The 72,089-nt window shown below is 43.4% G+C and overlaps 3 protein-coding genes, 2 long non-coding RNA genes and 1 other non-coding gene across 11 annotated transcripts in view; 3 read left to right on the top strand and 3 right to left on the bottom strand.

The window, feature by feature from the left end:
* LOC117749660 (partitioning defective 3 homolog) overlaps positions 1-8,572 on the bottom strand; it is a 309,108-nt gene extending 300,536 nt beyond the window's left edge. For all 3 annotated transcript variants that reach the window (XM_034560341.1, XM_034560342.1, XM_034560343.1), the window contains exon 1: positions 8,239-8,572. In XM_034560341.1, coding sequence (XP_034416232.1) covers positions 8,239-8,553 — 315 coding nt within the window. In that variant the 5' untranslated portion in view covers positions 8,554-8,572. The remainder of the gene's footprint in view (positions 1-8,238) is intronic.
* A 3,849-nt stretch (positions 8,573-12,421) lies between these two features.
* Positions 12,422-12,495, bottom strand: trnaw-cca. The gene has a single exon. It is a non-coding gene; the product is annotated as a tRNA-Trp (tRNA).
* A 1,022-nt stretch (positions 12,496-13,517) lies between these two features.
* cul2 (cullin 2) lies at positions 13,518-28,992 on the bottom strand. Its single transcript, XM_034560220.1, is given in 27 exon segments — positions 13,518-14,330; positions 14,954-15,072; positions 15,175-15,229; positions 15,231-15,275; positions 15,470-15,672; positions 15,811-15,877; positions 15,993-16,046; positions 16,048-16,071; positions 16,258-16,350; positions 16,353-16,385; positions 16,387-16,413; positions 16,501-16,521; positions 16,523-16,588; positions 16,708-16,836; positions 16,934-16,953; positions 16,956-16,991; positions 17,227-17,335; positions 17,438-17,562; positions 17,681-17,843; positions 19,259-19,369; positions 19,552-19,648; positions 19,959-20,041; positions 20,563-20,668; positions 26,868-26,962; positions 27,075-27,177; positions 27,545-27,681; positions 28,883-28,992. Coding segments are annotated over 26 exon segments (2,235 nt in total). The 5' UTR covers positions 27,664-27,681; positions 28,883-28,992; the 3' UTR covers positions 13,518-14,198.
* A 625-nt stretch (positions 28,993-29,617) lies between these two features.
* LOC117749586 lies at positions 29,618-31,743 on the top strand. The gene is made up of 3 exons (XR_004611725.1): positions 29,618-29,732; positions 30,731-30,796; positions 31,349-31,743. It is a non-coding gene; the product is annotated as an uncharacterized LOC117749586 (long non-coding RNA).
* A 1,701-nt stretch (positions 31,744-33,444) lies between these two features.
* On the top strand, positions 33,445-36,413 carry LOC117749584. Its single transcript, XR_004611724.1, has 3 exons — positions 33,445-33,918; positions 35,489-35,630; positions 36,004-36,413. It is a non-coding gene; the product is annotated as an uncharacterized LOC117749584 (long non-coding RNA).
* A 1,703-nt stretch (positions 36,414-38,116) lies between these two features.
* On the top strand, positions 38,117-71,148 carry ccny (cyclin Y). 4 transcript variants are annotated; one of them, XM_034559678.1, is made up of 11 exons: positions 38,117-38,220; positions 56,657-56,731; positions 57,927-57,947; positions 58,973-59,007; positions 59,643-59,743; positions 59,857-59,892; positions 60,344-60,401; positions 60,584-60,703; positions 65,571-65,737; positions 67,203-67,365; positions 67,787-68,041. In XM_034559678.1, the coding sequence occupies exons 2-11, from the start codon at positions 56,665-56,667 to the stop codon at positions 67,901-67,903; spliced, it is 885 nt and encodes a 294-aa protein (XP_034415569.1). In that variant the 5' UTR covers positions 38,117-38,220; positions 56,657-56,664; the 3' UTR covers positions 67,904-68,041. The 4 variants fall into 4 exon arrangements, with proteins under 4 accessions (XP_034415569.1, XP_034415570.1, XP_034415567.1 ...); XM_034559676.1 differs by lacking the exon at positions 38,117-38,220 and adding an exon at positions 38,231-39,187; XM_034559679.1 differs by lacking the exon at positions 57,927-57,947 and having other exon boundaries at positions 38,118-38,220.
* The last annotated feature ends 941 nt before the right edge of the window (positions 71,149-72,089 follow it).

Raw genomic sequence — 72,089 nt, 5'->3', positions numbered from 1 at the left:
GTCATCAATTACCCTGACTAGCCTTCATTATGTCTGTATAATTCATACCGTTAGGTTGCCATTCCACAGTGCTGTGTTTCCCTGGCTGCACCCACTGAAGTTTAAGTGAACCAATTTGATTATTTCTGACGCCAGAGCAGCTCTCCCTCTATATATGTATATAAAAGCTGAGGGAAAGCTTCTCCTCTTCACAGGGTCAGATCTAGGAGCTTCTCCTGATCTACAGAAGCCTATACCATTACTGAATGAAAACGTAATGCCTGTGTACATTTTAAGAGCAGAAACAGGGGGTGGGGGCCATGTTAAGCCGTGCAAAGTGTAGACAGTGGAAGCCTTCAAAACACCCTTTAAGAATGTGTTGGGTTGAAAGTGCTTTTCCATTTTAGCAGCATTAGCAAGCATATTGTTGGACCTTTCTGCATGAAATACATTTAATTTCAACAGCGTGTTACCTTGCTCAAATGTTCCATTAAAGAACAATGTCTACAAAAATACAACATGGATTATGTGGTCCAACTTTCAGCCATATGCATCAGAATAAGGAGAGGGTTGGTTTGACAGCACAGGGGAAAGTAGCTTTTTTAATGCATCATAATAAGGAGAGGGTTGGTTTGACAGCACAGGGGAAAGTAGCTTTTTTAATTTTCTCAACTCCCAACCAACAGACAATTTATCTTGAATACAGCAGACAAGAAGACAGAGGACATAAAATGGGTTAGGAGGAACAATAACCCCTCTAATATTGAGCAGCGTTATCAGTAAGAGGGTTTTGTATGACTAAAGATTACCACTTATTCTGCCTTTCTCTCCTGTGTCTCAGTTGTCTGTGGTGAAACCAATTCCTCTGACTCCCCATATGTGGTTACCAGCCAGGTCAACAGAATTACATGAAAGGAGCTTAATGCTAACCTTTCCCAAAGCAAAGCCATTATCTTCTGGTGACTAATCTGTGATAACAAAAGGGAGCGTTAGAGGTGAATGGGAATGGATCGAGAGGGGTAAGCAGGAGTGATAAGAAAGAGAGATGGGAGACAAAAAAGACAGAAATCGAAGCTATTGTTGCACCATTGTGGCACAGCGGTTGTACGCAGCTGCCTCCAGATCAGGAGGACAGGGGGTTAAAATCTGGTCTGGGTCAATATTAACAAAATTCAGTTTTGTCAGAGCATCAATAAGCAGCTGCAACATTTCATCGGAACAACAACCGGTATTACGGTAGAACGGTAGAACGTCGGGGCGTTTCGGACACTCTCACTCTCTGGTGCTATGACGAGAAGCCTCACGACACAAGCGCACGTCTAAGTTACGCGAGATCAAGTGCAGTGCATTGCTGCTATTGTCTCGCTTCCACCGGTTCAGGCTAATCATTAGCTCCTTTATCTGAACCGGCGAGTTCAGATAACGAGACGGAGTCCCTGACGTCACAAGGCCGTGGGCCGGGAGAGCCTGTGCTCGATGTATCAGAGTGGTCAAAACGTGCTATGCATGAGAAAATAATCATTGAAGAACAATGGTATTGAAAACATGGCTATGGCATCCATGTACACACCCACAAATTCCCCTTGAGCTTCTTGCCACGCTGTCCAGTCCTGCTAAATATGTTAATGATTTGACAACAAAAAGGAATTTCTGTTATGTAGAACCATGGCCAGGAACACAAACACAGCAAACCAAAAAAAATAGTAAAGTAGTAAAATCACATCAGCAGTGACAACATAAACCGACCCTGAATGCCCCCAACATCAAATACATGTAGCCAGACAACCGGTCACGCAGAGTCTTGGCATTGCTGTGGCATACTTCGATTTTGGCAGTTACCATGATGGCATGCGGCCCGCTTGCATTGTCGTCTTTAGCAGCTACAGTCAGACAAATTGCCTGAAACATACCGTATAATATATCAATATAAGCACCTCGCGGGGAAGCCCTGAAGCCCTCTCGGCTTGGCCCTGAAGAGAGACACTGTTTGGGAAAGATAAGGGACTCGGCGTGGTGTCATTGTCCTTGGTGCCGTCCACGTGAGTAGGGAAGCTCGCCAGCCAGACAGGTTGTACGGCAGTGCTCTCAAATTATCAAGCTGCACTAACTTAGACCAAAGTTTGAGTGCCAACACATTTGCTCTGTTGGCACTCCAGCCACTGTGTCACCTATTTCTTAATTTGTGAATGAATTTGTCAGTAATGAATATCCCAAATATTTGTCAATAAAAAAACTACTTTGGTTGCCCTTTCTGTATGCTTACAATCATTGTGCTTCACTGTGCACCGGCCCTGAACCATTCATCCAATATGAATGAGAACACTTAGAAAAACTAAAGTAAACCCTATAGTCCGCTTCATGTCCTTTCTAAATGTGCTTGGGTGGAAAATAACAAAAGAGCACGTCATTGTCCAGCTACTTGTGGGCTGTACTGTATAAGTTTCTACCCTGCTGAACTATACTTACAATGAAGTAATTTCAATTTGAAGTAGAACTTTAGGATCTCTCTTTTTAGAATAGTATTTAACTACTAGTCTGCTCCAACATTTACTGTCACCACCATACGACAATAAACAGGCTGTTACCAGCCTCCATGGGAAATTACAGGCTATTTTGCACCGTATAATGTGTTTTCTGCAAAAACCACTGCAAGTTATATTATTGCTACAGATTCTACAGATTCTGTAGTGCACCTGAGGTGATCTCCCTCTTCAACATGCTGGTTAAAAAAAGCAAGAAACTCCTTCAAATTGATTAAACCCCTGTGTCAGATCTCCGCTGAAAGCATTAAGGGACGTGCAGCGTGCAGGTTCTGAACATCTTTTCTGGATGCTTGGGCAAAACTTCAACTCGTGATTCGGGTGAGCAGCGGGTGTGTGTTGTTTTAGTCAAAGACTGGCAGGCAAGTATTCCCCTGGAAGCATAGGCGGTCTTAGAGGCATAGAGGCATAGGTAGGCGGCTGCTTGGGGCCCCCTACCAGTGGTCGTAGAAGGGGGGCCCCCAACCAACCTCAAAAAGAAAAAAAGAAAAGAAAAAGCCCCTTATCATCATGAACGCTTCAAAATCATGGTCAATTGTGTTAATATTCTTAAGAAATACAGTGAAACGTTGAAGTAATAGTTAAAATGTCCAGTTCATGGTTATCTGTCGTGTCCCTACACCCCCTACTTTCACCATGAAATGGACTAGTCCGTAAAGGTGCGCGGCGCGAAAGATAAACACAGTGACAGGAGGACGATTCAGAAGCAAGACAAGAATAAAAGCAAAAATGAAACGAAGTTATCCAAGCAGCTCAATTAAAAGAAAAAAAAGAAAAGACGCCGATAAATATTTAGAAACGCTGCCAAAGATGACACACTTTTTACGGCTACTGGGGATACAGGCAGGAACGCCCACAGCGTTGAACACGCCTCTACAGCTGCAGCTAGCTGTGAAGTGGCGCTAGGTGAGGATAACGACGTTACCCAAGACGATGAAGAGGACCGCCCACCGTCACCCACAGTGTTATTGACGACGTTGACAACGATGATGTCGATGATGGGGCTTTGGTGAGTCAAAAAATCATATTTCTTAATCCCAATGATGGAATGCTGTTGTTTTTTGTTATCCTCTCACTTCATGATAGAAGAAATATGCTAATTTTGTTCATAGACCATATTGTTAGTTGGTGACAATGTTTTTTATTATTACTATCATTATTATTTTACAGGTACAGCTCCTACATCTGCGCATCATGTTGGTGTGAAGACCTGTGAGAAAATGGTTCTCTGCTTACCATCTTCATTTTGGAGTAAAGAAGTGTATGCAGGGTTTAAAGGGGAAGGTTTTTTTTTTTTCCTCTCCAACCTTTACTTCCCTGTAGATTAGCTTTACCTGCCTATCCACCATTCAGTCGGTTAAATCTTTTTTCGTTCTCTTTTAAAGATCGGATGGGGGCCCCCATACATACCTTCGCCTTGGGCCCCCAATTTGCTAAATCCGCCACTGCCTGGAAGGAGTTAGCACAAAAGCAAGGACGCTGCTCAGTCGGCTGGAAAACCAAAAAGGAGAAGAAAGGAAGAAAGAAAAGAGAGATGAAGATAGTAAAGGGATAGAAAACTGAAGGAAAAGGCCAGAGGAGAAAACTTTGTTCCCTGCTGTGGTGGAGACAAACTCTAGGAAATCGCTGCTGCTTGACCACAGTTGAACCGGCCTACTCTTACTCAGTTACCATCAATCACATTGCATCCCATCACCCTGAAGGGCCTACACAGCTCCGCCTTGTACAGTCCACTCACTGGCTTGTTGAGCCCTCACCTCAGAACAGATGAGGACTAAACACTCTTGTTGTACTTTTAGTAGAGGCTGATGGAACTTTCCACATAACGGCATTGCTATAGTCACTTCTTTGAAAAGGCCATGAAACAAATAGCTATGTGTTTTGAAGGGTGTCCTGTCTTCTCTTTTTCCCCCCTCCAAAATCAACAATCAGCGCTTCAAACATCATGTCACAGACAGATGCTAACTTGTCTTAGCTTTGCCCCGCAGCAGAAAAGAGTCTAGTTCCCAAGACATTGCTGTAGGGAGCGGCCCTCCAACGTCGTATTTGTTTCTCACCAGGTCGAGCAGACAGTTGCTCAACAGCCAACTTGCTTTGACATGACAAGGACGAGGGGTCAGCAGCATGCCGCCTGCTAGGTGTGCAGTCAGCGTGCTCACGCTGCGGCTCCAAGAAGATGTACGGAAGATATACTGCACAGCCAATATGTCGCTGCCATCTGGTTCTTTTGAGTGCAAAAGGCCTGTTACTTAATGCAGCACATATAAGACAATTGTTCACTTCCCCATTTCTGTTTTTATTGTTTTGCAGAATCTTCATGGATGTTTTCCACTGAGTAAATAAAACCTTAAAATGAACAAATAAATTAAAGACTCACAGCTGTTGAGCCGTAACCGTAAGACGTCTACCCAGTTCTCAACTGGTGGGAGCGAAAGACCACTTTAAAGTGAACTTTTTATTTTTCAAAACAAGACTTAAAGATAGTTTGAATTTTTTGAGGGGGAAATACTAAATATGAAGCTACCGCCAGCCGTCAATTAGCTTAGCTTAGCATAAATTCTGGAAACAAAAGGGGAAACAGCTAGCCTGGCTCCAAGCACATCTCTAAATCTTACTAATGTGTTCATCAAAAATCATCAAAAAAAACAGTGTAAAAACTGCTATTCGTGCTTCCAGTCTGTACACTTATTCAGATGATTCCAACTGTTACTTTATCTTGGTTTAACAGTTACTTCACTGTGTCAGCTGTGGACACGATTACTGTTAATCAACCACTTTTACCACCTTTCACTATTTTGTGATTGAGGTCACATGCATCTGTACGTGCTATAAAGATACATCATAACCTCGTGGACTTGTCTTCAGACATGCTGGAACCAAAGGCCACATGCTCATAATATGCTGCTGATGTAGCGTGTAATCAGAGAGGAGGACTTTGTTTTTGCTTCAGTCTTCATCTCTCCATCTGTATTTCAACAACTTGACTTAGCTGTGACATGTCTGCAAAGCCCGAATTTGTGGAATATAGTGAGGGGGGAATTATGTGCTTTGAATGCCTGAGCCACCATTTAGGTTGAGTAACTGTGGGAAAGTAGGAGACAAATGGGATCTGGAGACGCAGCCCTTCCGAGAGTTAGAGCCACAAATTAGGGATCCAGTGTTTCAAATAGTATTTAGCTTTACGTCTCAGCCGGTGCAGTAAACGGGAAATCAGACTGTGCGAGGACGAGCAAAGATCTGAACCTCCAAGTCACGGCTACGCGTATTTTCGTATGGCAAAAAGGAAAGCCCACAACAACAACACATCTTCATATTGCTCCTGCTTACGTGACTCAAATAAATGCGCGAAACACTCAGTTATTACTTGACTGGCCAAGTGCTGAAAACAACAGCAATGGGGAACCGAAAGGCAGGATGAGAAGCTTGAAAAGCCAATTAGCACAACTCCTTCATGACTGTGCATACTGGAGACCAGATCGACTCTGAGCTCAACGGTGCTCGAGGGCTTGATTGATTCGTACTTCCTGGTCCCACTCAGGCCTCGAGAGACCCCGGAGGAGATCCGGTAAGATGGAACAGCCTGTGACATGGTCTTCATTGGGCTCAGCTCATTCCGAGAGGAGAAGTTTTACACACCACTGAGATTAGAGGCTGCAAACTCTTTGTCTCCGGATAAAATGGATCAACAAAGAGGTCAATCAAAAGGTGTTTAATCCTGAGTTCGTCTAAAAGGGGCTTCACACCTTTTATTGTTTGGTGCGGTTCCAACAAACTCTTTTTTTTCCCACTTGGTCCTGAAAATATGAACCAAACGACAAGCAGCTTTCATATTATAGCTTACTTATTCTAATGTAGCACCCGCACTTCAGTGGGACACTCTTTTCTTTTTTAAACACTCTTCAGGTGCAAAATATGCCTTTGCAATCTGAGGCTTCTGAACTGCGGCGGACTCCTACTTCACTTGTCAATTGTTTCTCTGTTCTTCATGCTATAGCTGGATCCCTGGAGACGACGTGATTAATGCTGTTGTTTTAATGCCAAAAGTGAGCATTCAGATTTGTTTTTTGTGATTTGTTTTTGTTTTTGTTAAATGCAGACAAATAAAAACTCACTTTTGCGCTTTTAAAAAAAAATAGTCACGCATCAAAGCGTCCAGAAGCTGCAGGGGGAATGTTATACAACTGATGTGACCTGAACTCATCTTCCGGTAGTCCAAAGGTCTTGGCTGGCCTGTGATACAGTAGTTATGTTGACCTCAAGCCAAGTGTCCTCCAGAGGGGAAGCCTACACTTCTACATTTACACTGCATGGATCAATGGACCAGTCGCCTCCGTTCTGCTGAACCATGGAAAACCCAACAAGCACTGGTGAACAGGAGTGTGTGTGCGTGCGTGTGTGTGTGTGTGTGTGTGTGTGATCGCTAGTGTGTCTGCAAGGAAGAAGTGCTCTTGAAGCACTAGCGTTAATGTTGACCTACTTTGTCACTGTTTGGCTTCAGTGGTAAAGATATACTGCCGAGGCATGAATATGAATCAATGGGAATATTTTCCAGGAGGTCGACGGTATTTCACCTGTCGCCATGGAGCTGAGGTGTGAAGAGAAGTCTCCCTGAGAAATGTGCTGAAGAGGGGGAAAAAACATTGATTTTTGTTCCATCAAACCCAGACCATGCCATGGCCTCACTCTGGGATGTCTCTCTCAAACAGAGAGGGGGTTGGTCCAGGTACTCCAGTGGCTTGCAAAGAGGTCTCACGGTAATACCACATGGCAAAGAGAGAGCGCTGTCTCTAACCACAGGAACAGCACCTCACTTGAGGTCATTCATTAGATTAGTCAGTTAATGGGCCTCAAAGCGCAGACACTAGAAACCCACAAAAAGGAAAAAGCAATCAGTGTGCTACTCGGGCCTCATTCAAACTCGGCACGGGGGGGGGGGGGGGGGGGGGGGGGGGGGGGGGGGGGGGGGGGGGGGGGGGGGGGGGGGGGGGGGGGGGGGGGGGGGGGGGGGGGGGGGGGGGGGGGGGGGGGGGGGGGGGGGGGGGGGGGGGGGGGGGGGGGGGGGGGGGGTTCCACACACTCGTGCGTTCCCTCGTCTTCGGTAGTCCACGAACTTTAAAACTTGTTTTTCTTTTCTGGTCAGCGCAAAGCAGAGTTCCTCCACCAATGCACACTCTTGCACGTTTTATATAACAACGGATTGGGACATGCACGCACACACACACACACACACACACACACACACACACACATTATAATGTGTATCCAACAGTGTACCTACATGATAGTATATTATATTTGTAACTCAAATTGTTGTTGTTTGAGTGGTTGCACAAACGGTGACATAGTATAATATGTCACGCACACACACACAACACAAACTCTCTCACACACACACACACACACCTGGATGACTCCGTTCTCCCACCTTTGAGGCCAGTACAACTACAGTAGCAGTGTTTCCCACACAGAGAGACGGTCCATATGCTTCACAACTTTTTTTTTGTTTGTGCCCTCCAGAGCGTCACTTTCGATATTGCAATGATAGTTTCCCCCCCTTCCTCCGGGGGGGGGGGGCTGGGGGCCTCACCGGCTCCGTTAACAGCGGGGCAGCCACTTTGCTCCCTTCTTTTGGCCGTGAAAAAAAGCGCCATGTCGAGGCTCCGCGGGACGTTACGCAAAGCACACGCCGGAGCAGCGGGGCTGCGCACGTGGGGCTTACCTTCGCGATCGCCTTCTTGTACCTCATGGCCGCCTGCCTCGATGAGGCTGTGGACTTGTATATTCCCATCTCCACACGGGACGACCACCCGGTCCTCCCGAAGCACACCGTCACTTTCATGGCACCCTGCGCCGCGTTAATCCCAACGAGGAAAGAGCCGCGCCAGGGCGACGGGGACCGTCCCCGGCGAGCGAAGGCCAAAACAAAACTCAAATCCTCGGTGGTTGCGACGACGAGGTCGAAGAGAAGTTGTCTCGGTGCCCAGCTGCGTCCTCGGAGGAGGAAGACGAGGGAGAGGGGTGGAGAGCCCAGCATTGATCCGGCAGGCGGCGGAGCTGGGTTTGGCGTCCTCCCAGTGTGTGGTGTGTGTGTGTGCGTGTGTGTGTTGTGTGTGTGTGTGTGTGTGCGTGTGTGTGTGTGCGTGCGTGCGTGCGTGCGCGCCGCGTTGACTCACTTTACAGAAACTTCCTCAGCCAGAAGCCTCTCCAGCGAGAGCGCACCACTGGACTGCCACCGCGAGCGCGTCCACATGTCGGAGCAGGCTCGAAGAATGTCCGCTCCCCACCATCCCATCCCACCCCACCCCACCCCACACACACACACACACACACACACCACCCGAAAGGCTGCGGTGTGCAGGTCTGTAGCTGGGGGGCAACCCCCATCGGGAGAGAGAGATACTTCACATCGCGTGGCTTTGTTATCGGAGAAAGTTGGTTTTGTAATGTTTTTTTTCGTTTAGTGGTTTAGTGGATAGCTTACAGCACAAGAATCCCCTCTGAGCAGGTCGTTGTTGAAAGGGTCATCGATTGTCATTCGGACTGGAGACACATGCCCCTAAAACACACTTTGCGAGAGGGGCCCCTCCACATAGACACACACGTTTCCCCAACCCATGTATCCCATAGTCCCAGAAACCACCGACATCCTGAGTGTGGGCGTTATGGTTTGGTTGACGTGGGGAACCCTGACGGCTCGAGCTCAGGTGCAGGGCGCGTGGAGCTCCTCGGCGTGTCGATCCAGCGCACGGTGGATGTCGGATTTCCACTCGGGGTGAATGAGACTGGATAAGTTGAACTGGCCGGCAGAACGGAGGTGCTGAGCAGAGCGCTGATAGGGACATATATATATATATAATATATATATATATATATATATATATATATATATTATATATAATATATATATTATATATAATATATATATATATATATATAGAAAGGAGAGCTGGGCCTGAGGCGGGATCCACGGAATGACCCAATTTACTGATAAAAGCTGCGGCCCTTTCTGTGGCTCTTTGCTCTTGTGATCTAAAGCATCCAAGAGAGTGAACAGGAACACCAGCGCAAGATGCAGGATGAAAGATGGATGATGAAAAAGATGGAGGATGACAGACGGAGGATGAAAGATGGAGGATGGAAGATGGGAGATGGAAGATGGAGCGTCCACTTTGTCCTCAAACTACACTGTCGCTGCTCCTCAAATATGTTCTGTTTGTTTGATGCCCGTTCAGCAACCAGCTCTTATCTTCTTTTTTTTTTGACATCATTAATGTCCTGACTCCAGACCAATATTTGGTCACCTTTGCATTCTTGGTGTGACATCGATGTCTCGCTTTTACGGATCAATCCTGAGGCATCACCCAGAGAATCCCGCCCCACACCGATTCACTCACTAGATGTGTGTGTTCCTAAGTTACTACGTCCCTATTCTGCCTCCTCCAGCGCATTCTCATGCCACCTTGATGTTGGCCTCTGTTGAAGGTGACTTGGTCTTAGGGGTGCCTCCCCGGTTGGTTTCCCATCACGTCTTGCGTGTGGGCTTTTGAAGGCTACAGTAACAGAGTCATCAGTCTGGCCTGGTCTCTGTAGCTGACTGTTCCATTTAATCATCATGAGGGCCGCCTGATGGTCATAAAGGTGCCAATGGGATGCACGCTGCACGCGCACGTCCAACGGCCAGCTGCAGTGTGTGTACAAAGATAAAGTGTGCACGGTGGGGTCACACCTACAATTCCTAATGAGCCTGTACTTTGCATTCAAGCTCAGTGAAGTGGAGTCCCCGCTGCCTTACGTCATGACGCCATGGGACATTTCATGCAACATCCACCCATTGTTGGGCGACTATGGGTCAGTGGTTAGCATGCCCGTCGTTCAATCAAGGTTGGCAGTTCAATCCCGCCCTAGTCAATGTGTCCTTGAGCAAGACACTTAACCTTGCATTGCTCCCTGTAGCTGTGTATAATGTAAAGTGTCTTTGAGTATCTTGAAAAGCACTATATAAATTAAATGGATTATTATTATTATTATTGTGTACTTACTGTGTGGCCTGATGGAAGCCCATTTCTGCTACTGCTACTGATTCTGTAAGTCATAATAATGAGATACTATCTCATAAGTATGGCTTAGCATCTCATAATTATGACTTACAGGATCTTAATTTGTTCATTGCAGTGGCGGAATGGGCTTCTAGGTGTCTGCACTTCTCTCAGAAGGCTTTAAAGTTGTGTCACTATCGACACATGGTTTAACTCAAGGAAAAACAATGTCTGCCAAGCCTCAAAACAAGTGTCATGTTGAAACTGGTGGATCCCTACAAAGCTAATAATAAAAGTTGTTATTTATTTGTTGTATTATTTGAATATGTGCATGTATGATCCATGCAATGCCCCCTTCACTGACCGACGTGTCCGGCAACCCGTCTTTATGAAAGCTAAACGGCTCCATCTGCAGGCTGCTGACAGTATTACACCCTGTCGTTTCTTCTCCAGGAACCTCCTTTTGTTGGGATTGGGTTAATTGCTGCATTGTACATTTAAAAGGAAGACATCCTGTTGTCTATATGACATTTGACCTCTGGCTCTAGATCAATAAACAGTCCCATGTGTGACATCTATGACTCACATCAGAGGGCTATGCGCTTTCTATGTGAAAGAAGAATGTTGATGATGCACAATCTACATATTTTATAAATAGAGAGCAAGAGAAACTAAACAATGATGGTATGAATCATTTAGGGAATGGCTGGTTCCTTTCTCTGGCTGTATGGGTTTTAGGGGCACTTATAAGTGGGGGATACATATCACAGCTTCACCAATTGTACTACCCAAATCCCCTGAAATGATACCAGTAAATGATTTTGGTCACTGTACAGCAAAATAACAAACATGAATAGGCACAGGGGAAGTAAAGGATCTATGGTTGGTGAGTCCAAAAAGAACTGGACAAAGCCAATGGTCGTGTTTTCTATACCAAAACACTGATAATGTGTAAAAAGAATTGACAGAAAGCGCGCACAGCATAGACGTCTGCCTCCGATTCTCCCCTAATTAGAAGGTTTATCTCAAGTTCAGTCTGCTCTCTATTGAGTTCATCTCCACACTTTCATCTCCACAGATGGAACTGGAGTGTACCATGCCGTATGGGCCGGCTCCTGGTCCATATATAGTTCCCTTCAGCAGCAGATTGTCAGGGTCCCCAAAACCCCTCTCTGCCTCATACCCGCTGAAGCTTGCCGGACTAGAGGGATTGCGTCCATCAGCAACAAAACGTTGGGGATCAAGGCTGCAACGAGCGGCGAAGCGGGAAGAATGAAGAAGGCTGTGATGGCGGAACCGTGTGTGTTGCCCTGAGCTCCTCTCTCGCAACTGTGACTTCCCCCACGAGACCTGCGAGGTGTTTCTGAGTGACCAAAATCAACCACACAACAGAGCAAGAGAGCGCTTCGGACTCCAGATCTGAAGGCTGTGTGTTCAAATCACGTCAGGGTCAAATGCATTCGCGTGCACGTCTATATTTAGGCCTGAATGCAGTCGTTGATGTGACAGCTGTGGTGCTTTGTTGGACACATTCACTCCTGTGATTGAAAGCCCACATTGAGAACTGCTTGCCCTTTACAGCTCACGGAACTCACTCACTGACATCTGGTGTATGGACAATGCCTCTATTACGGAGGAGTCCAAACACGGTGAATATGAAATGAAGGAAGATGAATCAAAATGTATCTTTCACTTTAATGGGTTTATCTTCCCCGTTCAACCAGATGGCGATAAGGTAAACAGTTGTTTACACATACTCTGACATGGAAGCCAAGACACTCGAGAGCTTTTATGTTGTGATGTATGTCAGCAGATGTTTTCATGTTAGTAAACAAACCTGCTTTTATGTATTTGGTTGAAAAGATATGACCCCGACGTGATTTGAACACGCAAACCTTCTGATCTGGAGTCAGACGCGCTACCGGTTGCGCCACGAGGTCCTGCACAGTGGAGACCTGCATGATAACGGAATATAAAACGTCGAGAGAATAAGAGGACGGGGCGGTGGGGAGGCTTTTTTCCTGCTTGCACCGTTTGGGTCCATACATTAACCTACAATTACATAAAACATGGCTCATTTTACGGCGCACGTGACATTCTTTATGACCCCATCTGCTCGGACGTGGCGTCACTAAATACGGTTGCATCTTCCTCCCCGATGAATGACGTGTTCCCTCGCTTATTTCTGGCCTGCGTCAGCACCATGGACAAGCAGTCAGCAGCAACAACGGGGCTTCCACGGGGCGCACCCCGCGCACTGTGGCAGCAGTCATAACACGCTGCGTACCGAACGCGCATGTGCGTATAGAGCAGTTTTTTTAGAGGGGGCGGGGCGGGGGGGGGGGGGGGGGGGGGGGGGGGGGGGGATAAACTATTACTTTGTATTTATTATTGAGGCCCGGGTGGTTTGAGTCACTGTTAACTTCCTTGGAGAGATGCATGCTGGGAAAGCTTTTCACACAATTGTTCTCTCATGGTATTCATCATTATATGCATTCTGATTCAATTTCGCTGCTTCAGTTGCAGGTAGTAGTGCATGCTGGCTCGCTGTCACGGCTTACAGGGGGAAACCGGATGGAACTGAGGCCATTGTTGACGTTACGATGAAATGACTCGAGTCCCAGTGTTCAGTCTCACAGCGAACGCATAACAAAGCCATTGCTGTTGGTACTTTGTCTGTGCTCCTTTGTTCCTGTCCTCAGTTTTCACCCAAAAACAGATCGAGCCTCAGTGCTTTTCTCGCTGAGTGAAGTCAATTTCCTAATCAAATGTAAAATCCCAGCCTGCAGCTGCTTCACAGTAAAGGCCCGTTTGGTACACTGGTGTTGCTGCACCCAGCTGTGACTAACACTTGTCCATTGGTTGGTAAGTTCGGCCTATCGGAGTACACAGCTCCTTGACAAACACCAGAAAGGGACCGAACGTATGGACACACATTCGACAAATATTTACATAAAACTTCAGTGTTTTATTTATTTATTTGACAAGCAGCAGAATCATGTCTGTCACCTCATGTTTTTCTCTTTACATTTGAAAGTAGATACAATAGTCGGTATACCAGTTTTATTACAATATTTTTTCCTAACTTCAGTACATTTAACAAAGAAAGAAAAATAAAACACACAACAACTGCAAACGTGAGAAAAGAAAGCATGTTTTTTTTTTAATTTTTTAATTTTTTTAAATGTGTAGCCACCAATGATGTCATTGGTGTCACAACTCACTCTTTCCCCAGGTTTCTTTCTTTTTTTTTTACTTTCCCGGTCGACTCTTCCTCTCGAACAGCGATAGGCATTTTCTTTTGTCGTTTTCTTTTGACGCACGGGTGCGTGGCACTGGTGATGTTGTAAACAGCTTAAAAATCAGAAGGTGGGCGGGGCTGGGAGAAGGATCTTGTGGGAGGTGGCGTTAGCTGGCTGTCTTGACGTGATACAATGACCTTTTTCATGTTTTTTTTCTTCAAAAGATGGAGGCACCAGTCCTGCCTTTGGTCACCGCATAGAATCACAGCGGACAGCGACAGTCCAAAACCGAAATGGATGAATGAGTCTGTTTTGTTATTGATTTTTCCGCATTTTAACCTGCGTCTGTCGGTCAGTTCACACAGGCGAGTGTTTGTGTGGAGGGGGCTCGGCTTTGCTGCCTACGCCACGTAGCTGTACTCGTCTGCCGAGGTCTGGCTTCGCTCAATGTACTGCTTGTCGATGAGCACCTCGATGCACTTTTTGATCATGCTGATACTTGGGTTGAACCTGGCTTTGGACTGATTGATGACCTGCACACAGGGACGATTAGAAAATACATGGGAAGCAGTTAATCTACAGGGTCACAAACAGGGATGCAAGAATGCTGCCTTCTACTGAGACATCTGCAATGTTTGGTTAGGTTAGCTTACTTTTGGTTTGCAATAGAAATCTGGAATAACAAGGTTTAAAAAAAAGGAAAAACATAGCGAAAGATATATTATTGTGCCTGTATGTAAGTGGTTGTATATGTCTGTGTACTGCACATATATATGATATGTGGGAGGTACATGAAAGTATATACAATATATAAATATGTATGCATGTATTTATTTTGTGGATCTGTGTTTTTATTCATATGTCCGTCCTGGGATGACTATAAAGACTAAAGATAAAAGGTACACAAGACATTAAACACTGCTGTGTGTTGTGTTGTTGTGTATATCACTCAAAGAGAGGTACTGAAAAACAGTAGTTGTTTCAAATAATAGTGAATCCTCAAAAGAAAAATCAAGAGAACGGCATATTATGAAATTCCCAGCAAATCCCTTTTGACGGCTACTTCAGGAGAGTTTGCAAGATATTTCCCCAGTTTCCCCTGAACAGTTTCTAGAAATCACTATGAGAGCTTTGAACAGAGAGGACTTCCACCCACCTCCTGGATCAGGGCGTTGTGTCGGAGCACCTTGCGGGCTTTCATGATTCTCACTATAGCAGCTTGTAAATACATTTTGCGGTCCTCGTCCACGGCGCTCCTCGTCTGCTCTATCTCCTAATGATCAGACAGGTTCAGGCATCAACACAGCTGCTTGACAACAGGGCAACAGCGAAGCTGGAGAAAGTATTGAGACGGACGGATAAAGCGTTCGTCTTACCTGTGCGTGTCTTTCTGCATCGACGTTGTGATCTTGAACTTTGTCCTTTTACTGGTGGAAACTCATATTTAGCGAAAACGTGGACTCGGTTTCGATCTCCTCCTGTGGGCAGAGGATTCAAAATAGCATCATTGCATTCCACGTGGAAACGGACTTGCCAAGGCATCTGGTGCGAATAAACAGAAGCCTCCCAGTCTGTACCCACTGCCGACGACAAAACGCGGCGCCAGAGTGCAGGGGTGGGCTTCACACTGCACTGGTTGCCCATGAGATGGGCGTCACATGAGAGCACACACCTTTTGCGAGTCGTGGTTGAGCATCTTTACGTCCAGCAGGGACTTGATGGTCTTCTGAAGCTCCTTCTCGTTCATCTGGGTGCCGTCCTGCAGCTCCTTGTAGGTCACCGTCAGGCTGTTGTTGAAGGCCAGCAGCACAGCCATCTGGTATGTGGTCACCATGGCAACGTAGGGCTTGGACAGATAGTTCATCTTCACCTCACCTGTTGAGAGACGCGGTTGAATGGCGGCCAGCACAACAGAACCAGCTACATTTTACGATATAATCATTATTGATTGTATTTCACTTCCATGATTAGACCAGTCTGGGTGCGATACTGTTGCACGTGTGTGTCTGTTACCTGTGCAGAGATTAGTGCAGCCAGGTCAACTTCCTCCACTGAAGTGCTGATTATAGAACAACTCAAACTGTAAAGAAATTAAAAGGGAGGTGAAGACAGGAGTGTATTTCTCATTGTGCTCCTTTAACTCAGTACACACCTGTACCTGACAATTCAGCAGTGCATCGCAAGAATAAACTCACCATCTGCACACTCTTCTCTAGCTCTTGAGGGATGGCGAATGTGGAGGAGGGGGACGTGTGTGAGGGGCCAGGCTCCAGCCTGCAATCACATGGCATTTACCACAAACATTACACATTTGTACTGGAAGCAACGGGGCAATAGAAGCTGTCGTTGGTAGAAACTGAAGACAGGTAAATGTAGCGGTGCGACTGAAAGCACGATAACATAATACTCATAATACTCCAGCTCGGGTGGCTGGTGTGAGTGGACAAGAGTTCTCCTCACCTGTAATACGTAGATCTGGAAGCTGATACCCAGGTCCACCACAGTCTCCTGTGTCTTGATGAAATTGTTGAACTTGTTGTTGGAGGTCGGCGCTCACAGCTCATGTCTGTGTACATTCTGTGCAGTTTTGCTCGTGAACTCATAGCCACAAGCTTGCTGTTAAAAAAAGAAAAGGAAAAGAAAATCAGGAGGAGGACTATTTGAACGGAAGGAAACAAGTGAGAGAAAGGTCTTTACATTTACCTTTAGTTTGTTGATCATGGCGTTCTTCTGAGTCCATCGACAATGATAAACCGTGTATTAACCGCTTTGCTAGCATTCTGGCATAAAACTGTGGGCAAGAAAAGCAAGCCTTGAAAAAAAAAAGAAAGTCTCTTTGAGTATTTGTGCTACTCAATATGCTACTCGAGGTCGGAACAACCATTGCAGCAATAGAGGAACTCTAGTCACCTTTTGAAAGATGTCTTTGTCGTCTATGTACTTGAACACTGTGATGAAGCTCGTCAGCTTGTCCTCCACCTCGTTCTCCGTCATTCCCTTCGCAGACTTTTTCAGCAGATTGTCACAGTATTTCGCCAACTGCGCGGACACACCAGGAGGGACACGACCTGGTCAGGACACTGTGTATAACACTGTGTGCGCACGTGCGTGTTTGTATGCGAGTGTGTGCACTTACAAGTTCAGGGGCTTTACAGATGACTTAGGCTCCCTGAAGTTCACCACGGACGTCAAAGGCCTGAGAGAGAGGCATCAAATAAATAATAATAAAACATCCACACGTGGTCCATAGTTTATAGTTTAACACACATTATATATATATATATATATATATATATATATATATATATATATATATAACTGTAGTGTCGCAGTTACAGAAAGTACACTCGGAAAACAAAACCTTTACTTTTTCAATCTAGTAACTGTTGTTCAATAAGGCAGCAGCCGGCAGGAGCGTGGGCTTTATTACCTTATCGAGTGCACTCATGAAGTGCTGATCCCCGTTTAGAACTGTGTTTATGAGCTGAACAAATTTACTGTGAACCTCCAGCACCGACTCCACAAACAGGGTTGGCATCTAGGGAAAGCCGGAAGAGTGAGACAAAGTTGCATTGAAAGTAGAATTACTTGCAGCTCAAACTAAGGGACACAAGCACACGCGCGGTGATGGAGCACTAACGTTTTCCTGAGAAAGGTTACTGGTGCCTCGGATGCCCTCATTGTGGATATGGACCTGCAGCTCCTGGATCATGTGGGGCAGCCCGCTGGACACGGCCCGCAATAGGGTGTACATGTTGGCCATGTCTGGACAAAACAACAACAACCCAGTTTGATTAAAAAAATGTAATGAAAAATGACACAACTTAATGTGTCAACAGAATAATTAGCTTGGTGCAAAAACAGACCCCTGCGGTGCACTGACCCTCTCTCTTCTCCTGCCGAATAATGCTCTGGCACTCCCCGTGCAGGAACTGCAGATGGTCTGCCACCATCCGCTGCTGGCATTCGTGGATGACTTTGGAGTAGGAGCTGGGGTGAAGGTACTTCCGACATCTCATCTCTTCGTCTTTCAACCGCCCCAAAACCTGGTAGGAAGAGAGCGGTGGAAAGGACAAATCAGCAACTACAATGTGTCTGCAGGTTTCAAAAAGTATGATTTCAATAATATCTTTCTAATGCAACCTGTATCGGGCTAAATCAACATTTGAATGCTGTGGAGCTTTTTTTCCCCTCCATGTTCATCCATTCTGTTCCAACTAGGGTTGCAAAGGGGCGGAAAGTTTCCACGGGAATTTTGGATAAAAGTTTTTTTTGCAAAAGCATATAACAGGGAACTTAAGTGTAGTTGAGAACAAGACTATGCACGCCTAGGTCAGCTGGACCCTGAATGCAGCTGGTTGGGAATATTGTCTGCCAGAAATATAAACGTAAACATAAAACGTTCCGTTGTTTTTGAACGTCTTTGTCATCAGTGTTGCGTCTGAACGTTTCAGCCCTATGCCTGGCAAGTGCGAGAGCGCCGAGTTGCGTAGAGGCCAAGACCGGTATTGCAGACAGATAGAGATTTCACTTATAGCTCGCAACATATTGAACAAAAATAACTGAACTAGTTCATTTTTTTGGAGCTGTGAACTTAGTTCAACATTTTGAATTATGAACTATGAACTGAACTAGTTCATTTTAAAATGTTTGAACTATGAACTGAACTAGTTCATGTAGAAAGTGAACTTTCCCAACACTGTTTGTCATTACCTACCATATTGATTACTTGGTAAACTGAAGCCATGTTCATTTTAATACCAAGTTTATTTGTATACAGTAGACTAACTTTTTACAGCAGTGAGGAGGACGTTGATGAGGTCCAGGAAGAAAGCATTTAGATTCAGGGAAAACACACACAAAACAAAATGTGGGTTTGGGGGTGGTGATCATAGGGAATACACCTTTTTTTATTCAACGTTCATGTTTTTTGTTGTTCGATGAAAGAATAAAGTTCTACTCACAAATGTCAAAAATGTCAATTTTCAAAAGTTGTATTATAAATGTTTGCATGCGTGTCTGCTTATGACAAGGTAAATACAGTTAAATTACCCCAACATTTCCAGTTTATTCCTGTTAATTCCCGTGGAAAGTTTCCAACTTTGAATATTCCCGGAATTTTGCAACCCTGGTTCCAACACAATATTTCAGCATGGCTGTTGCTGTTTTTTTGCAGTCATATCACATATGGCCCTAATGCCTGGAAAACACTTTAATAATGATCCTGTACGCACTGTGATCTCAGCCTTAGCGAGTTAATGGTAGAGCTAATACTCAGATTAAAACTATTATGTCACCGGACTGACATGACCTGCCAGTTCACACACACACATCTGATGGATGCTGACACACACACACACACACACACACACACACACACACACACACACACACACACACACACACACACACACACACACACACACACACACACACACACACACACACACACACACACTACCTTCTCCATATACTGTGAGCAGTTGGACTCTTGCAGGAGATTGGAGGCTTCCTGTTTGTAATACTCTCCTGTTTTTGTCAGAAATGGCCCTTCGAAGATTTCCTGATAAAACTGAAACACAGGAAGAGGGCGTGGCCAGTGAAGGATTTAGTAATCATTGAGATACACAGACCTAAATGAACGGCTACTGTACAAGACACAAACAGTAGTTAAAGACATATTTGTTTTTCCCCAGATATTAAAAGACAATGCAAACAGTTGTAGTCCACTGGGGAATGTATTCGCGGTCTCACCTTTAGTGGAAACTTCTTTTTGTACTGTTCAACATGAACAAAGGAGTTGATGACCCCGTGGATTACCTTCTGGTTAGGGTTCTCGCCACAACGGTCACTGTGAGACACGAGGAAGTTGGCGTTAGGTCCGATGCTTGTGTCTTTTTGTTTCTCTTTTGTCGTGAGCACTGACATCGTTAGCATGGTGGGAACACTGCTGAGTGCAGGCTAAACACTGTGGCCCCGTGGGACTGCTTATCCAGACATTAACAGTGTAAAAGCCTGGAATTGCACTGATGCGAATTACATACAAATTAGCGTACAATCAGAATACCAGGACTAAATACACTGTGCCTCTTATCTCCACCATTGCAGAGAAACATTCATCATAGTCACCAGTTGTGGCTCAACTTGTGTGAAAGACATACTTTTTGATTTCATTCAGCAACATCCGGATCAGGACACCCTGTAGGGGCTCGATCATAAGCTTCCTCCACATGTCGAGCGCCAACTGCAAAGACCAATGAAAAGACAGCATATGACAACAGTGTAAACAGATCTGTGAGGTCATTGAAGCTGGGCAGTGTCCAGTGAAATCTTCACCTGGGTACAACTCAATCAATCTAAGCATGCGCTCTTCTTACTTTTAGGTAGGGCTCTGCCATATGGACAAAATCTTCTAACACCATGTGTGTCATTTTCATACCTCAATTACAATATATCAGGATATAGCACATTGTCTGGTCATTTAATTAATACAAAATACATAAGAAATAACCGCATGGTTTTGTGTTAATGAAATACTTGACAAACACTGAATATTTTCCCATATATTAAGAATGTTAGTGCGAAAATAATCAGTTATAATGTGCTTGCTATTGTGTATCATGATAACTCAATATATGATTTCATTAGGATGGGATTCCATTGAAAGATGCCCTACTTATATTAAACAACCCTAATGGGAGCATAAGAGTCAATATGCAGGATTTATGTTTATTTAATACCAGTGCAAAGAAAACGAGCCAATACCTCTCCGATCTCCATGAGCGGCTCGTTCATGTCCACTCCCCCATAGCCGTACTGTAGGTCTGCTTCTGTTAGTTTGTTCTTCTTGATGAACTGAGTGTTGAGATACCTGAACACAATGGGGTAGGAGGACAGGACGTTAGGAGTTCAATGGCATCCACAAGAGTTTGAGGGGGCGTCGTCTAATCCTCTGATGTGAGGTCCTGGGACAGGGATGTCATATGTGTACAGATTGTAAAGTCCTTTGGAGGCAAATTTGTGTGATTTTGGGCTATACAAAATAAACTGAATTGAATTGAAAAAGGTTGTGAATGACACCACCCTCATTGGACTCATCTCTGGTGGGGATGAGTCTGCCTACAGATGGGAGTCTGACCATCTGGTGACTTGGTCTGTCAAGACAGTGGAGATGGTAGTGGATTTCAGGACGTACACAGCCCCACCAGCCCCCATCACCCTGTGTGACTCCCGCGTCAACGTTGTGGAGTCTTTCTGCTTCCTGGGGTCCATCATAACCCAGGACCTCAAATGGGAGTTGAACATCATCTCCATCACCAAGAAGGCTCAGCAGAGGATGTTCTTCCTGAGGCAGCTGAAGAAATTCAACCTGCCAAAGACAATGATGGTGCACTTCTACACCGCCATCATCGAGTCCATCCTCTGCTCCTCCATCACCGTCTGGTACGCTGCAGCCACTAGCCAGCACATGGGCAGGCTGCAGCGTATCATCCGCTCTGCTGAGAGGGTGATTGGCTGTAATCTGCCGTCCCTTCAGGACTTGTTCGCTTCAAGGACGCTAAAGCGAGCAAGAAAGATTGTAGCCGCACGCTCTCACCCTGGACACAAACTGTTTGAGTCCCTTCCCTCTGGCAGGAGGCTGCGGTCCATCAGGACCAAGACCTCACGCCACACAAACAGCTTCTTCCCGTCGGCAGTCGGGATCATGAACAGAGCCCGGGTCCCACTGACCCTCATGAACAGAGCCCGGGTCACACTCACCCTCATGAACAGAGCCCGGGTCCCCCACTGACCCTCATGAAAGAGCCCGGTCCCCCACTGACCCTCATGAACAGAGCCCGGTCACACTCACCCTCACGAACAGAACGCGGGTCACACTGACCCTCATGAACAGAGCCCGGTTCCCCCACTGACCCTCATGAACAGAGCGCGGGTCCCCCACTGACCCTCATGAACAGAACGCGGGTCACACTGACCCTCATGAACAGAGCCCGGTTCCCCCACTGACCCTCATGAACAGAGCTCGGGTCCCCCACTGACCCTCATGAAAAGAGCCCGGGTCCCTCTGACCCTCATGAACAGAGCCCGGGTCACACTGACCCTCATGAACAGAGCCCGGGTCCCTCTGACCCTCATGAACAGAGCCCGGGTCCCTCTGACCCTCATGAACAGAGCCCTGGTCCCTCTGACCCTCATGAACAGAGCCCTGGTCCCTCTGACCCTCATGAACAGAGCCCGGGTCACACTGACCCTCATGAACAGAGCCCGGTTCCCCCCACTGACCCTCATGAACAGAGCCCGGGTCCCCACTGACCCTCATGAACAGAGCCGGGTCACACTGGACCCTCATGAACAGAACCGGGTCCCCCACTGACCCTGAAGAACAGAGCCCGGGTCACACTGACCCTCATGAAAAGAGCCCGGGTCCCCCACTGACCCTCATGAACAGAGCCCGGGTCACACTGACCCTCATGAACAGAGCCCGGGTCCCCCACTGACCCTCATGAACAGAGCCCGGGTCACACTGACCCTCATGAACAGAGCCCGGTTCCCCCACTGACCCTCATGAACAGAGCGCGGGTCCCCCACTGACCCTCATGAACAGAGCCCGGGTCACACTGACCCTCATGAACAGAGCCCGGTCCCCCACTGACCCTCATGAACAGAGCCCGGGTCACACTGACCCTCATGAACAGAGCCCGGGTCACACTGACCCTCATGAACAGAGCGCGGGTCCCCCACTGACCCTCATGAACAGAGCCCGGGTCCCACTAACCCTCATGAACAGAGCCCGGGTCACACTGACCCTCATGAACAGAACCCGGGTCCCCCACTGACCCTGATGAACAGAGCCCGGGTCACACTGACCCTCATGAACAGAACCCGGGTCCCCCACTGACCCTGATGAACAGAGCCCGGGTCACACTGACCCTCATGAAAAGAGCCCGGGTCCCCCACTGACCCTCATGAACAGAGCCCGGGTCACACTGACCCTCATGAACAGAGCCCGGGTCACACTGACCCTCATGAACAGAGCCCGGGTCACACTGACCCTCATGAACAGAGCCCGGGTCACCATCACCCTCACGAACAGAGCGCGGGTCCCCCACTGACAATTTCCTACCTGGTCACTCCCCTGCACATCACTTAATTATTCATTTTAAATACACTTAATTATTCACTTTAAATACACTGTTTAAATACTGTTACCTGTTAGTCTGTGCATTTTATTTTATATTCTTCTGTACATTTAATATGTTTTAATTCTTGCACTGTGTTGATTGTTGAATGAATTGTCTATTGTTGCACCACCCACCATGATAAATTCCTTGTATGTGCAAACATACTTGGCAATAAATGATTCTGATTCTGATCAAAGCAAAACAATCTCCAGGATTGTTGGACAATGAATGAGCCAGAGGGGCACACAAAAGGATTTTTTTGGAAACTATTTAATTCATGAATATCAGGGTGAAAATACCTGATATTGCAATATATTAAGCGCACACATGAGACACGGTATCTTTTCTGCCGTTTGTTTACAAATAGGCAACTACTACTTTTGGGAGCTCTGTTCTCTATAGAACACGGCTGCTTTTCATTTGGTCTCCTAATAAATACACCAAAACTATTTACGGATGTCGTATTTCCTTTCAGCCCATTTTTATGGTTCCAGTGACACATGTTTACCAAATATTCACAGGAAAATTGTGGAACTGTACGAAAGGAACGCATTCAGGTCTTTTAGATCAAACATTAGTTTCATTGACTAATTATTCAAATCCAATTGAACGAATAAAAACATCTCATCAGAAATGGGACAAACCACATTATTTAGATTATGTTAACAGAAGAATCCCATCTTAATCTTGCATGAATAATACGTTAGGTACGTTAACCATGAATACAATTGCTATGTCTATGAAATGATGGATGCACTAAAATCAGTGAGTTAGATATCACCCAAGTTTGCAGCTTTATGGAGTATTTTAGCACATGTTTTGGTGATACAGCATGAACCCTCAATAGGCTGCAGCTTCTGTCAAAAAACAAAAACAGCTCTGATAATCCACAAGGTGCCTGGCAGCCAACAGCGGACACACAAAGTAATCTTGTTGGTTGGCGGACCCAGTTACCAGTCAAGGCAGCTACTAGAATACATTTAATGCAGCTTTGACAGGAGGCCGTGTTTCCGCCTCACTTTCATATTGCACTAAAACACACGGAGCATCAGCGTGACGACGATGCATTTTATATACGGAGGCCACTTGTTCATATGTCACACACATTAGGCAGGGAAAGTGTAAAGACACTTCATTTCTTTCATCAATTTATAAATGTAATGGGAATTTTATATTTGTCATAGTATTTATTCATTAAAAGAAAAAGAAGAAAAAAAATCAGGAGCCAGGTAACAATTCCAAAAGTAAAAATATAATGGAATACAGTAAGGCTCTCAGACATTCTGTATTGCTTTCCAATATGTATTCTCCTGTCGATCAACTTGACAGGATTTACTCTTCCCTCCTCTTTTTTGTATTTAACCTTATTAAATGTGCATGTGGCACGCTTTCACGTCAATGATACACCACTTAATTTGAACTAATGTATAAACACATGGATTTTAATTGCTCGTATGCTTTTCAGCAAGATTTCTCACTTTTAAACTGAACCAAAACATTCCCCACGTATCTGTGTTTTCTAGGTTTAGAGAATGAAGCCATAATATTTTGAGAAATTGTAAAGTGTAATAATACTATAACTTCTTATTAGGCATAAATCATACCATTCTGTGGCTTTGTCCACACAAATGTTTACTTCACCAGGCTAGATCCACTTTATTATGAACATTATATCAAATCAAATCCCTCCATTGATAGCATATTAAAGCGGTTTACGTCATTCAGATGCAGAGAGACTAATTACAGAGGTTCTGACCTCGGTGACCTCATGGCTGGCTACAACCATGCGCTGAACACGGTTGTAGTGGACGAGGTCGCAGCGGTACTGAAAGGGGGGGGGGGGGGTAAACACTGTTGAGCATGAGAGTGATACGAGTGGTTCCAGCTTTGGAGGCGATTGGTACAGCCGTTATTTTGGGGAGGAAGACTCGGTCCTAATCTGGACATGAGAACATTGAACTAACAAATACCTACTCAACATTACAAGTTCAAAATGCTAACCCTGAGACCAAGCGCAATCAGCCCGAGGGATTGGTTATCAACCATAGATCTTGCAGACGCTTGCGTAGCAGTACACTTGGACCACAGGCAGTTCCTGAGATTTGCCTTCGAATAACTGGGGCTGCAGTCCCAGCCTGTCACTCGCCCCCTGCACCAAATGTGTAAAGGCAGCATTAGCTCCCCTCTGGGATAGCAGTGTTTGCATTTTGGCCCATCTCCAGCAAAGCAGGCAGCAGCACAGTTGCTCAGTTTCAGTTGGGTTGCAAACTGCGCATTTTTTGATGTTTTTGCAGCTAGTAGGCTGAATGGTGTCCACGATCGCTGTAGTGCTCTGGTGGCTACCAACATACCTCTTGAGAAGTCCAATGTAATAGCTATGGGTCAGCCCCCAACTATGATGGCATAATCCAGAGTGTAAGGGCATCATGCACTAAAGGTATGCCTGTATGGCGGCCGTATGAGCAGTGGTGTCTGGACAGAAATGTACTCTCATTTCAATGATGTATTGTGGTTGTTTTGACGTTCCCTCAGGAGCCGTGGCATAAGAGTAACCCGATCTCCCTGGCTTACAACAGCAAGGGTCTTCCCTTGCCCCAAGGTGTGCATTTGACCAGGGGCATGGCATTATGGGTTTGGTAGAAAGGGGTTTCTGTGACTATTATCTGTACCAGTTAGGCCAGTTTGGTCATCGCTGCACACTTCTGCTTGACTTAACAGTCTAGATGGGACATCATTCTGTCCTTTTGACTTGGTCTTTGATGCACTAGTGTGCTGGAGGTTCGACTCCAGTGTGGTGGTCTGCAGGGTGTGAATATACGACCCCTTACTACATGTGTTACACCGACTGACCGACCTGAAACGGAACAAAATGTTATGTCTCTAACTTCTGTTCCCTGAGGGAGAGTAACAAAGTACAACATCTGGTTGCCCCGCTGCACAGCTGGGCTTGGTGAAGAGCGGCTATTAAACTGAGGGATGGCCACGGTTACGGATGTAAATAGGCAGGGCCTCATATACGCCACCAAAGGACATTTGCCTTCAAATACAGGTGTCTTCAGGTAGGTCATATTATGGGTATCCCATATTACATGTGTTGTACATTGTTCTCTCCTTCAGGGAACAGAAGTTATATACATAACATATTACTGCACCCTCTGCCTCTCAATCACATTCAACCGGATTTCTCTCAACCATCCATCTTTGACGAACATGAAATGCCAAGATCAAGTGTCAAAGAACTGCTAACATAACTGCATGTGTGGAGAAACACTTGATTCAGTTGGCACGTAAGTCCAACCTCCACGACATGGGAATTTGTGACAGGTTGCAAACATAAACAGACATCAGATTAAGATAATAGGTGGCACTCTTCTATATTAAGAACTGAACACAACCATGTGGCCACTAAAGCCAAGAGCAACCCTCTCTCTCTCACACTCGCTGACATAATGAATTACCAAAGGCATATGTATGCAGAGACAGTTTAATAGTTTAAAAATAGATCTGAAAGCTCTGCAAGGGAGTATTGAATTTAAATGGATCAAGAAAGAAAAATTGCCCATTGGCACTTGCGCTTTCAAGGTAATTTTGTGTACAAAAACTTTCGGTAAATTTAAGATAGAATGAGACCATCCTGCATCTAAGGACCTTGACCCACAGAGCCAACTTAAAAGAGCCATGGATGACAAAGACAGACACCACCTTTGGCTCACAACTTCTGCTAAAAGCTGTACTTCAACACACCACAAGGACAACAGCCAACAGTAGATTCACTACGGATATATCCTTCATTTGTACTTGAAAAATGTGCCAGAATAAACATCATAACAATGTAGCCAACCAATGTTAACATCATTGTGAATGTAAGCAAGGTCATAGCAATGTTACCTGTACAAGCAGTCCATGTAGTCAGCTCCTTTGCTGTACTCGTCCCAGTATCTGTGGTACATCACTAAAACCTTCTCCTCTGAATCCAGGACTTTCTGAAATACACACACAAGCATGACGTGTTATGAAAAGAAGAAGAATGCAGAGATACAATGCACCCTAAAAGGGTTGTTTGCCAGCCTTTGGTGAGCTTTCTTGAGTACTTACCTTATACAACTGCCGAACATGATTCTCAAGAAACACCTTGGTCTCTGTGTATAATCTCTCACCCAAAGGCTCTGGGTATGCTACGCACAAGGCATAAATGTCGCTGGTGTCGGAATTCAGGATAGAAATTCGAACAATTGTGATTTGATTATGCTTAGATTTTAATATACAGTTAATAAAGATGTAGTATGGATTACTAGATACAGCTTCTGCTCTGCTTAGCGTCTGCCTGAACAAACAAGCCAATTTCACTCTGACATTTAACCAATCAATAACAACTCTTTGAAAAACTGATTTTTTTTCTTAATTAGTTATATTTGTCAAACACATAAAACTCTGTACATGCTAGCCTTTACTTTATTGCGCTAAGCAGCTGTATGACTTTCTGTCCACAAACCTTGCTCGAAAAATGAGCAGAAATCTTGTGTTGCAGTTTCAATTTCAATATGGAATAAGTTGGCATAGGATACGAGAACCGATCATTCCACGTGGCTCTCTCCACGTAGTCGAGCATCACAACAGCCTTGATTGTTGTCAGTAGCTTGTTCCATGTCTCGTCAAAGTCCACCACCCGCGGCTTTAAGGACATTGTAGTTTCTCTTTCAGCCTGATAGTAAAACAGGAATACAGAAGTGATAAAAGGACATTAAAAAACGAACACAGAAACTGCTTGACTCTTTAATTCCATTCCTAAATAATGATGTTATCATGAAACCATCCACCTGTAATTTGGACCGTTTAAAGCAAATTTACTGTTTCCAAGTGAATGGATTACATCCAATTAGTGAACCCAGCTTAAGCAGGAGCATCAAAACAGAAATACACAGGCATCCTCAGCAAGGTGACACAATAGACAAAAACATAACAATGAATAACATTTTAAATGTATTGTTATGAAGCTCTCTGCACTGTATATAGTAATAACAATATTAAGCAACAATGTGTTTGTTTGTTTAAAATAACATGCATAAGTATAAGGATTTGAACAAATAAAAAACACATGAATCAAGAGTAACTATATTCAATAGATGTCAGGATATGGGGCAAAGTGAACATGTACATCAACATAAATAAGCCTCTGATAAATTGCCTGCTTCAAAACAGCTGCTCACATTACTATAGCAGCAACAGATGAGATAAACATTGTGCTCAAGTTCATGGAGGTAATGCTAACGCTCATCAACAGTGAACACATTGGGAGAACCATCAGGTATCAATAATTGTAACGTCAGCTGTGCAAGTTAGCAGGAGACTGCTGCATATATAATATATATATATAGACTTCTCTATCTGTGTCAGAAGAATCACAGATCACCTGCAAGTAGGAGAAACTAGGCCCTGTGTTGTTTCTCGTCATTCATACCAGTTGATTTCACGTCAGTGAAAACACTGCAACATCCTCATGCAGCTTTTTTTGCTACAGAATTCACATATACCAATATTCGTCCTTCAAAACCAAATGTCAAAGTGACTAAACACACAGCCTTCTTACAGTCATGATAAAGGCAGCCAAGTTAGGGTTACAAGCTAGCGGAATGCCAATCCCAAAATAGGATGGCTAGCTAAAAGGCTAGCTAGCCCCTAGCTAGCGTGCTACTTCTTCCTGCTCAAGTCCCAACAGTTCGCAGGCAGCGGCTCGCTGTTAGTCAGTTAGCAGGGAGCTAACGGCAGCTCAGCTATCGTTAGCTCAAATGGTTATCTTCTTTGCAATGTCCCCACATTTGTACTGACAGCTCGGCAGAACATGGTGCTGTTGTTAAACAAAACGGCTTGCTGAGGTCGAGCGTGGACTTTTGAATAGTACGTACCTCTGTTTGGTATTTATTTGTTATAAAACTCAAGTTTCTCCGCTGTCACAGGCTTGATTTGTCTCACTTACAGGTCTTTCCTACCTCGGGGACTATACCATTGTATTAGGTGGGGGTGTGTTATGAACAAGTGTAATTTGGTCGTCACGCTTTGCGGCTCTTTACTATGGTAAAGTGTCTTTGAGGGGTTTTCGATTTTTGAAGAATGTATTCTATATCTATGCATACTGGTGCTAAAACGCCGAACACACACGGGTCCAAGCCATAAGAACACCCTTGTGTGCTGATGGTATCGTCTAAAACTACGGAAACATTTTAGGATATTCTGTAGGTTATAATCTAATGTACTGTATTGCATTTATGTTCTGATGAGAGGGTAAACTTGTTTTTCTCAACTTAAATTATAATTACACTCTGGATATATCTAACCACGGGTATTCACCAAGCAGCTATTTCAGTTTTCTGTTCCCTTTATGATTTTGTTTACATAAATACCCACCATAAATGGGAACAAACAAGACAGTTATGCGAGAGAAATGGCAAAAACAAAAAATAAAAGTTAGTAAACAATGGTCTGTGTGGCGAAAGGCATTTTAAAAACCAAAAAGGAGTTACAACTATCAGGAGGCATTATGAATGTGTCATAGTAACTACTGAGCAGCAGGAATAGACGAAAAGAACCAATCAGAATGGTCGAAAAACTGATGCCTAACGGTCTTTGGAGTTAACGTTAGATACAACTAACGTTACAAGAGAACAAACAAACTGCCAAGTGTAGTATTAACTGAAGCTCCGTGTTAATTCAGATCAAGCTCACTAGGTTACTACAACAGTTACAGGGTACTTTCATGTGAGTATGCCGGTATAAATAAGTAAATTAGCATGATAACTAGCTGGGTAACTTAGTTAAGCAAGGTAACATTGGTCGATATGAGAAATGTAAAGTGTACCCATCGAATTTAGACACTAGCTAAAAATATCCGTTTCAAGTAGTTTGACCGAGATCATCCATCAATGTGCTCTTATTTTGTATTATCTAACTGCAACATGTATATCGGTTGCCAATTATTGGCAGCTGTAAGTTTTGTCAAACTTTCACCCAACCTAGAAATAAACCAGAGAAGAAAACCTTTGTCAGTTAGTTATGACTAGCTTAGGTTAATTGGCATAACCAGCAGAGGGAGACATCCAAGGCCCACTTTTCTCAAACAGGAAGTGTTAATTAACATCCCCACCAAAAATCCACAGTAACATTTTGTGTAATGGAGAAATTGCTATAATGTTGGGCAGCATTGGTGGCTGATTGCAAGCTGTCCTGCCTCATTCCTCGTGTACTCGGGGCACTGAGCACTGAGGAGAAATAATGAAGAGTGTGTCACAAACTCTTGGGAACTGGTTGATGCATCATGCCTGAGTGATTGGTTTCATTTGAACGATCAAGCCATTATATATATTATATAAGTGAAGAAAAAAAAAAGTACAAACTTCTTGGAGAAACCAGGTAAGAAGAGTAAGAGGTGGGAAAGCAGCGAGTGGCAGCTGGGGGAGCAACTCTCCTTTGGAGTGTCTCGCTGTACCCAACATTGTGTACACATTGGGTGTCACTGGGCCAACTGTGGGTCAGTGGTTAGCAGGTCTGTCTTTCAATCAGGGGGTTGGCGGTTCAATCCCCGCCCTAGTCGATGTGTCCTTGAGCAAGACACTTAACCCTGCATTGCTCCCTGTAGCTGTGTCTACAGTGTATGAATGTAACATGATTCTAAGTCGCTTTAGATAAAAGTGTCAGCTAAATGTAATGTAATGTAACATTAGAACACCCTAACTGTAACCCTCTCTGATCCCCATCAGTGCCAGTCAGAATGAATGAAGAGGACTATAAGCATGGGTCACCTGTTTACCAGGAGAACAGCCAGAGTAAGCATGCATAAATAAACATTTCCTATTACGCACTGTTGTGACACCATTAATGTAGCTGCGACAATGTCCACCAAAAAATTGCTATGACAACTTTATAGAAAGTGACTTTTGTTTTAAATACAATACAACAATAACAAAAAAACAAGCTTACAGATACACAGCCACCACCAGACTCCTGGCTTGTAAAGTTGCTATGGCTAACGTGTCATTAAACCGTTGTCAACGCTCACATCCAGCTGACACAAAGCGGCAATATCATCGAGTCGGAGTTGGGTTTGCGTCCACCTGACAAACCGATATTCATAGTCCTTTTAGCTCTGTTTGTGTCTTCACCCACTCCTGAGAGGAATACCCAGGTCTTTAGCTTGCTAGGGGTTCAGAAGTGTTACCAGCCTTCATTTTCGAGTTATTTACTTGTGTAAATCCTACACACTCATAAACTGTACACACTGTATAAAAAGAGTAGACACGCTACTGCTTTAATCACAGATTGTGTCATTGAATTGCCTGATCTCTAATTATACTTACTCAGCCTTTTTACCCTCCCAGTGGCGTTCTTTCTGGGAGCTCCCCCCCAGTTCCTACCTGAGAGGACACAGAATCGTCCGTCTATGTGTCTGACCGGAATGCCACACCAACAGCTGCAATCTCACTCCCCTGAACACTACAGGAAGGCGATGGACATGCTGCCAAACACCTGTATGACCCCAGTGCCAGGTGACCCTTATAAAACTAGACGTATGTCTATCATAGAAGTGTCACATTAACAACACAGTAGCAGCGTGGTGCTCACTGGTGAGAGAGTGCAGGGTTTGAATATTGCCGTTGGTCATCTGCTTGCCGTCTGCCCTCTCCCCTTCGGCCTGTGTAGTTTTCCTCTGAGGGCTCTGATGCGTTCCTCACCATGAGACAAGTCTCTTCACAGGAAGGTTCTCCTGCGATAAGTGTCATCGCCCAGAACCGAGGCAATGGTCTCAGCGCTATATCTTACGAAGGATAAATAAGGCCGTATAAATCAAATACTAGCGCTAGGCCTAAGAGAGAAAGGTTATTCATGCGTTAACTTGGTAACCGTACCTTTTTTTTTGTCAATAAAACTCTGTCAATATCAGAGGATACGATTATCCTGTCATGAAACTAAATTCAACTTCAGGGAAAAGAAACAAGGGGCACAGAAAGAGCCACATATTTGATGAGCAAGACCGATGTTAACGTCATCTGTTAGACACACCAGAATGTATTCATTAATCACATGATATGCTCACTTTGCACTTTACCATCTCTAGCAACAAATGTCCAGGGCACCTCGTGGTGTTGTATGACAGGGATGCTCTTAATATGTTTTATGAGCAACAAAATGCATTATATCTATTGGAAACATGAGGTAGGGTGATATTTCACTAACTAGGTTTGTTCTGTCATGAGTGGGACTTTCTTAAGGATCGTTGTTGCACGCTAGCAATATACATGGAGTATATTACATCAGAAAGTACAAGAACAAACTATTAATACATTGAAAAAGTGAACTGAATCACATATTACATGTTTTGTGACACTGGCCCAAAACGTTAAAGCGACAGGATCGCTTGGTAATAAACCTTATGTATGAAGCTCTTTATTCAGGAGGACTTCATTTGATCTCACATCAGTGCGTAGAGTAAGTACATTAACTCAAGCACTTCCACTTCATGCAACTTTATATGCAACTCCACTAAAATTCAGATGGAAATATTGCACTGTTTACTCCTCTACACTTCCGGCTATATGACAACGATACAAATTAAGATTTGACATACGATGACATTATAAAGTTCAATGCAATTTAAGTATATACTGTAAAACACAACTAAAATAGTCAAATGTTGCCTATGTATACCACATATTTATGTGTTACTAATACTAATACCATGATAGACAGTAGAAAATAAAAGTTACAGGGGCCATTTAAGCACTTTTACTTGTCAATTCAGGAACTTTTTCTTGTAGTTCGCAGTGTGGTATCGCTGCTTTTACTTAATTAAAGGAACACTTCACTCCAAAAGGTTGTCTCTCCGACCAGTAGAGCTATATACCAATCTGGATTGTTTCTGTGGGAGTTTACATGTTGTTAAACATAGATGTAGAGATGTCTGACCTTGTTGTCAGCGGTTTCATGAAGGCACTGTGGTTGACAGAAAATAGTTCCAACATGAAACTGCTCCCAACAAGGTCTGTTGGTCATAACTTCTTGCTGTTTTTCAAATGCATTTCTTTTTGACGGTCTGACACCACAAGCCGAGTGCCATATATTTCCATTATTTTAGAGCTATGGCAGACATCTCTACGGCTGATATCTCTAAAACTAGGCCACTCACACCAAAACAATCAAGATAAGAGGAAAAATATGTGTTTATGATTTTGGGGGTGAACTGTCCCTTTAAGTAAAAGTATCTGAATACTTCCTGCATCACTGCTTCACGTTCTTCTCCAATGGCTGAGAAATTGTCAAACAAAACATGGGGCGTCGTCATATGTCCTTACAAAAAAGTAGGTATTCTGTTTACCTCCGTAAAGCCCACAGAGGGAGCCACCCCTTTCTCGCTTTGGGGAGGGAACAAGTCAGTTGAGAGATAATAAGTCTTGCTGTGACAGCGACTCCACATACATACCTTATGACGTGGCTGTATGAAAAACCTGCCTCAATTCTTTAAACTTCTTTACAATATTGTATCTAGATATTCCATTGGGATTAATAGCAATGAAAATACACAACATGTCATCAAGTATTTAATCTGGCTCACACCTTGAAGTTCTAGTTTTAGTGAGTGGATTCCAAAGCACCGACGCCTCTCAGGACTGCCAATCATCAACCAGCAGTCCAGCTGGAGAGCATTCCTCCCCGAACACAAACAGCAGAGCCCCTGACTCACAGCGCTGTGTCGGGGGGAGGGCAAACCTAACGGTTGACATCACTGGCCTGTGATGTCATGGTGATGTCAGTGCCTCTAATTGTAAATTGCACACTTAGTCGGCTGTGGCAACATTTCAGTCAGAGAGAAGACTCTGAAGGGGACGCTTTCTCTTGGAAAAGCCTGGGGGTAGACACAGCAAGGCTGTTACTGGGGAGGAGACAAAAACCGGTACGTTTGTCATCATCTCTTTTGAGCTATTTTTTTTAATGTCAACATTCAGTTTGGCAAAATGTACTCGTATTGAAGTTAAAAAAAAAAAGAAGAAAGAAAAAAAAGATATCTGGATTATTGCGATTGGCTTTTTAGATATTACACATTTGTTTATGCTTTTAGCGATTGCTTTCCCAGATCAATGTTAAAGAGCTTAATAATTTCCTCTTAAAAAGTAACAAAGGAACATTGCAATATCAGCAGCAACAAGCTTACTCCGATAATAAACGTTCTCACAGGGTTTGGTTGTCTCTCCTCAGTCATGCCCCCCCCCCCCCCCCCCCCCCCCTGTGAAATATTTCGATACTCTGCCCAAAAGCAGTGGCTGACGTCACTGCTTTTCCTGGAACAAGCCCCCAGCAGCGACATGTAAATGTGAACCATCGAAATGCGACGCACTGACGTCACCCACTGGCCACGCTGCGATTTAATGCAGTTCCCTCTTGTGACTCCAATCATATCATAGAATTAATCATCAACGTGCTACTTGATATGAGGGGGCAGTGAGCTCTGCTGGAGCTGAGCAAACAATGAACAAAAGTAGATAAGAGGGGCACCCGTTTCGCCTTCTCTTTTCAGTGTCACACACTGATTTGATGGCATGGAAGAGGAGAGAATTAAATGTGGAATTCAATCTCGCAAAATCTCGAATTAAATCTATTTATTATTGAGACGTTCTCATGGAAATCTCTGGGCGTCTGGTGTCAAAGAACTAAAGTCATGTGACAAAGTTACAGGATTAGGTATGCTGTGCGTTATAGCTTTATCTGTCACAGAATTAAAAATAATAGACACGCTGACTGACAGATCTCCCTAAATTCGGCCTTATATTTACACGTCGTACACGCCAGATGTAACCGATCAAATTGACAAAGGTAGACTGAGAGTAACTTGCAAATATTGTGCAATCGAGGATGATTTTCCATGAGATTTTACAACAAAAGAAACAATACATGGAGTTACAAAACGACCAAACGGCGCTGCTTAGGTTCGCATTGTAAAATATGTCCCTCTCATTATAAACTGCATGAATACTAACTCATATTTCTCCATGTACGGCTGAGACAAAGTAACGCCTACATTTACAAAGTATTTGCAATCATTTCTGCTTGTGATGCGATGGTGACTTCCTGGTTACTTGGTGAATTGCTTGATCGGGGTGTGGCACAGTTGTTTTTCAAGCAACTTACACATTCCACAAGTTTCTTTCAATCAAACTTGACTTTTATTGGGTGCAACCTGGTTTGAAAAAAATCCCTTGTTTCCAAAGCTTGTGTGGAAAAGTCCCTCTGAAGTTTCAAGTAATTGGTGGTTGCAATCGTTGGTGTCGTGGCAGGTATGAGCAGGTATACAGTGTCTTTTTCTGGTTGTTTACTGTAGCCAAAAAACTAGAGACAAGAAACGTACACACCTCCCCGGTGGCACACCCACCTCATCAACGATCACCACGGCGCTGTTTGTAACGAACATTCAAACAGCTGGTGCAAACCAACCCTGTTGACAGACGTGTTGTTTTGTGTCTCCCCAGGCAACTCGGGTAACTTGATTGCCTACAAGCTGTGTAACACCAGCTCCACCCTCCCTCAGGAGGTGGCGAAGGCCGACGCTCACAGCTCGCTGGTATCAGTGGAAGCCTCCCTAAAGAGGGAGCAGCGCTTGATGAAGAACAGGTAGAGGGGACCATTCACTCTGGCCATATCATCAGCCGATGTTCCATTATATTAGTGTCAGTGAATATGGGCCTTGTGATTAACATGAAATGGCAGGGGGGGCGGGGGATAGGTTCTAGTTTTTTTTATTTTTTTAAAGCAATAGCACAACATTTTTAGAAATATGCTTATTTACTTTTCTGAGAGTTCGATGAGACCTTCTTAAACCTTCTGTGCCCACACACACAAGAGCCCCCTTTTGTAGCTCTTGCAATGTGAGCTCTCTCGGTTCCCTTGGTGTCCACTGATTCACGGTTGGCTCCCTGTTGGATCTGGGAGAAAAGCCAAGAAGCTTTTTCTTTTTTTCCACGGTAACTGTTGTTGTTGCTTCCAGGGAAGCCGTCCGGGAGTCCCGGGTAAAGAAGAAGGAATACATCAAATGCCTCGAAGATCGCATGTACTTGTTAGAAAATATCAACAAGACTCTGACTCGGGAGATCAAAGCCTTAAAAGACACACACGCACAAAACACTCCTTGTCCTTGCTGTAAATAATGTGTTTACACAATGATGTCAATGTTTCTGCTGGTGGTGACGATTAACATGAATACGTGTATATTTGGTTAAGTAACACACCCATGTGTGGAATTAAATAACTTACTGTTCACGTGGCTGAATTTAGAAGGTTGTTTCAGTTCTCTGGTGGTGCTTTATTTCCTCCTCTGTTGTCATGTCATCTGATAGATTCTGATTCTGATAGACATTCTTTTTAATGTATTTGCATTAATAAAGTTATTGCTCAGTCGCTCTGTGTATTTGTTCTTCTCTCACACAGTTAATATATAGATATAGGACACAGTAGCATATTTCCATTGTGTTTATAAGCTGTGAGTGCCATGTGAGTCCCTGGTTCTCAGTGATGGCATTCTCTGACTTCATGGATGCAGTCAACGTCTCAAACACTCAAGAATGTGTCGCAGTACAAAGAAAAGTGAGGAACTGATTTATCTTTTATTATTGGAATTGTCTTTTACGTGGATCTCCACAATTAAAAATGTGAAAAAGGTTTGCTCGCGGTGATCCCCGCTGTCTCACTCCCCATGTGCAGTTTGGGTGGCGGCACATCATGGAAACAAAACAACCGAGGCAAGAATCCATTACCCCGGAGAGTTGCGCTGCACCTGTGCCCGTTGTGAAACCTTATTCCTGTCCTATCCGTAACAAAACACGGTCAACGTCCAACCTGCCAGAGACAAACACCACACTGCGGAATAAACCAGAAGGGAAAAGGAAATTCTGTCCGAGTGAATTGACTACACCCAGCATTTAAATATTACTGCATTAATGAGAGCAGATGGACAGCAATTAAACCATGCCATTATCTCTGTGAAGTCACTGTTCATTACATAGTTTGGTTTGCCTGTGACGTGCAAAATGCTTTAAACTGTGATCTTGGTTTGCATATTTTAAAAACAACTTTGAAAGAGTCTTTTCTTGTCTTGACTGCATTGTTCTCTCATTTAATGCAATGCATGTGCAGTACCAGCAGGCTGCACTGCAGCACCACGCCTGATCATCTTTTTTTTTTAAAAGCCAATCAATAGCCATACATTCTTCAACGCTATCACCTGTCCATATTGTCTTGCCTGTCATGGATACCATCTCAAAGGATTAGGCTATTCCTCGGGAGCTCACTCTGTTGACCTCCACTAATCTCGCTTAAACCTGCAGATAGGTTTGGTATGAGCAGCAAAGAAAGCAAAGCCTCTGTGGATTTGTCCGTTATGAGTCAAGATTCTGTAATTAACTGGCACTCACAAATATGAGTAAGAAAGAAATGACAGATGTCCATGTTTGGGTCCATGACATGTCGTAAGCCAGGGATATACAGCACGAGCGTTCGCTCACATGTTTTGCTCGGTAGCCCATTCTTTGTTTACTGTTATTAAAAAACTAAATGTTATAGACACATTAAGTATCCTGTGACAATCTTTCTATATTTATTCAAGCATCCTTGCACTCTGCATGATTGCACTTATATATATATATATATATATATATATATATATATATATATATATATATATATATATAAGTATATATATATATATATATATATATATATGTGAGTGGGTGAGTGTGTGTGTGCGTGTAGTAGGTCAACGTTTATGCTTACCTTTGTTCTACTTTGTTGTCCTTGTTTATCTGTCCATTTATGTGTATGTATCCTGAGAGCAACGGAAACATGGCCAATAAATCTGATTATTAATCTAATTATAGGTTACTGCCTGAAGATAAATAGTAGTGGAATGGAAGGAATCATTTACGGACCTGAATCCATTTAAGAACATTATTTTGTCTATTATAATCTATATTGATATTGATATATGTATTACTTAATTGTAGGCCTTTCTTCAAAGAGCCTCACAATTGTCCATCTATTACAGTGTAACCACCCACTTGAACCGGAACAGTTTCTCATAGCAGTAATACTGTAGTTTTTTTAAGGTGTGTTTATGTGCTACCGGATATTGCGCTCTCTATTTGTATACATGTCGCCGACGACCCTTCTCCCACGACTTGGTACAAACAACAAACAGCAGGAATACAGAGTGAGTAACTGTTTAAAAAAAGAATCCTACTATTGTGCGTTGCTCTTTGAAAATATATGCAAAGGACAAACAATGCCACCAGATCATAAAACACCTAGGATATCAAACGAGGTGGTTGTTTCCTAGATTTCTTTTTCTGTTTGGTTATTATGGTTTTCTCTCGGGCTTCCGTGGATTAAAAACGACTGGGCTATAGGTTTACTTTATGCATTTACAAGTGCGAAACCATTTCTTATTCCTAGTATCGAAAATTCGACTTTACGGGGAGCACCTGAAAGCCACACAGCAGCGGATGTAGCAGCAGCAGTAGCAGTCTACAGTACATCGGCAACAATGTAGCGCTGAGAGCTAAAATATCCCCCCCCCTCCCCAACGAGACGTCATGAAGAAATAGTGTTTTAAAATGCGTTTGCAGAGATAACTGGACGCTCGGACGGAAATTACGAGGCGAGGGAGTGGACGGCTGTGAAATAGAGGCACTATCTGCCCTCGCCCTGGACGTTGGGACGTCGGGCTACTCCTCCGCTTTATTAGCCTACCGTGGCGTTTTATCAGCCTTTTAAATGACCGAACTTCACCGGCTCAGCGCAGCCTGCTGTGGACTCGGGGGAAGGGCGTGTAGCGCCAACGGATACCGGGGTTTGTAGTCTGGCTCTCCGCCTTACCGCTCTGTTGTTCTCCCTCTATTTCTGTCTGTCTCTTGTCTCTCTCGTAGTAGCGTTATCAGCACGGCCAGGAGAAGGCTGGAGATACAGCTGAGGGGTGGGTGGGTGGGGGGGGGGGGTTGGACTATAACCGAAACCTGTTCACACCATGGGGAATACAACCTCTTGCTGCGTGTCTTCGAGCCCCAAACACAGGAGGAACAACCACTCCAGGCTCGAGCCCTACCGGCCTGAGCCGGAGCTCAGCCGGGAGGACACGGGCTGCAACCTCCAGCACATCAGCGACAGAGAAAATCTAGACGGTAAGATGGAGATGCAGCTACCCCCCAATCCCCCCAATATTTACTGTCGCGTCTGAATAACATGTCAAAGAAGAAATAAAATGTCACACACCTATTACTGTTAGGTATATTATTGCTATTATGATCATTGGTAGTGTTGTTGCGGTGATTCGCTCTACCTTTTAAAAGACGTACGCTGTTAACGACTGCTTGCAACATATGTGCAAAGGACTCACCCACCCCCATGACACCACTAACTACAACACTGTAGACTTCCTTCTCTTGGGGCTTCCAGCTTGTTGTAACACATGGCAGTGGTTTCCAAACTGGGATGCTAAAGGTCAAGGCACTTTAGCTGGGGAAACAGTACTATTAGAGAGTCTTTTCGTATTAGTTTCACTATGACATCCTTATTACACATTGACTTAGATCGCTGTCAGCTTGGTGCTGCCTTGTTATTTGGTGTCCTGAGCCCCCGAGCTTAGTCATCTCTGTGTGTGTGTGTGTGTGTGTGTGTGTGTGTGTGTGTGTGCGTGTCTTTTGAAGGGCTAGTGTGAATGTGTGCTCCAGTGAGAGGCGATGTGATCATGATGGGCAGTGTTCACGGCAGGGTGTCAGTTCACTTCCTACAGGGGGCTCTGAATGGGAAATGACGCAGCCATCACATATCGGTGCTCATAAAATGTGTCTAATTGTGTATCATTGACCCACACAAACAAACTAGGCCAAATGCCACTTGGCATTATGTATACACAGCTACAGAAAGATAATGTTACCCATATCATCCATTCTCTGCTGCGTGACGGCAAAGCAGCTGAGCCATCCTTCGCAGTTAGGCTACTTCCTAACTCATTCCCAGGCCGTACGATGGACCAGGTCTACACAGGGGTGTCCTCTTAGTTGGACGTGCCTAGAAATACCTTTCCCAGGGAGGCTCCGGGGGCATCCTCCGATGTCTGAATCACCGTAGCCTTCATCTTTCCATCCGAAGAAGCGACAGCAGTTCTGCTCTGAGCTTGTTCACGGGGGAAACCAGTCACAATGGAAACTCAAGTTTGATTGCTTGTGTCCATAAGCTTATTCTTTCAATCATTCAGAGTTGGAACGATGCCTTTGATTAATCGGTTGGTCTATGAATGTAAAAAAGTATCCTCAGATGTCTTGTGTTGTCCGACCAACAGTCTTAAATATATTCAGTTTACAATGATACAATACAAGTAAAAGCAGTACATCTTTACATCTGAGAAGCTTGAACCAGCACGTGTTAGTAGTTTTTAAAATGATCAGCCGAAGAAGAAGAAACAATCAATCAACTATTATCGATGATGACTGAAAATAGTTATTTATGGCAGCCCTACAGTGGTTAGAAGCTACTTGTGCCAGGGAGATGCGGACCTCATCCAAATATCATGAGGTCGAAATGACCACTCTTAGAGTAAATGCGACAATCGGAGGAGGAGGCGGGGATAGCCTGTTTAAGCTATTTACACAAGTCTTTAGGTAATGACCCCATGACCTTGTCACTGTATCTCTAATGGCTTTCCACAGCCAGAAGACGCCTGTGCCCGTCCTCTGGAGGAATAACGCTCCATAGCAAGTGAAGGCACTTGAAAATCACATACTGTGTAGGTCATATAATCTTGAGGACTTTGCGAAACAGTAAATAATGGAAATTTTCAAGGAAGCTGTGCGATGCAGGGAGATTTGCTATCTGTCCTTTGAAAGAGTAAATAAATAGTTGGCAAAGGTTGTTTTTTTTCTTGTGTTGTGATAAATTCTAAGTTAGATTTTAACTCAGATTTTCATTTGTGTGTGTGTGTGTGTGTGTGTGCTCCCGTTGAGCATATGATTAAAAAAAAATAACCCAAACAATAATCAGTCATGGGAACTGCTGACAGTGGTGACGCCACAGGCTCACACCCTTCCATCCTCACGAGTGCGAAAGGGTTATTCAGATGGAACCCTTTTCACAGCTGATTGGCCCGATCGGTTGCTCTCTCTAACGACCCGGTGCGCTCTCAAGTGTACGCACCAGTCAGATGTAAAGAGGCTGGAGATTCACGCTTTACCACGAGAGCTGATTTACACCTTTTTTTGCATTCAGCCTGTCATGCTTTATATGTTGTTCTTCACAGCACGTGTTGTATATATCTGCTTCTTAGGACATACATGCTGTACCATGCGAATGCAGGTCTCTCAGGGTCAAGCCCATCGCTCCTGTTTGACTGCGATGAGGACACGTTGACGAGCACATATATAGCGGCCTGAAGGATGGTTAAGTTTTATGGTTACTATCAACACAAAGCGTAAGTCATTGATTCCCTAGGGGAGGAAACCACTTGTGAAAATGCCCACTGCTCTCCAGCTAGCGCTGTTTGACTGGTGGCTTGTGTGGTCACCGAGATGCTCTCCAGACCAAATGCATTTTGATATGAAAAATGCATAGGGAGTTAAATAAAGACGTGCTTTATAAAGTCTATAAAAGGCTTTTTGGATATTGGGTGTTAGCAGCAGTGCTTTGGTACAAAGGTTTTTATAAGCTTGGCTTCACACCAGCGTGAAATATGTTTTAAAACTTTCATCCAAACCTTTTTAAACAATACAAATCCTGCAATAGGGATTGATAATTGATTCATAATTGAATTCATATCTAAATGTTTTTTATTATAATCACAGTTTCAGGGGAGCGATTTCCTTTAAAAAAATGTTAATAACATTTTTGAAACAAGTGAGCCAGCAGCAGCCTCTTTCCGAGCTAGATAAAGATAACCGGAAGAATAACAGGAGATCATTATGGGGGAAAGGATGATCAGATATGAAGACTACAGATTGCCATCGACATGTGCTCAACCTAACTAGGTTCACCGTCTGCAGCGCGAAGAAGAGTGCGAGAGACACTCTTTCCAGACCCTCCACACACACGGACAGCGGGGCTAATTTTAGATTTAATTTGATCAGAGAACGTTGCAATGCTGGATTGCTGCACAGTCGCTCTTTGTAAAGGTAAACCGAGGCCACTTATGATGTCTCAGAAATAAGAGAGAGAGTGGAAAGCGAGACCGAATATGAAACAGATGGATATCTCACCCTGCTTAGGTTTTACTTAAAGTAGACATCTGTAAATGAGCGATGGCCCTGGGCCCGGCATTCGTCTCTGTCTCATCAGTGTTAAAGTTAGTTATTTCTGGAGCACACACACACACACACACACACATATTGATGCGTCTTGCTTGCAGGCTAATTGAAATCTGCACATGGATTATTCATGCCTGGTTGGTGAGCCTGGGGAATCTCCTAACTATGACTTCCAGACGAGTTGACCTAGAATAACGCGGTCTGATCCCATTCCGTTTGGATTGTTGCTGAGGTGAAACGCAATGTAAACTAGGGCAACTAACGATTGTTTTCTTTATCGATTAATCAGTTGATCATTTTCTCAATTCACTGACCAGCTTTAACAGTTTTAGGGGGACATCATTAATATATGAAGCATTAAGCGGGCTAAACAGTAGAGCGGATGGTGGAAACTTTGGCAACATTTCGTCATGTTCCTCATTTGCTGGTTCGAAATGTCCAAGCATTGAAATGATTAAAGAGCCACTAAATCAAGACAGCCAGCTCTTTTCAGGATGCTGCTGACCACAGTTTGATGAGCTGTCTGAAAACAGGGCAGCATATGTCACAGTTTGGTGTCAGAGTCAAAGTCACATTCTCTGTATAGCCACATGTTGACACAGTTCTTTTTCTGGGACAAATCAACCATAAAGGAGGCAGAAATAACTGTTTGGGTTTCTTTTCAACATGGTGTCACCAATGCGGGCACCATAACATTCACGATAACCTCTCCGCCGATACAGACAACAGCAACTTCATGCATACTCTCGATCAGTTGGTTAAATCAATCTTTCTAAAAGGCCTAAAAAAGCTAAGACATGGGAAGTATGATTTTATTAATCAATTCTATTTTTTCCTGACATTGCAAATTAAAATCTTAATAATTGGTATTTTGAAAAAATATTTTACAGAATGTCTGTTATATTAATGCAAGTCAGGATAGAAAAAAACAACAACAGAGGTGGGATGTTTTTTTAAATCGGGAAGTCGGTTGTAACAAAAGCATTTTAGAAAATAGAAGCCATTGTAAATTAGGATGAAAGTACACATACGGCTTCAGGGAACGTTGGCATATTAAACAAATCAGTGGTCAGAAAATTAATCTTCAGACAAAAAGGCCAGCCATTCGACAGAGGATTTGCTGCTCTTCTCTGTCATGTATGAAATAGTACATTTTTAGGTTTTGCACTGTGAAACTGAAGTAGTCCTTATAAGTCACCATGGGCTCCAGGAAATTGTCGTCAATAATAATTGTGTTTTTTACCATTTACTCAAAAAAACTAATGGTTAATCAAAAACATAATGGCCAGATTTTTCAACAATGAAGTTAATTGTTAGTTGCATCCCTACATGGAGCAATCAAGGTGAGCTAGGATCTTTCCTCTTAAATAGTTGGTGATAGGATTATGAATGTGTCTGAATAGAAAGTATTTAAAGATGCAGAGCCTTGGTGAGGGCATGCAGGTGTCACATGTGTCAAAGTACCTTCTATTCACTCAGTAATGATGTGATAGTGACATTTCAGTTATTGACATGTTATTTATTTTATTCTTTATTGGTAAGAGTCTTAGTACAAACACGTTATACCACTGACTATGCCACGAGTATTCTCTCGATTCATGGTTTTGTCCCGAGAATGGATCATTTCTGTTGGTGATATGTCGTCAAAAGCGGTTCATTTCTACCCCAGAAGACAAAGGGCAAGCCTCGCCTCACAACCAGCAGGCCCTTTTTACTCTTATGCTTTGTAGCTGCATTAAATATTTAAAAAAAAAAGAGTTTAAAGTGGTGGCGAGATTCTGAATCATGTCGACCTAAGCTTCATTAGATCATTGCCTGATAAAACCCAATTCATCCCCTTTTTGATTCTGACGGAAAGCCGGCAAATTCTTTCCGAGAGGAGTAACACATCGTTTCACGGGGAGCAGTTTCCATTCCAAAAACAAATGAACAGAGATTTATAGACTGTTAATGAAAACCCAATTGCCTGTGACGATCTCATTCTGATGTCTGGTTGGGCCGGACTTTGAGTGGGGAAGATGCATCTGCCGCTCGCAAATTACCTGCTCACGCGTTCCTCGCCGTCGTCTCCTGAGAAATTGACATAACATTGGTCTTCTGCCTGTTCTGGTGGAGAGCAGAACAGCCTCTGGATCACTGATCAGAAACACCCATTAAAAGAAGAAAGACATCCATTAATTTTCAATGCCATTGAGTCGTAATACCTATCCAACCTCTTACACGCTATCGGGGGTTAGATCACAGGGTTGGGAGTGTACGTAGAGGGGATTAAAGCGGGATGGAGTTGATACTGGAGTTAGTTATTCACAGTTGACGGTCTATATTTACAGAATAATGCTACCATTGTGTGACACTTTTTTTTCCTCTCGCTGTTGTTGGTTTTGCATTGCGCTTATTTCTAAGAATAGGACAAAGAAAAATGAAAGGTCCTTTGCAGGATTTTACAAAGGCACTTTGAAAAGGACATTTTGTCCCTGCAAATTGATAAAACTGTCATTTTGAAGATGGACGGTATATTATCTGTGCTTCTTTCGTGGCAGTATTTGTAAAGCCAAAAAGATAAAACCTCAGGGTCCAAATAAAGTCATCCCTCGCCAATAGAAAGAACAGATATGGCTGGATGTGGAATGTCAACATAGAGAAGGGCACCATAAGACCTGTCCACACAGAGCTATTAATACGTGTGTAGGAAGGCCAAACTGGTGCTTCCATGAGACTAAAGGGAGCTTGAAAAAATGTCAAGCTTGAATGCTTTTTCTTTGGTTGTATGCTTTCAAAATGTTAAGCTTTTGCGAGACAGCTGCGCAGTAAACCGTGGTAATGCCAATGGCCTCTCAGATCCGAGTCTCCACCCTAATTGTTTGGGGCGCGCTCCCCAAAATCCAACTTCTCAAGTGACAGATGGAGTGTTTCTGACTTGTTTGTGCCTGAAACAGACAATAATTAACAGCATATTTTTTATTTACATGCCTCATTATCCAATGTCAAAAACTCCTTGAGCAAGGCACTTAACCTCGAAAGGGCTCCAGTGGAGCCAGAACAGAGCATACTTTGTATTGGGCTTAGTATTATAAGACCAGTGGTATACTGGTGGGATCACAATGATGCTGAAGTTTATCAGAATAAACACACTTGTTTACAGTTGATAATGATCCATTTCTTTAAAAAAGCAGTGGGTAGTGTATAGTAATGTCTAGTTTCAGAATATATTGCGTGTCTCCAAATAAATTCTGGATGAAATGAGTTATTTAACCCTGACTTCAAAAAAAGGAACTTCTTTGCTGCTGTTATTCCAGATCCACAGTGCCGTGCTGCACAGAGTCACACATCCATTCTCATGACATTACATCAGCCCTACAACAGCTGCTGTTGGACTTGCTTGAATACACTGCAGTGTGTGGATGAAGCAGCATGCAGAATGTTCCCTCGAAAAATGACCTCCGGCTCTTTGCTTTCCCAGTAAATTGCGATTCATGGGGTAAATTGATGAGCGGGGGAGCCCCCCTGCAAAGCAACACAGTAGGCCTGCAGCCCTTTTATTTAATTTTTTATCTCACATTAAATCATAATATTATTTTTTGTACTGTGGACATATAACTGAAAATTATTTTTTTGCTATCATTACACGGGCGTACATTCCCTAACATCAGTATTATGAGTTTTCTTCTTCTTCGGTCTAATGGCTCGAACGCATACTGGCGAGAATTATTTTTCAAATGGAAAACCTTTCCTTGTTCATGCCAGCTTTGAATTTACATGTGAGCTTTCATGTGACTTTCCTGTGATATGATGCTCTCTCCAATAGAAAACAACTTGTGTTCGAATAGATCAAGTCTGATATAGTGGGGGAATAGTGCAGTGGTTTGCTGCAGTGTGATTACGGTGCAGGGAAATTCCTTTAAGTCACCAAACTATGGAGAGGTCGATAGCTACAAATCAAATTATAGATCATATTATTGTCGGAGTATTCCAGTAAGAAGAAAACATCTAGGAGCCTATCCCAGAACACTTATTGTGCATGTTGACAGTCAGCTACCCAACTATCTACTGTGTGTGCATGCCAACATTGGCCTGCACGCATGTGTTGTGTGGAAATGTCAACACAGACGAAGTATGACAGAGCTTGGCACAGATGGCCTTCCTGTCATCCTCGGCTCTTTCCACAGCTTGACACCGGCTGAACCTCAGAGGGAGAGAGAATTGATTTTTATTTACCTCCATTTTACTTTATACAATATGAACGAACAGAACATCGTATTCATGTCAAACTTAAACAAATCAACAAACAAAGAAAACCAAAAACACACAAATCGTCGGCTCACTGGTCCAGTTTGTTTTTGTTGAGCACTTTTACACATTTTGTGTCCAAGAGTTTGCGCTCTGTTTCTGAGACCCCATTCAGCTTTGGAATGCATCCTAGATCCGGAAAAGGATCTGCAGAATCGGGAGCTTCCTCTCCTCTTTCATACTCCTGCAGCATCTCGACCTCGTCCTCCGTCAGTTTTTTCCCGTCCATCTGGCCATGTGGAGCCGAGCAGAGGTAGAGAGCTTCTCCTTATCAGAGAAGTGGTCCTCTATCTTCACTCCCTTCATATTCTTAGTTCTCTGGAGAAACATCTTTATCCTGTTCACACTGTACCCTCTTGACCCCTTACTGGATTTAGCCCTGGAGTCAGAGGATTCATCGTCAGCAGCAGAGTCCTCCATACTGGACTTAACCTCTGATGCTCTTCTTCCTGCGTTCCCTTTGCCCGCCGTTCCTTTCTTTGCTATTTGCAGAGGTCACAAAAATATGAGAGCGAGAGAGAGAGAGAACTATTGCATGTCTGTTATATTGAAATTTGCATATTTCTTTACCTTTACCTTACATTTCCTCTTACCCCAGGAATCAGGAATGGAGTTTAAATATATGCTAATACTCTCCAGCAAAACGTGATTGCCATGTAAATGACTACTGCATAATGTTATTTTAAAGGCCAAAGTAAAAGAAGAAGTGATTAGCAAGCGTAGGTCCCTGGTGCATGGGTATCTGGCTCAGGGTAGGAAATTTAAAACAAATTTCGGGGGCAATTTTTGCCCCCCACTGACTGAAATCCAGGGGCATTTATAAAAAAATGTTGAAACTTGTGAAATAACATTTAACCTTTGTTCAAAATAATAAATATACTTATTTAGGCTTACAGTATATGAGCAACTGTCATCAAATGACAATAAGAAGACTATTAGGCAGTAGTCTAAAGATTCAAAGTGTTTTCTTAGATTTTTTTTAACACAGAAATCAGACAATCATATTAAATGTTATTCTTATTTCTTTGTGGTTATTTATTGTTATAAAATTTTTTATACAACTATTAACAATTGTACATGTTTGATATATTATAACATACATAACTATTTTTAAAAAAGTAATAAAAGGGCTATACATAGATTAATTAAATTTTTCAGAAAATGAAAACAAATATTAAATTATATGTACAGTGTAGGCAAATAATAAATATGTACATATACATATGAGTGGCTTATTTGTAAAAGAGCACCAGTTCATTATCGTCATCTGTGTCACTGTCAGCCATTGGAGAAGTCTGACCTGCTGCCTTGCTCAGAGGGTTTTATGTGAGGCCGCCTGGCTTTCTTCTCACAGCAGATTCTACACATGCTGCATCTTCTTCTTCTGGTCCCTCCAGTGAGATCATCATGAGGTGTTCCACTGTGTTGAGATCGAACAAACAAAAACAACAATAGTATGTTACATGTGATAAGGGACTTAATCTAAACATGTAACCCCCAGTCAACTGCAGTCTCAACTAATCGCAACATCGAGGCGAAAATCCAAAACATGATATGCAACTGGTCAGGGGCTACGATGTTTTTGACAAGTTCATTAAATTATCATAATTATTAGAGGAAATTATGGGGGCATTTTTTGCCCCTCTCCTAGTGATATCAGGGGCAAAATGATATTTCTTAGGGGCATTTTTGCCCCTTGCCCTCGTGTATTTTCCGACGCTGATCTGGCTACATGTAGGATCTAGAATATAATTACTGCTTTTGCTAGCAGCCATTCGCCGCAAGCGTTCTTTGATTTAATGCAACGTGATTGGCTACTTCCCACTACTGCTACTGCTACGTGCTGCAGCTACACACAGCCGGCCCTGAACAAGAACACACGTAACCATTTCTTCAGGTATGTTCTATTTAAGCTGGCGGACCTCATGATTTATGATCGTTTGTTGGTTTTCCACTGAAAAGGATGCTCACTAATTAAAAAGGTGCGTGTCCCATCTGTGACGAAATAAGAACATTTAGGAGTTTTAACCATTTCTTGACGATTACCAGGATTGCAAGTATTTTAGCCATGATAATTGTGGCATAAAATGTTCATATTGTCAGAAAACTACATTCTACATTCCTCGACATAGCTGAGCAATGCTTGGTTGTTTTGTTCTTCTTCTGCTCCTGTCCCTGACCTCAGAGCAGTGCAGCGGAGCTCTTTCAGCTCTTCGCTTTCTTTGTAAAAGTTCTGAAAGTTGCCCTAGTGCAAACAGCTCTGAGCTGCCTGGTTTGTCTTTGTTATTTGCTCTCTTTGAAACGATGACTTTCCTGTCTCTGCTAGTTGCAAGACAATGTGTGGTCGTGGTTATGTAGTGTAATAAGGTAATGCAATGGACCCTGCACTAGTGCTTTGTGTAGTACGGTGTCATTGCGTCAGCACGCTCAATACGACTCGGCAGCAATTAGTACCGTCTGGCTGTACTGTATGAGCACAGGGAGAGGCGGACGAGAGAGAGAGAGAGAGAGAGATGTCCGTCTTTGCCTTTGATGGACCTGCCTCCACCATCTGAATCGTTTCATGCCCGCGTTGCCTAGTTACAGCGAGCAGAGGATGCAGGGACAGGACAGGAGGGAGAAATGGTGGGTTTCTGACTCTCAGCTGGGTGCAGAGTAAATGAGTCCTCTCCCTGTGGACTCTCCAACCCCTAACTGGTGTGTGTGTTGTGAAACAATTAGAGCTGTAACATTAACTCAGTTAACGGATTTGGCGATCGACAGACAATTAAATGCCAACTATTTTGATAACTAGCTTATCGGTTTATTCGATTCTAAGCCAAAATGATGAACATTTGTTGTGTCCAGGTTCTCAAACATGAGGATTTGATACTCGTCTTTGTCAAACATGACGGTAAACCCAATATCTTTGAATTTGGTATCGTTGGTCAGACAAAACAGGATATTGGAAGATGTCACTTAAGACTTTTCTTTATAGGCAAAAGGATGAATCAACTAAATAATCAGCAGATTAATGGAAAAAAAAGATTTATAGATGTAGCCCTGATACCAGCTCTCATCAGATGAACAGCAGATGCAAGAGAAAAGTCAGACTTCATCAGAGCGACGTGTGACTTGCACCTTCATGATCATGCACCTTTGGGGTAATGTTCCAAGTAAAGGACTTGTTAATTAAACAGCATTTCATCACCAAGTTTGCTGTCTGTGGCTCCGTTTCCATTTGTGTCTTCGCCCGCCGTGCTCGGCTCTACTCACGCTAACACGCCGTGTCTATTTCTGCATTTCTGCTGAAGAAAGCACAAAGGGCTTTTTTCTTTTTTTTTCTTCTTCTTCTTTTCTGGAAAACACCAGACTCTGGATGCTCGGAACACCAAAAGTACAGGCGTACCTGACCTGCGAGTGGAGGCCGATTTGAGAGGAGAGAAAACAGCAGAGTCCACGTTTAAGTTTCTTATAGTCTGTTGATGGGAGCGTAATAGCGGATGCTGCAATGCCATTACGTTGAACTAGACGGTTAGACTTAAGTGCCTGGAAAACAAATATATGAGCTACTGCTGGCCTCACTTAATGAAATGTCGATAACAATTTGTGAACGTCGTCAATAATGTCCTTGCAACATCTTCTTTAGCCCCCCACCCCCCTTCTTCAACATAGCGTTCCAGCATGTTTTATTGACAGAGGTTTCCAACTAAAAACAAATCTTTGTATATGTTCTGTTTACAGAATTTCAATGTTTTTTTAATTTATTCTTTCTATGGGAAAGCCTGTCCTCACCCGTACTCCTCTTCCCTGCCCTGAGCTGTTTCACTCTCCCATCACCTAATTACAGCCATCCGTCAAGTGTAAAAGTAATCAATGGTGGAGCTCCACATCAGTATACATAGCCAGGTGCGCTGCCAGGGAAAGTCGCCGTGACAAGTCCCTGTGATGGATTGTCGGACTTTTGTGCTGGTTGGATGCTTTAATGTGGTGCTCTGGACTTTATTGTATCTCCTTACAAGGTCCTGTGAGTCGGGGATGTCCCCCCCTGTCAGAGTAGGACATGGCTGTGTAGGAGTGTGTCTGGCTTACATAGTACTTTGACCTTAAATGGACATATAGTATATGTGGGCTTGTATATATGGGACAGTGGGAGAGGGCACAGATATTCTTTTATTATTATTTGTAATATAATGATGAATAATGTATGACTTTTCCTGTAGCATGGACATTTTCCACTCAGTTTTCCTTCACATTTCTGTGAGAATGTGGAAATACAGAGAAACAAAAACAAAGCCTTTAATTTCTGTTTCATGTGATTCTGTGATTGAATTCTGCTGAAGTCATCAGAAAGGGAATATGTTTTCTGTGTAGTTGAAGTGAAATTTCCCCGAATCATTCCCCCTCCATCCTCTTGTCCCTGTTGGCTTTTCCTTGATAAACGCTTGGTTCTTTCCCACCCGATGAGTCAGCAACGCTGCAATGGGATTGGTGGATGTTGTCGATCAATAATTCGAAACTCAGGGGGGGTTCAAGCAGTTGGGGAGAGCTGGGATGCTGCTGTGTGTGCGTGTGTGTGTGTGTGTGTGTGTGTGTGTGTGTGTGTGTGTGTGTGTGTGTGTGTGTGTGTGTGTGTGTGTGTGTGTGTGTGTGTGTGTGTGTGTGTGTGTGTGTTTGTGTGTGTGTGTGTGTGTGTGTGTGTACAGTTGTGTGTGTGTGTGATAGCTAAAAGGAGGGTGAGTCATTAAGCATTAATCTTTCTCACTTGGTATCTTACTTAATTCGTCTCCAGCGACCTCTAACCCTGCCTCTCTTTTGAGTTGTTGAAACTGGAATTTTGTCCGTTCAGAGTTCAGCAAATGACTCTAGCGAATGATGTGTGCAGTGGCAGGGATAGAGGTGGTACTTGATTTATCTTTTCATCCAGAAACAATTTCTGTGACTATAACCTCTGGAATGTGAGCAGATTTGATATTGCTATTAAGTGGTTTTGCTACATAAAGAAATCTTATCAGTGCGGCTTCAATTCTGGCTCTTATCGCGCACACGGTTCAAATGACCCAGCGGCTGTATCGTTAAGTGGTACATCGGTGAATGCCGTAACACAGATAGCAAACTTTCCCAGAGGTGCCAACAGCTTTGTTATCCGGAGGTGAGAACCACTTTAAAAAGGGCCAAAACTCATTGGTGCACGGCAGTTGGTGCTCTTGAAATGCCAACACCACACAAACAGCAGTATTTTAGGATAACTTCAATAATCAGGCAACATTGCTGTGTACTGCAGACAACCCTTAAAACGTACCTTTTTTTAAATTATTTATATAGATATGAATGAAGGTTTAACTCATGGAAAATTGGCGTCAGGTGATCCTTTACATGGAAGACATATCACTGAGTTTGTTGGACCCAATACAAGTATTAGTATTGATTAATTATTTATTCATTTGATAAACGATCCTCCTATGGGGGAAACAAAAATCCATTTGACGCTCCCAAAGATCGATCCAAGGACCGAGTGGAGGCGTCGGTGACAAACTCTCGATGCTTTTTGGTGCGCGGTCGGCCATTGAAATCAATAGGTGTGCTTCGGAAAGGCGCCCGCCAGATGCTTTCAGTGTGTTGGCGCCACACAGGGTCAAGTTCTGCTCTCGGCCTCACGGTCCCAGCCTGTACCTGACTCGGTAACAATGCCCGCTGAGCATGCTCAGTTAACACCCGTGCTTCCTGTCCTCTTGATGCGTTACTGACCTTCTTTCTCACATTACAAGACACACACACACCAGTAGTGTTATCAGGGCCAACTCCCAGTGTCATAAGTACTGGATGAAAACGGTGTGCTTTGCTGCTCTAGAAGCTGTTTTACACCAGAAGAGGGGTGAGATCCAAGGTGTGACAGAGACAGAAAGCGATACAGTTATCAAACGGAGAAGAGCTTCAATTGTTTAACGGTACATCTGCACAATAACGACAACTGTGGCCCTCGCTTTTGATATACGTTGTTATTGTTATGCTGCTTTTCGAAGGACAGCTTGACTTTACTTTCCTTAGATTACAATGACACAAGAAAACTCATTCAGTAAAAGAAGCTACATCTTCTCAAACACCCCATTACAAGATGTGCGGCGCGCTGCTTATCTTGACCGTGTGGGCGTATTGTTTGATAGCAGGCTGCTGACAGCCGGGCTGGGCCATCTGGATCCCCTCAGGCTGGCACCTTAGCAAAGCAGCTGAAAAAAACAGCAAAGGGCCTTCATGCCTGGGCTGATGTTGCGACCCGAAGACACCCTCATGACAGGCAGACAGAGGGCCAACAGCTCACCACAATATTACACATAATCCTGTTCACAATGTAACCAACGGCGGTATAAAGAGGCATCGGTTTCCTCTCGTCCTTGTAGGTGGGTGTGGCTGGTTGAGGTGCACGTCGCAGGGCTTGCTTGGTTCAAAATGAGGCACCGGTGGCAACTGTGATCTACCCAACCTGGATTGGACAGATTTCTGAGACGCAAGTGTGGCTGCTACATATAATGCTACAGAGGCGGACAAATTAATTCAACCAACTCAATCTTCATTTTCTCCTGGAGCAGAGACTGATCAATGATTTAGTCGAAAGCTCGTAAGCAGTTGACAGTTGAGCTAGCTAGTCTTGACCAAAGAATGTAAATAGTTGTTTATTACTGGTAGTGTTGTGCAACAATTTGAGCAATATTGCCTACATGTCATAAAAACATAATTACTTTTAAAGTTGCACTGATATAATTGCACTATCATGCACTATGTGTGGAAAATTATCAAATATATTAATGAAAGTAAACCCTTTTATTATGAATGGGCAGTATGGACAAAGCATTACATGTTACAGGTTATTTTATTTGTGAAATTGTAATAAAAGTGTTAGGAAAAATCAACCAAGACCCTGTTTATTGATAAAATGATTAGATGGTGTTTTTGGTTAATCTGTCAAAATGCATACCTAAAAAAAATCGAAGTACGTCTTCACATCGATGCAAAAAAAATACCTAAAAGTTGATTTGCAAACATGCCGACCACAGGCGACAGCGGAAGTTATACCTCGCGCGCGACTGCGCAAGCTCAAGTGTGTTTCTGCACTCCAGTCTGAAGTTTGAAGAAGATAAAAACAAAAGGTGATGCTGTTTTGAAGAGAGGTTGTGCAATGGGATCCACCGAAACCCACGTTGAATAATTTGCCTTTTAAAAAGGTCGACAAAGACAGCCTAGCTAACAACACTGTGGAGCATTATTCCTCACTACCAACTGGAATGGAGAGCTATGGGAAGAGGGGCTACTTTAGTGGCTGTCTTCTTTCGGCTTCGGCTTCCATCTTTACTTCGGCGTGGTTGTGTGTTTTCTGCATAAAAAGTGCTACCACATTTGGCTTAAATCCACACACTGACACATTCCCTCTACTCTTTGTTCAGAACAATGTGCAACCGTCACCCCCTACTTAATTCTCCCCCCCCCCCCCCCCCCGCTTCCTGAAACGCAGGAAGTTGGGTGCTTTCGTCTCCCCCAGGTTGGAGAAAACTGGTCAGGGTGGAACCACACCAAAGGTCACTGACACAGCGACAGCCATTTAGAAGGACACTCCCCGTCTCTCCCCCACAGGCAGCTTCCTGTGTTCAAAATGTGACATTCCCACTAGATAAAAACAAAACGGCTTTAGGCTCTAAATTATTTATGTGAAAGTATAAACGTTCTCGCAAAACAAAAAATCTGTGCTCAAGTTATTTGTAACGGATTAACATTGGAGTGTGCACGCTGCGAAGGTGCATCCTTAATCCACCTTCAGTTCTCCTTCATTGCTCTTTGCTTCTTCCCATACACCCATCTTTAATTCAGCACCGTGTGTCACTTCCTCCTTCATCGTGCGTGCATGTGCATGCGCGTGCATGCGCGTGCATGCGTCTCTCCTTTGAGGCTCCTCAAGTGGTTCTCGAACACAAAAAGGAAATTAGTTCAAAGTAGTTTGGACACAATGGCGTTTGGTTGCATGTGTAACCTGCGGTGTACCAAGAGAGGCTGTGATCTGAGGTATGCTCTGTGGTGGCTTTTAATGCTAGATCCAAACTACAGTTTTTACATCCACCGTGTTCATTTTCCACAAGGTTTGATACTGACAATCTTCCCCTCTCATCCCTCTCTATTTTCCCTTTCCATATACCCATCTCGACTCTTCCCCTCTCATCTCTCTATTACCTTTTATCATCACTCCAATCAGTTCATTTTCAGGCCCTTTTTTCGCCCTCATTACTAGCTTGTCACTCTTCTTCCGTCCCGCCGCTTCTCTTGGCATCTGTTTTCTCTTTCTCTCTATTGGTCTGTCTGGGTGTTGGTCCCTTCCTCCTGACACTTCCTGTCTCACTGACATCATCCAAGAAACCAGGAAGCCGCTGATGGGGTCACCGACCCACATCGTGTGTGTGCGTGTGTGTGTGTGTGTGTGTGTGTGTGTGTGTGTGTGTGTGTGTGAGAGAGTCGTTTAGTTCAGTTTCCTCGCTTATGTTGTGACTTACAGAGTTAGTATTACAGTCTTAGGTAATGATTAACCTAGACCGGTATATGATGATGATGATCACAACCTTATGTCAACAGCAGGATATTAAATCCCTTCACCATAAAAAATTCAAGCAACTGTGGAGATCTAGTACCAATCAGCTGTTCAAACAACCAGGGTTCTCCGTTTCACTCGCCACAAATCTATTGTTTATAATTGAACAATAAACACATGTTAATTGAGGAAAAGAACTCAAACAAAAAATGTATATGTATCCATGTATACATATATTCAATGGTTTTCCATAGCAGCCTTCTGCCAGGCAGCAGTGTCTGTAGCTGCAAGAATGTCTATAAACAAATAAAACATGAGGACATTGTGCATCTTTCACTATGTTATTTGACATTTTAGAGGCTAAACGATTGATCATATAATGAATAATGAAACACATTCGAGCAGCACTAAAACACCCATTGACTTTGGTAAACACCAGAGAGCCAGAGGCAGTCACACTCTGCAGCCGTCAGATGTTTAACATGTGACAAGACATCTAACGCCTTCTGATCAAACTAATGGAACGCTTTACTAATCATGAATTAGTCTATGCCGTTTATTCACTTATAATCTGGAAATGTATCTCCCACTTTTCAAATAAAGAATGTTCAATTCAATTCAATTCAGTTTATTTTGTATAGCCCAATATCACAAATTACAAATTATCCTCAGAGGGCTTTACAATCTGTATACATACGACATCCCTGTCCCAGGACCTCACATCGAATCAGGAAAAACTCCCCAAAAATAACCTTTCACAGGGAAATGTGAAATACAATGTATGTTTAAATTAATAATAAATGCAATTGAATACAGAATTTCAGTCTAAAATGTGGTTGTCCTATTTTATTTGCACGTTCTTTCACGTTTAACTCCGTTATTTGGACATCGGTCCAAGGATATATTTCTCTTCCACTTGCTCTCGTATGTCAGAAAAGACTCTGAGGACCGATGTGGTACAGACCTGCTGACACACTCCGAGATCTTACTCTCGTGATTCATTGCGCCTTCTATTGACAGCTCCTGTCTGGTCTGGTGGCTGTTCCTCGGTGGTACGTGTTGTGTCCAGACACCGATCTAAAGCGAATCCATACCTTTCTGGTGTGCTTTAGCACATCGATTTACAAACCGCCGTTCAAACGGTAAACTGTCGGCCATCAGATTGTTTTTCCATTCAGTTTGGGCCGTTCCAAAAGAGGTGGTTAACCCCTGAAGCCCATCCCACACATCTAACCTCCAAACTGGATTCTCTTTTTTTCCTTTTGGTAAACACACCACGGCCCCATGTTCATGGCTTGCAATTCCTAGCATACTGATGATCCTGTTGAATATAGTTTTGTCAGAAGAAATCTTAAGAACGCTCAGTTACTAACCAAACACTATGCAGACTCAAAGGGAAATTAGTTTTGTGCCATACGTTTATCTTTTTAATGATAGACAAATCACTTTGGAATCAAACTCTTTAAATCAAATGTGAATGCTTTGAATATGAATGTTTTGTTTCCCCCTTTTTTCTTTAGATCTGCCCATGGAGTACAATCCCTCAGATCATCCCCGGGCCAGCACCATCTTTCTCAGCAAGTCACAGACGGACGGTGAGCATTGTGAGCTTCTTTTGAAACGTCCACACTGAAGTGCAGGGCCGGAAACAAATGTGAAGGGACTGTTGGCGAGCGGCGCGTTGAAAACTTGCATGTTAAATCTCTTTACTTGTATCCGGCACACACAAGACCTTTTTTAAGAGGCCAGTGGAGTGTGAGGCAAGGGGAAGTTGTGTGATGTGCTGCTTTTTCTGACTCTTCAATGAGGGCAGGACCAATATAAAGGATTCTTTCTAGTCGTGTCATCCACAGAGTTGGAAAGAATGGCTTTTACTTTTGGTTGATTCAATTCTGATAGCTGTGTAGGACCACCGTGTGCGTCCACTACAAAATAAGTGAGCACATCATACAATCACACATTATACATGGATATAACTTCACACAGCTTTCAAGTGCAGATCATGGAGCCTACAGTAATATGGGCATCTCTAGAATGCATTAGACACACTCATTTCCATCAAAAGATCTTTGTTTTATGCCATTGCCTCGCCACTTTACATCACCTCTCTTCCCCTTAACTCCCTCAGGGCCCCTTTTGACCAGTCATGTTGGCTGTGTGTGTGTTATCAGTTGCCATTGATCTTCAAAAACCAAGTCATTCAAAGAGCAGTGTCGCCATCCACACGGCAGATTGCACATTTAAGTCAGAACGCAGCCTGCAAAGAATCATTTTTTTTTTAAAAACAATGGCCGCCCGCTTTGTGGCAAAGGAAGATGTTTGATTGATGCTGGGATTTCAGATGGGACGCCATACAAAAGTACCGTTGATCAACAGCCTTTTATCCAACATAACGGCTCCAGTGGAAATGTTTATAGCAGCTGCCTCAGCGTCGGATCTTCTGAGGCACACTGCGGGGTTTTCACCATCTCTCTCAGGCAGAGATAGACTGATCCTGTAGCAGCCTGGACCCCTCAGACTGACAGTAATGCACCGTAATCAAGTGAAATGCGATGAAGTTAGGCCATAATCTCTCTTCACTTTGACGATAAGAGGTCCAGGTTTGTCCCGTTTGCCTGCGCTACCACTGGTTTGTAGCCAGAAGGCTGGTATATATCGATCGGATCTTTCATCAGCCTCATCAAGCGCCCGTGTGAACGTCTGCCGGCCTGTTTTCACAACACGTTGTACATGAATGAATAAATACCAATGCAGAGACACAGAGACAACTTGGTCTTTGTGTTTTTTCAGTTGCCGTGCCCAACAAGAGAGGTAAGCATGTATGCGTCTGGTCTCTGTAGGCGTCTAGCACTATGCTCCCTGTGTGTTTTTGGGCTTCACTTTTCATGTGGTCTCAAGCTTTATTGGTTTTGTTGTACTTGGATCTGTATGGTTTTCTGTCAGACACGCCTCCACTTGTGTGTGTGTGTGTGTGTGTGTGTGTGTGTATGTTGGTCTGTAGGTCTGTAGAATGCACCAGTATGAATTGGGCTGAAAAGAGCACACCAACGGCGCTTAATGCATCTCTTCTACAGAGGATGTGTGAATGATTCCACCGGGAGTATGAATCTGAGATTTGACACCTTTTATTATTAAATGTGTCAGCGTTGATGTGTGGAGAGAAAAAAAACAAAAAGGGACATTTTAGAAATCAATACAGAAATCACAGCGGTCAGGATTGTTTGCCTCACTAAAACACGAAGCAGCGCACACAGTCACATCAGAGGAGAAAAACACAACACGTGTGTGTGTGTGTGTGTGTGTGTGTGTGTGTGTGTGTGCGTGTCAGAAAGGTGAGAGGCAGACAGTGCCGGAATGAGAAGCGCCAGACAGCTCGCTACATCACTGTGTGCATGATGCTCGCTCTCTGCCATCTCGTGTGTTCTCCTACATCGCACACGTATACACCTATAGACACACACAGATGTGCAAACGTACACGACTGCACCAGCGCCCGACACACATCTGTGCGAGCGTGCGTTGTTCCGTGCACTCAGCGAGGTAAGCTCTATGAAACTAACAAATCACCAAGGCCATTAAGCAGAATTAGCATCCGTCTGAGCAGAGAGAAAAATAAACAGACAATCTTCTTCTTTTCATATTTAAAATGCGGTTTGCTTAAACTGCCATGCTTTGTTTAATGTAGTGGTGCATAATTAGAAGGAAAAGTACCTACCTCCAATGTTTTCTTAAGATATAGTGATAGGGAACTTCTGAACCCTGGATAAATGCTGCTCCCTGTCTGTGAGGGTTGTGTACTGCACTCATACGCCGGTTCTCTCCTTTTCCCCTTTCAGTTCGAGAAAAACGCAAGAGCCTTTACATCAACCATGTAAGTAAGATGCAATACACTGTGTATGATACATTCATGTGTGGATATTATAATGGTGCAAATGGTGATTTTACTGTCTTGTATTTCTTGCAAGTTCACACACATTTCGGAGAACAAGGTAAAGTTCTCAAAAATGACCCTTTAAAATGATCCGACCCTTTTAATTACTGTGTGTGTGTGTGTGTGTGTGTGTGTCTGAAAGATGCACTTCCATGTCATTATTTAGATGTAGTAACAACAACGTCATCACGATATGGTGTAGTTCATTTTTGTCCATCACTCCTTTAGGCCCAAGTTCAGCAAATCTGTAATATTTCCGCGATGAATCAGTGTGTTTATCTTGAAAATAATTGTTTTGATTTTGAGCACACACAAAAACAGAATAATCCAATTGGCTTGAAAAAGCTCTGGTTTAGTATGTGCCAGGAGAAAATAAAAGTGCTCTCTGAAGATGCACTCCACCATGATGAATGGCCTTTCCTGCATGCAACCATGTGACACGCTGATAGATGACAGACAGAATTAGTGTGTGGGCTTACAGGTGCCCTACTTTGGCTGGTCCGAGTAGGACTGGAATAGAGATTGATGTAGGTGTCTCTTTGGTTTGTGTTTGTGTGTTTGTGTGTGAACTCCAGCATCATCCAGGCGCAGTGAGACGGAAGTACAGCTCATGCTCCACCATATTCCTTGACGACAGTACCGTCAGTCAGCCCAACCTCAAATACACCATCAAATGGTAACAAATGTTTTTGCCTAACAGGAAATAATTCACAATCTAATGTTTAATCTCTGTCTCTTATCATGCTTTAAGTTTAAAATTAATTGCTTTTTTTTTTTGCGTCTTTACAGCGTAGCCCTCGCAATATACTACCACATAAAAAACAGGTATGAACAGTGTTTTCCTTATAATCCTTTTATTAGTTCTTGCATTCATCTCTACTTTTCAAAATCATGCATCAAATATCAGCACCACTGGACAGCAGACCAAAATAAAACTTGACAGAAAACAAAAAGCCCCTCAAAGCTCAAGTTGAAATGGCAAACTCTTTCGATATCGGGACAGTCTGTCTGATGGCTGCCTCCTCCTGAGTGAGCGGGACATCCTCCTGGAATAAACTGTGGCCTTGTAGAGGGGGGAGGACAGAGACGTCCTTTTCCTTGTCTCCATAGCAATAACTGGGAGGAATCCCGTGACGCTCTGCGCTTTGAAGTGCGGATAAATGCCCCACAAGGGCTTATTGAACGGGCAATCTGACATCCCAGAGGATGAAATGACATCTGGATTTTATATTTATTACTATTTTTATTGCTCTCCCTTATCTGTTTGTCATTCCAGGGAAGTCAACGGAAGAATGCTGGTCGACATTTTCAATGAGAAACTGCACCCGCTCTCGGTAAGGCCTTAACTGAAGATTTCCATTATGTGTACACTGTAGAGCTGTCGGAGCTCATCAGCGAGACAAACCACACATGGAGCCGGCAGCTTGTGTTCCCATGCCGGTAAACAATCTCATCAAATGCCGATGAACAGAGAGAATCTGTCGTTTTCATTTGGATTTGTTGTCTTCTGTTCCAGAAGTCTGAAATTCCTCCTGATTACGAAAAACACGACCCTGAGCAGAAGCAGATCTACCGCTTCGTCAGGACGCTGTTCAGCGCCGCACAGCTCACCGCTGAGTGTGCCATTGTCACCTTGGTGAGTGTGTGTGTGTGTGTGTGTTTCAGGGCTGACACCAGGAGGGAGTGTTGCTTCCTGATTCTCTTGTTGCCCTCCGTAGCCTCACACACTGTCCTCTTGTTGCTACCTTCCTCAGACTCTTCTCTCTTTCTCTTGTTTATTCTCAGACGTCATTTGTTACTCCTGAATCCTATGAAATGCTCTGTATATCCCTCTGGAGATTGGGTCCCCAAAAATGTTGAAACGTGAGCCAATTCTCACAGGAGGTGGACCGGAGGACTGGAAGGTCACACATGACTCGGTTTGAACCGAGCGGTCTCCTTTTCAGAATGACTTGGTGCTTTACTGTACAGCAGAATCTCACCCGGCGACTTAAGACATCGTGCGCTGCTCACGTGTTGAAAAACAACAACATGAAAACAAGGACAGCTTTTCTCCCCATTCTCTCATTGCTTCCCCCCCCCCCCCCCCCCCCCGACTCTTTCGCAGTTTGTTTTGTGTTTAGTAAAGTAATGAGATATCTTTATTGTGTTATCTAACAGTAGAAGCATTTCAAGAAAACATGCATATCCACACTTGAATTAATTTTGGAGCATTGCATTGCGCTTAATTGTGTCGATTGTATATATATATATATATATATATATATATATATATATATATATATATATATATATATAAAGTAGAAGATCTGAGAGCTTGTAATGGATTAGAAAATACCAAAGTGTCTACAATGTAGGCCGGTCCCAAACCATTAAGAGCTTTACAAAACAAAAGGCCCTTCAAATCTATTCTAAAAGACACTGGGGGCCAATAGAGTGTAGCTAAAATCAGGGAAATGAGCTCTTTCTTCCTTGTTTTGGTTAAAAGCCTGGCAGGACAGTTCTAAATAAGTTGAACTTGGTTATTTTCCCCAAAGAAATCCAGTAAAGATCCCTCCCTCTCCTCTTATCTGCCAAGAAACTTCTCTTTCCACACTTCGTCGCTCGGGCCGCCACCAGTGTCCCCAGAGACTGGAAAGTAAAGGGTTATTAAGGCTGGCCTGGTGGCCTTGTATCGGGTTGCCCTGCTTCTGCATGGGGGAGGGGGATTGTGTCAGTGATGGGAGCAAGCACACTGATGCAAAGTATCTGTGTTCCTGTGTCTTTATCCATGTACAGGCGTACTCCAACAAAGATGTACACACACACACACACACACACACACACACACACTCTGGCACAGGGCCGGCCTAGTCCAGTCCCCGAGAGTAAAGTCTGGCATGCCGTAAGTAATCTAATAGGGCTGTTGGCTGGTGGTTATGCGGTTAGCTTAGCTGACACAGCTAACTTTAGCCTTCCTTCCCCTCCCAATCATCACATCATTGGATAGGAAAGGGAAGGCGGAGGGGATCAAGACGACAGGGATTTTGAAAACCAGCACGTCCTCTTTTGGGAAGACGCATCGTGCTCAAGATCCCCAGTAGCAGACACCACGAACACTTTGCACTTAGGGACATGTGAAGCTACAGCTCCACAGCTCAAACTCTTAACATTACCAAAGCCATTTCCAGGGGGCAAAGGTCATTCATTGGTGTGTCATATGGAAACTATTAGTTTAGAAATATGTTGCCCATTTGTAGAAACTATACCTCCTTTACTAACTGGACAGTCCTGCACTGGTAATAATAATAATGCATTGAATTTATATAGCGCTTTTCATGATACTCAAAGACACTTCACATAATTAGAACATCCTAAAAGCTAAAAATAAATAAATAAGAATAACTAAAATACAGGTAAAACAAATAGGGACTTTCTGAGTCGCTCGGACCCTAATAAAAAACAAACAAACAATCACACATTAAAAGCAGTTCTGAACAGGTGGGTTTTGATTTGCGATTTGAATAAGGAAAGATCAGTGCAGTCTCGGATGAGTTTGGGCAGAGAGTTCCAGAGAGAGGGAGCAGATATAGAGAAGGCTCTGTCACCCCACGTCCGGTGCTTGGTCCTATGTGGGATGGATAGGAGATTGGTAATAGATAATACCTGCAGAGCAGGAAGAGACCCGCATATACCATCACCGATCCCAGCAGGATGTGTTTTACTGGTTAGTTGTTTCAATGTGGAACACTGCATGTTGATGGTTTGGAGTTTAAACTGGGCGTGCTGACTAATGAGGCGTAGTCATTGAAACAACCAGCAGTCTTTTTAATTCCTCTCTTTTACCGAGTGAACCATCAACTTGCGCTTCATGCTTTGGTTTTCCATTGTTATGACTGATAGATGTGATTCATGCAAACCAGTGTTGTTATCTATTATCAATAGAAATATAAAGTTTTTATTTCCTAATCATTTGAATTGTGTGTTTTTATGCAAATCACCACTATGGATGACTTCAACAAAGTAAAAGTTAATAGAGTACTGCGGGGCATCCCTGAATCAGAATCACACAATGAGTTGATTTGACTTTAATGCGGCTGCACGTGTCTCCTGTTTGCCAGCCACACTGCCTCTGGATTCTTTGTCTCTTTGTATAGTTTCCTCTCTGTGCCGTTGCAGTCATATCCCCCAGCATGCAGCCTGGCTCTCGTTTCATGCAGGCTTTTCTCAATGTTTGCTGCCCGTTGCCAGAGTGCATAATGTATGTGGTGTCTGTTGGCAGGCCCTGGGCTACTACAGAGGTAGGTTAGCACCGCCTGCAGGCACAAAGCCCAACGCAGCATGACTTGTCCAATTAGCCACCTGAGCTGTGCTAGTGGGCAACTCAGACCAGGCTGCAGAAAAGGGTGAAAGGAGGCTTTTCTCCGCTCTTCGACTCACTGTTTGTTCAAACCACAAGGTAGCCTTTTATGTCCAGTAATTAGACGGGAACACTGATCATCTCTGCTTTCCTACAGACTTCCAGGACTCTGTTTAGGCTTTTAAGCCACATAATGCTGACAGTTCAGCCACAGTGCACATCCAGACAGAGTTATGAGTTAAGTTGAGCCCACAGTATATTTCAATCTGCCATAAAAAGTACACCATCTCTGCAGACCGGATTTATTTTGTCGTTGTCAGACTTGTTACCTGAGATCACAGATTTCAAAGCTGCAACTGGTCTGAATTCTGCAGAACATTTTACTCATGAAAATGAAATAAAAAAAATGTAGTTCTTAGTCAACCGAGGAAGAAAATAATGTTACGAGAATAATATCAATTGTTTTAGACTGTATTAGATCATATCTGTTCCAAAGTTAAGCAAATGATATGTTCAAAACGTCTATGCTGCCCTCAGTATATGTGCCGTGATACACCTTGGCAGTTAGACAAACTCTTTCCTGACATCACGACTCTGAAGACAGTTGTCCGTTGTCCACAGGTTTATTGACGTAAGAAAGAGTAAAACTAAAACACACAAAGGGCATAATGAATACAAACAAAATGCTTCCTTTTTAACCTTACACATACACACAATGTAAATATACTGATTCTTCAATGAAATAACTTGCTTTATTTTTAACCGCTACTTTTATGTATTTACTACTGATTTACACATATGTTCCTATAAACCACTGTATTTTAACATAACTCTTTATTCATATTTATTCTGTCATATGAACAACATTCATAGCGGAGTAGTCATTAACTATGAATCGATGGACTTTGTGCATAAAACTTCCCAAACTAAACATTGTCACAAAAATAATCATCTGCAATCATAAGTAACAATAAAACAAATCAATACATACCAACGATGCCATCAAAAGGCATAAGATGCAAGCAGACTCAACTGGATTGTAAACTGAGCCATGCTCTTCCTTCACTTCCTGATTACAAGTCCCCTAACAAGTTACAAGACATTTCCTGTTTCAAAATAAAACGTCCTGTTTCAAAATAAACATATAACTTACTGATTTGACAATTGTAACAAAACAACGTCGGCCATAAGGACTACAAATACAAAAAAAATCGACAAGACTGTAGGATACTGAAGTTACAGTATTTAAGAAGAATACTTAATAAAAGTACAAAACCCATATCGAACACTAAAAGTAAAGAGTACATTTAAATACAAAAGAAAACTAAAAAGCTGACTCCTTGCAGTGGATCAATGCAGCTTTCATGCTTTTTACAAGGACTCTAACACAATGACGGCCAGTGGAATCAGCCTCTGCATTAAAGTATTCCAGCTTGGAAGGAACAGGTGCCGGCCGGCTCGGTGTGCTTTGCAATCTGTCGACTGAGAGAAGTCTGGCTACCGGAAAAAAGAGAGAGAACTGGAACTGGGGAGTGAGGCAGAGAGACGGAGCGTTTCCATCCACACCGATATTTTAATGAGCGAGCTCCGGAGAGGCTGGATCAGTTTCTGCCACCTTGTTATTACCTTCGCAAAATACTTTTGCGGAGGTTATGTTTTGATCGCTGTGTATTTATTTGTAAATATGTCTGTTTGTTATTCGCATAACTCAAAAAGTATTAAACCGAATCGCATGAAATTTGGTGGGATGATTGGCTGTTATCCGGGGACCATTTGATTAGATTTTGGGAGCGATCGGGTCAAAGGTCAAGGTCATGAAAAGGTCAAAATCGTATTTTTATCATAACGCGGTAAATTTTTATCCAATCGGCATGCAACTAATGCCAAAATGTTCGGCGAAGGTATGCGCTCTACCGAGTGTCCGTTCTAGTTGTTGTTGTTTTTACCTGGAGGAGTAGTTGGCAGACAAACAGTAAAGCAGCAAATTAACTCTGCAATGTAGACACTCCGAGTAGAGTAGAGGCTAATGGATAACACGATAATACAAGCTTCTGTTCTATGTTCTAAGTACGTGTTCCTCATACGGAAGAAAAGACCTCATGGATCTCAGCCAGGTGTATAATTTAGTACATGTAGTAACATGTGACGCGTGTCTTTGTCCAAGGTGTATTTGGAGAGGCTCCTGACCTACGCCGAGATCGACATCTGCCCTGCCAACTGGAAGCGCATCGTGCTCGGAGCCATCCTTCTGGCATCCAAGGTGTGGGACGACCAGGCGGTCTGGAACGTCGACTACTGCCAAATTCTCAAGGATATCACCGTGGAGGACATGTGAGTTGCTGTGAACACACCCCCCTCCCCAAAATATTGTATTTCAACGCACACACAGCTGAAAGGCCTGTAGACTGAGGTTTGTTCACTTTGAATGTTGAATGTAGTTGTTAACATACAGGCTTGTTTCTTAATTTGAACCAGCTCCATTTTTTCTGCATAACAATAATTACCAAATGTGTAATATAATTATGTGTCTGTGATATGAAGGTGGCAGGAGATCTGTTTAATTATGTCTGTGCTAAAAACGTAATCTCATTCACAGTTAATAAGACAGTCTTCATGGCCAACCTTTCATTTCCAGTGCATGGTCCATTGAGGGCAAGCCAAAAATAAATCGGCTACAGTTGATTAGTTGACTTTATAGCTGGTTCAGCCCAAAACTCAAAAGATAAGTAGTTCACAAACTAAAACTAAAAAACAACTGCAACCGGTGAATTACTGCATTTCCACTTGAAAAAGCTGTATGCAGACAAAGGCCTGTGTTTGAGGCCGGTCTGGGTTCAAGAGGTGCTCAGAGTCACTTGTGTGGTGGTCTGGAAATCGCTCTGCCCAATGCCTGCTTTGTGTGACACCCGTGACTCTTGGATTATGAGGACCCACCTCTCTGTCTGTTCATCTGGGTAAATCTTTCTAAAAAGGCTGTGACGTGATGCTGTAGGTGACCTCTGACCTCTGCTGCATTCACACCCCTCTGCACCAGTGGCTGTATATTCTCGTCCTTAGGACTCTGATTTTACACAACAATGACTCTAATCCACCTGTTTGGGACCATTTTCCTCGGAAGATCAATTTTAGTCTTGACTCCTGAATGCCCGCTCTCCGCCACCTACAGACTGTGAAATGACTGCAGGGTAGTCTGGGAAGAACAGTGAGGAGCGGAGGAACACAAAAAGAAATGGATGAGAATAGCTGAACAAGTGCCACGGCCAGATAGAAAAAGAAGCAGTGTTATCAGACAGGGGTTTGGCTCCAGAGGAGGCTAAATTTAGCCGGTCTGTTGCTGCATGCCTGTAAATGTGCGTGGGTGGGGAACAGAGGCTTCGGAAGAAGAGATGGATAGTGCCTCTTGTGCAGGTTACAACGCAAAAAGGAAATCGGCCCGCGAATGAAGATAAACAGATGAAAGCGTCTGGCAGCGGGAGGCAGCGGGTATCACTGAGCCGTGCAGCACCAGGCAATGTGCACCAGGATGTGGGATCAATATTCATGCTCACAGCCCTGTGCTTAGATATCACTCCCTTTTCAGTACGACGAAGGGCTTATGTTTGGCAGGTGCACTGGGGATTTACTTGGTACCGCACATGTGAAGATAACACCCCCTCTTTAGTCTTTTTGTCTCCTCTTCATTCTCTCTAGACAGATGCGTTTGGAGACAGACAATTCAATTTGAACTCTGTCAATCTCAGCGACTTCTGGTTCCTAGCTAAATATCTGATTGCACATTCCTCTCTCTCTGTCTAAGGAATGAGCTGGAGCGTCAGTTTCTGGAGCTGTTGCAGTTCAACATCAACGTGCCGTCCAGTGTCTACGCCAAGTATTACTTTGACCTGCGCTCCCTGGCTGAGGCCAACAACCTCAGCTTGCCCCTGGAACCCCTCAGCAGGGAGAAGGCCCAGAAACTAGAGGTGAGTGGCACACATGCAAAAACATTTTGGACTTCAGGTCACATAGAAAAGAAATCTCAAAATCTGAACCCAATTTTTTGTAGCCTGAGGTTGTGGTATGAATGGACTGAGCGTCAGTTCAACACAAATCCCAGTCGGCATCTGCTGAGAGACGGACAGGATGGAGTGTGTAATTAGCTTCACTGTTTTTGCAGCTGTGAGCATCCCTCACATCATGGTTGTTTTTGATCAGCCATCAGATCTGGTTCAGACAGTACAACATCAAAATAAATGAGTGGCTCTTTTCCGTCTTTCATATTGCACACGTGCCAACAAAGACCTCAGCCAGTCCCTTTTTTTTAAAAAAAACATAAAAATACACGAGAGCGTACCTCACCTTCTCATTTCTGCTGGGGTTTTTTGTCGTTGTTTTGTCTTTCAGGCCATCTCGCGGTTGTGTGACGACATATACAAGGGCTTGAGGAAACAAATGAAGAAGCGCTCAATGAGCGCCGAGAACCTGACGGCGGCGCGGTGGTGTCCAGCCATCATTTCCTAACACTGGTCGTCCGCAGCACGGAGACAGACCTGTCAGACATACTGTACTGTGTTTTCAAACCAGGCGGGCAGCGGCCCTGTGGATCAGTACACACACACACACACACACACACACACACACACACACACACACACACACCCCTCTGGTTGTTGTACATAAAAGAAGTTCCACTTGCCGCCTGCACTGAACCAAACAGAGCTCAGCTGAACCAAACTGAAGTGCGTGAGTGAAAGTTGTTGGAATGAAGACCTCAACTGCAGAAGAAAAGACCAAACACAGCTGGCAATATATATATATATATATATATACACATACACACACACACTACATATATTGAGGCTCCACTCGCTCGTGCGTTTGATTGAGGGAGGTCGTGTACATTCCTGTTCGTTTTAATCTTCTGGTTCAGTCACTTTCTGAGCTGACGCATGGGAAGAATTTAGTTTTTTTGACAGGCACATTTGGAAATTTAGTTTCAGCGTTTTCTTGGTGTTCACCCTCTTTTTGCATCCCCGATCCAGCACGGACCTCTGCCAGCGGATCCGAGAGTACACAAAAGGACAAGACATGTATATTCCTCTGTCCGCTTCGGCGTATACATTCGGCTGGACTGCATATCATCGTACTCTTTTACATCGTAGCCGTCGCATTGAAGTTCTCATTCAGAGAGCGAACGCTGAAGAAGGCGGGTCGGTGTTTCGCTCTGACGGGACCAGGAAATTCAACTTGTACCATCACAGCAAGGCCATCCAGCCAACATCCACAGCGATTCACTGCAAGCAATATTCATGTATTGCTCGGTTGTTGCGATTAAATAGGATGAAGCATGCATACTCGGGAGGACAGCGGCCCAGTACTCTGTCAGACATGAGACATACTGGAGAGCTTGTGTTGTACTTAATTCACTGCCATCGTCCTGACCTGTGGTGCCTGTAATAAGCTAGTTTAACACTTCTCCCCTTTCTACTGGAGGAATAGAACAAATAACTGAAGTATTTTTTTTCCTCTCCTTTCTTTAACGTTTTGTACGGTTCTTCCAGCTTACAATGAAACAGCACAAAGTGGAATATCAACATGTAGGAGCCACTAAACGCATGATTTCTTTTCAGGGTTCTCGAGAGAGGAACCCAAAATGACAGAAGAAGAAAAAAAAGCATTAAGTGACGATTCAAACACTGCTTACAAAAAGTTAGATTGTATACGTCATGCCACGTTGTCTCTGTACAGTGTAAATACAGCGCCGGTGTAGACTGACATTGTTAGAAAAAAAAGAAAAACAGAATGATGATAGAATACGTCTATTGAATCAGTTTATACTGTACACGAGGGGGATGGTAAATGTCGGATGTTCCTATGACAAATCAAGTAAAGATAAAGTATTACGATTTTTAACGGGAGACACCACTTAAGATGTTTTTGTGTTGTTTTCTTGTTATGATTTAGTTTTTTCACATCAGAAGATGCCACGTTTTACACGTTACATGCTGTATATGGTAACTTAATGATTACGAAGACAATTCAGGCTTATTTTATTCTAAGATTTCTTTTCTTACCCCATTTTGAAGGCATTGCCAGATTCATGTGTTCATAATGGTGCTTGTTTGTTGTGGAGTCCCGTAAAAGAAGAATGTCGCAATCAGGCACGTCAAAAACACAATATGACTGAATACATCAATAAATATAATTCAGTTATTTAAATGCAGTGTAAAAATGAGCTATATAGTTTTAGAGTTTTCCTTCAACCTCCATCAGTTTTTTTCCCCTCAATCAGTGAAACGTAATTTATTTTTCCGTCTCCATCTTTCTCTTCTGTAGCTCATTACATTTGTTGGTCTTGGCACACATTAAATCATTTATTTTCCCCGTTTCCGCGAAGCAAGATTTCCTGTTCAATTTGACAGTTTTGATTATTTATTCATGTATTCAGTTATAACGTTGACTTTTCCGATAACCTTATTTTGAATGTGTATCAGGGTTGGGGGTCCACGGCGTCTGGCATTTGCTGGAACCTTTTGGGTTTTTTTTCTATGAAGACATCTCTTCCTGATTTGCCATTTTCTTGATATTTCTTAAAATCAGAAACAGGAAGATGTACTGGGATGTAGTAGAAGGTAAACCTATGACAACGATTTTAATTATTGACACCTGAATGGTTTGATACGAGTGTGAAGTCATGCTTTTATTCTAATCTTGATAATAGTGTTCATTTGCCTTAAGATCAACTGGACATGTTGCTTCACTAAATCCTTAAATGGATAATACATTTAAAAATATCACGACGCGACATTTCCAGGCTTTCAACGCATTTCTCTTCATAACAAGATCAGATGACGGTCCTAATTGAAGTGTGACGTCAGCGCGTTCCCTCCTCCAAGCCACTCGCTTGTTTTGTGCATTCATATCTGTGATTTATGGTTTTTTGGCAAGCTACCAGTCAGTCAGTCCACCGGTGAGATGTCCAAGCCCGAGCGGCGAGGCGTGAGAAAAGACCGAAACCGAACCAAAGGAGGAATGAAAGACGTTCCTTGTTGGCCCGTGTTGCTCTGACCCGGCCCACACTTCGCACGTGAAATATAGAAAGAAAACGAAAAGGTGTGGGGACGTAGACGGAGAACCGTTGTTTGTGAGTGGAAAATACAGTGCAAAAATGTGTCTTTAGGGAAGTATCGTTACTGGAGTGCTGTTGTGAGTTGGATCCGTTAGAGGTATTCAAAGATTGTATATCCTATTTATTGTACATGTGTGCATACGGAATGGTGTTTTCTAGATCCACAAGTAAGTCGGTGTTGATGCCGGGGGGGGGGGGGGGGGTCAAGAGTCCCGAGGTGAAACCTGTTCTCCACATGGCCTGAGGGTCCTGTCGGTGTGTGTGTCGTAGCCTTGTGCACTGAACTCTCCCTCTGCATAGTTGACCTTTGCCCTTCATTTCTCTTCCTCTCTTTGATGACAATGGTTGTCTTTTCACACATTCGGCTTTAAAAATGACGTCTTTCTGCTGTAGCTGGGACTTTTTTTGTTCTCCATTGATATTAATATTTTCAACATGTGTCGTATTCCGTTATGTTTGTTATCGTCAATGTATTATTTTCTTTTGGGAGAGTCAGCCATTACGTTTCTTTTGCCAAACTCCGATCTCCCACTGTCCTGTCCACTATGATTTTAAGAAACTGCTCCCAATTCTTCTCCTCTGAAGCGATGTTTAGAAAAACCTGTGCAAGAATTAAACTTTAAAACCTTGCAATAAAACCCAGTGTATGTCTCCTCTTTGATCTAAAAAGTACCAATTCACCCAATGCACAAGCTGAGATCTCAAATCTTTTGATCACGCTGCCATCACAATGTTTCCATGTGTCCTATATTGTGCAACTGATGTGACTGAGCTGGGTTTCTTCCATCAGAAAGAACCATTGAAATGGCTTAGAGCAAGCGGTAATACAGAGATTACACTCTGCCATATTGTCACTGAGGGACACATTTAATCCTCCGTGGTAACCTTGATTTGCATTTCAATCACTCTGGTAATTCGATGCGATGAAGAGCTGCTGTGGATTTAAATGAGAGAGCGATACATGTACATTTGAAATATTGTACACAGACACTCAAACCACGTTGTGGGTTAATAGACACGTACCACCTTAGGATCTCGCCTATTTCGCTCAAGCGTTATTCTCTTTGCACCGTGGTCCAGAAAACACAAGTTAAGAGCCTCCATAGGCTGCTTTACCTCAATATGCTAAATTATGGAGGTTGTGTTTTGTTGTTTAGCCTAAATTAGTTATTTAGAGATGTAGGCACGCTATGATTATTGAAAATATTTTTTTAGTGAACCACGTTGGTTCCACTTGGCAAATGCAAGTCCAATATTCACTCTCCCACTTGCTCCGTTTTGGTCTCGAACAAAACTTTCAACACAATGATCGCCAGCTAAATCCTAACTTTGTGTGTCTCCTGTTTAGCGTCCAGTGAAACCAGTTGGCTTAAAGACGCTACCTTCCCAACGTCTCCTATTATACTACACATTGTCATTTGACCCATTGTTTATTTAAAAACTAATATTTAGTGCACCTTTAAGCTGAAAAAGCTACATTTGATCCTTTAAAAAAAAAAAAAAAAAAAAAAGGAGCAGTGTGTAGGATTTAGTGGCGAAGTTGCAGATTGCATGCAGCTCAGAGAATTATGGTGAACC

Source organism: Cyclopterus lumpus, chromosome 20, assembly GCF_009769545.1.
Source record: "Cyclopterus lumpus isolate fCycLum1 chromosome 20, fCycLum1.pri, whole genome shotgun sequence".
Classification (NCBI taxonomy): domain Eukaryota; kingdom Metazoa; phylum Chordata; class Actinopteri; order Perciformes; family Cyclopteridae; genus Cyclopterus; species Cyclopterus lumpus.
The sequence above is the reverse complement of the archived record's forward strand: the minus strand, read 5'-3'. Positions and strand labels throughout refer to the sequence as shown.

Excerpts from the sequence above, each read along its gene's own strand:
- ccny (XM_034559676.1), top strand. The coding sequence starts at position 39,034 with ATGGGGAATACAACCTCTTGCTGCGTGTCTTCGAGCCCCAAACACAGG. Across the intron at positions 59,744-59,856 it reads CTCAAATACACCATCAAATG|CGTAGCCCTCGCAATATACT; the intron begins GTAACAAATGTT and ends GCGTCTTTACAG. Across the intron at positions 60,402-60,583 it reads AGAAACTGCACCCGCTCTCG|AAGTCTGAAATTCCTCCTGA; the intron begins GTAAGGCCTTAA and ends CTTCTGTTCCAG.